The sequence below is a fragment of the Cornus florida genome, unplaced genomic scaffold (genome assembly GCF_030987335.1).
Source record: "Cornus florida cultivar Cherokee Brave unplaced genomic scaffold, ASM3098733v1 CherokeeBrave_3.0.0_Hap2_Chr01, whole genome shotgun sequence".
Classification (NCBI taxonomy): domain Eukaryota; kingdom Viridiplantae; phylum Streptophyta; class Magnoliopsida; order Cornales; family Cornaceae; genus Cornus; species Cornus florida.
Window position 1 is genome coordinate 79,507,747 of NW_026775571.1, and position 72,089 is coordinate 79,579,835.

The 72,089-nt window shown below is 34.2% G+C and overlaps 4 protein-coding genes, 1 non-coding gene and 1 pseudogene across 12 annotated transcripts in view; 1 reads left to right on the forward strand and 5 right to left on the reverse strand.

Annotated features, from left to right (window-relative positions):
- The first annotated feature begins 20,905 nt into the window (after positions 1-20,905).
- Positions 20,906-21,039, forward strand: LOC132282460 (U2 spliceosomal RNA; annotated as a pseudogene).
- Positions 21,040-38,373: 17,334 nt separating this feature from the next.
- LOC132284486 (small nucleolar RNA snoR86) lies at positions 38,374-38,498 on the reverse strand. Its single transcript, XR_009472292.1, has one exon. It is a non-coding gene; the product is annotated as a small nucleolar RNA snoR86 (small nucleolar RNA).
- A 3,764-nt stretch (positions 38,499-42,262) lies between these two features.
- LOC132302420 (shewanella-like protein phosphatase 2) lies at positions 42,263-45,892 on the reverse strand. Its single transcript, XM_059799274.1, has one exon. The coding sequence runs from the start codon at positions 45,817-45,819 to the stop codon at positions 44,617-44,619; it is 1,203 nt and encodes a 400-aa protein (XP_059655257.1). The 5' UTR covers positions 45,820-45,892; the 3' UTR covers positions 42,263-44,616.
- Positions 45,893-47,923: 2,031 nt separating this feature from the next.
- On the reverse strand, positions 47,924-53,176 carry LOC132302425 (uncharacterized). The gene is made up of 2 exons (XM_059799288.1): positions 53,022-53,176; positions 47,924-48,473 (listed from the first exon to the last, which is right to left on the reverse strand). The coding sequence occupies exon 2, from the start codon at positions 48,433-48,435 to the stop codon at positions 48,238-48,240; it is 198 nt and encodes a 65-aa protein (XP_059655271.1). The 5' UTR covers positions 48,436-48,473; positions 53,022-53,176; the 3' UTR covers positions 47,924-48,237.
- A 1,093-nt stretch (positions 53,177-54,269) lies between these two features.
- On the reverse strand, positions 54,270-58,599 carry LOC132302763 ((+)-neomenthol dehydrogenase). Of its 2 annotated transcripts, none has more exons than XM_059799732.1 (4): positions 58,405-58,599; positions 58,040-58,307; positions 55,277-55,459; positions 54,270-54,911 (listed from the first exon to the last, which is right to left on the reverse strand). In XM_059799732.1, exons 1-4 carry the CDS (start codon positions 58,584-58,586, stop codon positions 54,516-54,518), a joined length of 1,029 nt encoding a protein of 342 aa, XP_059655715.1. In that variant the 5' UTR covers positions 58,587-58,599; the 3' UTR covers positions 54,270-54,515. The 2 variants fall into 2 exon arrangements, with proteins under 2 accessions (XP_059655715.1, XP_059655793.1); XM_059799810.1 differs by having other exon boundaries at positions 58,040-58,298; positions 58,405-58,594.
- An 8,965-nt stretch (positions 58,600-67,564) lies between these two features.
- The window catches only part of LOC132302431 (uncharacterized), a 9,166-nt gene continuing 4,641 nt past the window's right edge, over positions 67,565-72,089 (reverse strand). For all 7 annotated transcript variants that reach the window (XM_059799296.1, XM_059799304.1, XM_059799341.1 and 4 more), the window contains one exon: positions 67,565-68,931. In XM_059799296.1, coding sequence (XP_059655279.1) covers positions 67,856-68,875 — 1,020 coding nt within the window. In that variant the 5' untranslated portion in view covers positions 68,876-68,931 and the 3' untranslated portion in view covers positions 67,565-67,855. The remainder of the gene's footprint in view (positions 68,932-72,089) is intronic.

Sequence of the window (72,089 nt, forward strand, 5' to 3'; positions counted from 1 at the left end):
GTAACTTTGGTCGGCTAGCCTTTCTAGGATTTGATCAATAAATGGTAATGGAAAATGATCTTTCCTAGTTGACGAGTTGAGCTTTCGGTAATCAATACACACACGCCACCCGGTGGTGGTTCGTTGTGGCATGAGCTCACCCGCTGAATTTTCAACAACGGTGAGACCGGATTTTTTGGGAACAACTTGTGTGGGGCTTACCCACTTGCTATAAGAGATGGGGTAGATGATTCCCGCATCTAACAATTTTATTACTTCCTTCATTACCACTTCCTTCATATTAGGATTTAACCGGCGCTGAACCTTTCTAGTAGGCTTTGCATCATCCTCCATATGAATACGGTGCATACATATGGAGGGGTCAATTCCCTTCAAGTCAGCCACTGCCCAACCAATAGCTTCTTTGTGCTCTTGTAGCACAGCTAAAAGGTTAGTTTCTTGGTCCTTTAGAAGATCCGATGCAATGATGACCGAGAGAGTTTGATTTGAACCAAGGAATACATACTTGAGATAGGCCGGGAGCGGCTTAAGCTCAAATAGCGGTAGAGATTTCAAAGACGGAACCAGAGGAGTAGTGGACAGCTGAGGAAGCGGCTCTCTTGGAATTTTCCAAGGGGGAAAATCCATGATAGCATCGACATCAAGCAGAGAATTAACTTCTTGGATGGATTGGTCAATATCAAAGTTTAAAAAGTCGAAATGAGACATGCAAGTCTCAAGGGGGTCCTTGCTTAGAATAAAGGGGAGAGATTCTTCAACCACTTCATCAATGACATCAACAAGAAAACAATCATCCTCATTGGAAGGATGTTGAGTTGCCTGAAAGATATGGAGTTTGACTTGCATGTTTCCAAAAGCAATGTCCATCACCCTGGTTCGGCAATTAATTGATGCATTAGCCGTAGCTAAGAATGGCCTACCAAGGATCACTGGAATATGCTTTTTTGGATCGTGGACCAGTTCCGTGTCAAGAACCACAAAGTCTACCGGGAAGTAGAATTTGTCCACTTGGATGATAACATCCCCAAGAATGCCTCGTGGATGCTTGACCGATCTATCGGCAAGTTACAAAACCACGGAAGTCGGCTTTAAATCTCCCAGGCCAAGCTGTAAGTAAACTGAGTATGGAATTAAATTCACATTAGCTCCTAAGTCAAGGAGGGCCCTCTCGATTTTGTTGTCACCAATGACACAAGAGATTGTGGGGGCACCCGAATCCTTATACTTTGGAGGAGTGCTGTGCTGAATGATAGCACTAACATTTTCAGTTAACCTCACTTTCTTTGGCAAATGACTTTTAGAAGTGTGCTTTTGAGTACACAAGTCTTTGAGAAATTTCGCATAGGGAGGAATCTGCTTGATAGCATCCAAGAGGGGCAAGTTGATCTTCACTTGCTTGAAAACTTCCCACATGTCTTGAATTTTACAATTCTTGTTCCCAATGTGTGTTGACTCTTGAAGACGTTGCAGAAACAGAGCTTTTGGCTCATAAGTAGTTTCCACATTTGGGTTAACATGTGTGGGATTTTCGTGAATGGTATTTGGACAAGAAGAGCTTGGAATTTGATTGGAAGAGCTTGAATTTGGATTTCTCAAAAGAGGTTTTTTTCCATTTTTGTCTCCATTAACCTTGTTGTCAACCACTCTACCACTCCTAAAGGTGGTAATCGCTTGAACATGCTCATGACTCGGCCCACTCGATGGAAGGGTTTCATCAATCGCATGCATCCTTCTAGGATTTTCAAATGGTTGAGCAGGAAGCTTACCCTTGTCCTTTTAAAGCAATTGGTTCACAGAGTTAGCTATTTGGCCCACTTGATTTTCGAGCTTAGCTATGGATTGAGTATGAAAGTGAACCATTTGAAGAGTAGGTTGCAAAGATGTTAAGAGTTGCTTGTTGGAGTCCATGATTTGCTTGTTTAATGACTCCATCATTTGCTTGTTTGCAGCCACAATTTCATCAGTTGGGTAGACCGGAGGTTGATTAGAGACATTTGGATTATACGGAGGACGGTAGCTTGAGGAGGCTGGAAATTGCCTATTTTGAAATTGGGGAGGGAGCTGATTTTGATGCCCTTGATTTTGGAATTGGGAATTTTGTGGGGCTTGTTGTCGCCACGAAAAATTAGGGTGATCTCGCCATCCCGGATTGTAGGTATTGGAATAGGGATTATTCCCGGATCTTGAGAACATGGCATAAGCTTGTTCTTCATTTGGATTGGAATATTGCTCTGGTGTGGGACAATCTTCCGTGAGATGGAATGGACTAGTACATGATGAGCATACCGAACTTGCCGAATTTTGAGATAATGAAGGAGAGAGATGTGGTGCCATCAATTGATAGAATTTATGAGCTATGGCATCCACTTGGGATGATTCCTCCCTTATTGATTTTAGTTGACACGGGTTGGTGTTCTTTGCATTGGTTGAGGTCGGAGCCCTACGAGAATTATGTTGAAGTGAATTTTTGCTTAAATTCTCTATTAGGGTCCAAGCCTCATCTGCATTCTTGGACATGAACATCCCGCCACAAGAAGAGTCAACCATGAATCTATGGGGTTCGGTTAAGCCAGCATAGAAAGCTTGCACTAATTGCCATTTTGGAATCAAATGATGCGGACATTTTCTAAGAAGGTCTTGTAGCCTTTCCCAAGTCTCGTAGAGTTGTTCTCCATCCATTTGAGAAAAACTAAGAATGGAACGCCTCATTTGGTTGGTTTTACTCACCGGATAATACTTCTTAAGGAATTCTTGCTGTAATTGAGCCCAAGAAGTGATAGAATTTGGAGTGAGTGAGTTTAACCAATACTTTGCCCTATCTTTTAAAGAAAATGGGAAAAGATGCAGATGGAGTGCATTCTCAGGAAAACCTCTCAACCGGATGGTCGAACAGATTTCAAGGAATTCATCAAGATGCTTATACGGATCTTCATTATCAAGGCCATGGAAAGATGGAAGCATTTGAATGGTACTTGATTTGTTCTCATATTGAGCCGCATCAATGTTTGGCATCACTATGCATGAAGGTGAAGCATATGTAGTAGGGATGAAATGGTCCCTGAGAGTCATTGGCTCTTCATTTGGAATTTCGGCCCGAATTCCCTCATTTCTGGCATCTCCTACATTTTCAGCCATTGTGTTAAATTCAGTTTCAAGCTCTCTTACGCTAGAAGATTCCCTAAGGTTTCGTCTAAGCGTTCTTTCAAGTTAATTTATGTCAACTGGCGAGTCAAGAGTTGGTAGGGAGAGCGATCTACGGCCAAACATCAACAATATATAATGTTATCAATGCTACTATTCATCATTCCCAACTCCACATACGATGTTCCCATTCTCCTCAATTATCAAGACAGAATTTAAATGGCCACGACAAAGACCGATGCTTGTACACGAAATTTAAACAAGATAAAAGCCTCAATCAGGGTTTTAAAACTAAATTATTACTAGGGTTAACACATGCACAATATATTACAAATTCGAAACTAGAAGGTCAAGAAACTTACCTGGAGTCCCCTAGACTTACAAATTTGCTAGTGTCCCCTCAGTGAGCCCCGAGTTCCTAGAATCTCACACACTTACAACAATAGAGTTGTCAAAACCACACAAGGAAATATTCACACAACACAATAATAGCAATCAAACTAAAATTATCCCTAGAACTTCGGTTGCTAAACTGTTTGCAGTCCCCGGCAACGGCGCCAAAAATTGATCGGTTGAGTCGATTACAATTATAAATCAACCTTCGCAATAGCACGAATCATTGTAAAATAGGGCTATTGGTCGGTTAAGTCGAACCACTGGGACTGCGCTAATCTATGGCAACCTAAGTGTCTAGAGTCTTTTTAGAATGATAGAGGTGTTCATAGAGGAATTGTTAGTTGTCACTTAAGCTATGAAATTAAGGTGCATAAATTAAAAGTTTGCAAGAGTTTAAGGGAGATGAAATACAAGTAAAGAGGACTAGGGAAGTGAATCCGCCTCCATCCCTATACACATGCTAGATTAGAGCTAAATTGGGGGAAAAATAATATATACTATGGTCATGATACATAGCACACTTGGTTGCTATAATATCCTCAAGAAATTCATTAAATCTGAAGCAAGCATAATCCATCAAAGGTTAACATGTTTAGACTACCTAACTAAGGTGTAGCTTAACCACATTTACTTGAATGAAAAACTATCAAGCCTTAAATAAAATGATGAAGCACATGAAGGCAAGAAATAAGCATAAATCATTAAAGGTTTCACCTAAGCAATGATCTATCAAAGTCCTCCAACTCCATGCCATTAAAACAATTCCATGATCTCACTACCATTGTCACCATGAGAGTGCAAGCAACATGATTAAAAGAATAAACCATCAAAGATAGATAATTGACTCAACATTAATCATTTAAATACATGAAGATCCATTACAAAAGGCAAAATGCTCTAGACCAAAGAATATACATTGTAATCCCCAAAATAGAACTATACTAGGACATGCTTACAAGGGAGGGGCTTCATCACCTCCCTAGAAGGAGGTTTAGTTACCCATGGGAGCCTTAGAAGAAGGAAGAAGCTTGGTTGGAACCTCCATTTTCGAGCTCCTTTTCCTTGGCTTCAAGAACTCTATCTTCTCCTCCTCTTTCTCTCTCCAAAAATCTTGCAAAGATGAGATATGATTTGTTTGTGTGATTCCCCTCCTTTGTATAGACATCTCTCTCCACCAAATAAGGCACAGAAAACCACCAAAAGACATCTCCAACCAACCCATAAAGATGGAAATCAGAGATGAGATAAACAAGGTGCAAGTGGGCTGAAGTGATGGTTCCCGGAGAGGAATCTGCTCGGAGTTCGAGCTGTTGAACTAAGCACTTCGAGCGCTCAAACTAGCATTTCGAGTGCTCGAAGTTAGTCCAGTGAGCTCCTTCCTCTTGACCTGCTTTGCATAACTTTGGTAGAACAGCCATAACTTTTTGCTCCGAACTCCAAATGACGAACTGTTTGAAGATTTTGAAAGTTAAATCGAATCTCTAAATATGTCATGTTTAAATAGAAGTCCAGTTCTCGAGTTTGATCAGTCAAAAATGGCAAGCAAAGTCAGATTCCGCTGCTGCCAGAACTTAGCCTTGAGCACATTGCTATTCAAAGATTGGATAAAACACTATTTTTGCTCCTTTTTGGCCAATGAACCTGAAAATAAATAAAAGTGTGCAAATAAAGATAATTTATAAAGAATAATCAAAAAATGGATTTAACTAATGCAGCTAAGGGCGCTTGAATATGCAATATTCGGCGCTTATCAATGTTTTACTTTAGTCCTTTATTCCTTAGTCACTGTGAATGAATTTATATGCATAGTTTTGGAAAATTTGAGCTTCATGATGTTCACATATACTTTAACAAGATTTCCTAAAATGCTCACCATCCTAGCTAACCCCATTTTGATGAGATGTTGAAGACCTGTCTTTGACTCTTGATTCCTTAGTCCTTTTCTCATGCCTTGGGTTGCATCTTCAGTTTTGCTCTTCTATTGCAATGTCTTGTTTGATGAAAGCTTTGATCTATAATTTCACTCAAGAAGACATTAGTGAACATAGAACATCATTAATGAATTATGATTATCAAAAGCCTTAGATTCTAGGTTAACATAATCCATACCTAATATGCCACCGTCTCATACTGGTGCATATAATCCACATATCCAATAATTGATAAAATAGATAAAGCAGTTCATCAATTAAAATCCAGAACAACATCCATGTAAATGACAGAACAAAATTTAATGGTTCATCAATTAAAATCCAAAATAACATCCATGTAATTGATAGAACATAATTTAATGGTTCATCAATTAAAATCCAGAATAACATCCATGTAATTGATAGAACAGAATTTAATGGTTCATCAATTAAATCTAGAATAACATCCATGTAATTGATAGAACAGAATTTAATGGTTCATCAATTAAAATCAAGGGTAACATCCATGTAATTGATAGAACAGAATTTAATGGTTCATCAATTAAAATCCAGGGTAAGCATAATAAAATCTAATAATGTTGGCCTAAGGATTTTATCTAAAGGTCAATCTTATGTTTTGATGATTACAAACCATTAGTGACGTTTAAGTACTAATGTTTTCATTGAGTGATATATAGTTGATCAACATTCAATCCTTAATGATGAGCTAGAAGACCCATTCCAAGCATTCCAAAGCATTCCAAACATTCAAGCAATGGATTCAAGGAAGCATCAAAGTTGTAAGAAATCAAAGAAAAACTCGGACTTCAAAGATCACACAAAGCATTTCAAAGAAAGAAAGCAAGTCATCATCAAGCCTAAACGATCATGGTCAAAGAATGAAGAAAAGGGTAGATAAGTTGGTGAGAGCTTAAGATTCAATGTCAAAGTCTTTATGAATACATTTAAAGCTCAAAATCATAGGACCATGCATATCATGCATCATTCATATGCTCCTATGTCCATTAGCAATAGACTATGCACTTCATTCATATACATTGACATATGAAGTCTTTGCTAAGAAAGAGTTAGTTCAAGCTTGATAAGCTTTGAAAGAACTCATTACTTAAGCTAGAAATTCTGGGACCATGCACATTAATCATAATATTTATTTTGGTCCATAGAAAGTAAAGGAAAAGGCATTGAAATTAATTTTTAATCTTTAAAGCCTGTGTTTCCATGATTTGGTAAATGCTCTAGGACACAATGCATTTGATATTTATCATCCTTGTATGTCCCTAGACTCTTAGAAATTGGACTTGAACTGAATTAAACCATACATCTAAGTCCTAGGTGCTAGAAAGATGGCTATCTCATAAAAAAGCAATTTTCAGCCCAGAAAATATCCAGACCAGCTTGCACTAAAACTAGTATAACTATTTGTGTAGTTGGAATTTTACATAAGCCCAGTGGCATTAGAAAGCTGACTTTGAGCCCTTGAGTTTAGACTCAAATTTCACCTAAAAAGGATTTGAATTGAGAGAGATATAACCATCATAAGATGCCTGATTTTGCTCTGCGAAAATTCTAACCAGGTTGCACTAAAACAGCTATAACCATTATTGTGGTTGGAATTTTTTAGCAAGGCTGGTGGCTTTAGAAAGCTTACTTCAAGGCAATAAATTTAGACTCAAATTTCACCTCATTTGAAGTTTCATGGACTGAGTTATGTCCATTCGAAGTCATGCACTTTTTCTATACAATCCAATTTAGCAGCAGCCTCCATGAAGCAAGAGCAGCCTCTATAAGAAATAGAGCCAGCTCTCTCAAGACCAATGGAGCAGGCTCTATGAATGATAGAGCAGGCTCTCAAAGAATAGAGAAGGCTCCATGAAATTAGAGAAAGCTCCATGAAAATGGAGAAGGCTCTATGAAATTAGAGAAGGCTCCATGAAAATGGAGAAGGCTCCATGCAAATGGAGCAGGCTCTTAAAGAATAGAGCAGGCTCTGTAAAAGACAGAGCACGCTCTCTCAACTCCAGTAGCTATTTTTCAACGAAAAATGAAGTTTCCATCCAAAGAGCAAGCTCCCAAAATAGGGAGCAAGCTCTCAGAGGCTGGGAGCCGTCTCCATGCAATGGAGAGCCGGCTCTCAAGGCTAGGGAGCCTCCTCCTCTTGTTTACAAGAGCCGGCTCCTTCTAGGGTTTTGAACTGCAACGGAAACATTTTCATTCATCGCTCCCCAACTACTTTTAACAGCTATATTGAGCTTCGAAATTCCATAAATACAGAAGGATTGTCTGCTGAATAAGTTGACCATTTTAAGAGACATTATATTGCATCAAAGAGAGCTTTTGTTCTCATATCTTCACCTCATCTCTCTCATTCACTCATATACCATTTGAGAGAGGATTCAAAAACATCATTCAAGTGCATCCAAGAGAGCTTTTGGCTCTACCATTATACAGAGCTTTTGTTCTGGTTTTACTCAATTATAAAGCCTCTGTTCAGACATCAATCTTCATCTTATATAGAAGCTTCCATAGCTGAACCAGAGTGAACTTCAGAGAGCATTTAGTGAGCCTTTGCTGAACTTTTGTTCTAGTATTTCATCAGAACTTTTGTTATGCATTTTCATCATCATCTCTCATTCATTTCATTCATAGAGTTTGAGCTTCATTTATATTCATCAATACTCTAGTTATGAGTTAAAAATTGTACAACTATCTTTGAGAGATTCATTGTACACTTCATTTCTATTATAAGTTACTGTAAAGGGTTGGTGTGACCCAAAAGGAAGCCTTTCAGAAGGGTGTTCTCTTAGCAAGAAAGAGAAGCAAGGTCTTGCTTCAATTGAAGGTTTGCTCTCCACCATTAAGGAGAAGCTCTAATGAATTTGGGAAGTCTCAAGAAGGATCTTGTAATACCCTTATTTTTCAAAAGGATAAAATTAGAATTTAATGTTTATTTTTGTGCATTTTAATTGACTTTTGTGTCTATTTGCTTATGTGTTTAATTGTTTTATTTTTATTTGATTTAATTGTTAATTGTGTATTTGAATTTGCCTTACGTGATTAATTATTCTATTTAATTGGAATTATTTATTTAATGGCATTATTTGTTTGTTTTTTTTTTTTTTTTGTATTACTGGATTTAATTAAATTATCTGAATTGTTTTTATTATTTGTGTCCTTGATTTATTAATGTAGAGGTTTAATTATTTAATTACGTTAATAAAGTTTTTAGGGATTTCATAACTGAAACTGTTAGAAGTTCTGTAGGTGGAAGCAACAAAGTTTCTAACGAGGGTTTTATCCAATGGGCCGACTAGGGTTTAATTTAGATTAGGGTTTCTGTCGCGGATTAGCATTGGAATTAGGTTTTATCTGTGCCTATATATATATGGTTATAGTCTAAAGGAAGGGTTGGAAAACCCTATTCACGTATCAAAACACATAGAGATACAGAGTGAGGGTTTGAGAGAAACAGAGCAAGTCTGTGAGGTTTCCGACTGAGGCTTCAAAGTCAGACCTAGGAGAAGGGAAGAGCAGAAGTAGAAGGAGGCTAGACAGTAACTCGGTGTTGCCGGAACAGTGGACACGACGCCGGGATTTCAACTAAAATCATAGGCAAGTTCTTTTCTTCCTCTTTCCCTTTGGCTTGTGTTTTGTGCACCTAGGTATGCTCTAGGGTTTTAATGGATCAATAACTGAATCGTGCATGTTTTTATATGTCAAATTAAGCATAGTTTTACCTTCAATTAGTTCTATGATGATTTTTGAAAGTTTGGTTACAGTACTTGTTTTTATAAGCATACTATAATCGGTAGGTGTTAAAGGATTTTAGTAATGCGATTTGGTATGAATAATGAATCTGGATGGTACTGGACATACTTGGAACATCTAGGTTCAGGTTTAAAATAAACAAAGAGGGTTGGAAGCAGTCGGGGATAAAGGTCGTAGAATTCACAGAATCGCGGACGGCTCTCAGAAAAGGAAAGAGCCGGCTCCAGAAGGAGGGAGCCGGCTCCCCCCAATTATAGAGACGGCTCTAGGAGAGGTAGAGCCGGCTCTACCCTCTTGGAGACGGCTTCAGGAATTCTTGGAGCCTTCTCTTTTATTTTTTGGAGCCTTCTCTCCTGTTTTAGAGCCTTCTCTATTTTTTTAAGCCTTCTCTATTTTTTTTGAGCCTTCTCCTTTTTTTTTTAAAGCCTTCTCCTTTTTTTTAGAGCCTTCTCCTTTTGTTTTTGGAGCCTTCTTTTTTTTTTCGGTTTTGGAGCAGTCTCTCACGAGGATTGATTTTCTGAAGTTTTAGGTGATGTTTGGATACTTTTAATTTGGTCTGGACTGTGTGGTGAGCATATTGGGGTTCTTAATACTAATTTCAAGTGTGGTTAAAGCCTCTTATTACATAATTTATGTCTCTACACTAAAGGATGGACAATATAAAACTATATAATTTAACATACTGTTAACGGACGGATGGAACTGAACTATTCTGGAAAAAATTCTAGGACTACACAGAATGATTAAGAAGTTAATTTTAGGTGTTAATAGGACTTTAATTTATCAAGGTTTACCCTTAAATTAACGGAACAAACTGTATAAAATTTATGCATTAATGGATGGAAGAAAACTTAAATTGCCTAAGTTTAATTTTGGCAATCCAGTGGGATTTAGTATGGTTATAAATCTTTTTTTTGGTTGCATGCTAGGGTCAATTAGTTATCAAGTTTGCTCTAGGCATACCTTGGATGTTAACTGCTTAAATGCCAATTCTGTTTTGCAATACATGGATTTAAGCCGGGATTGCAACTGCAGTAATATTAAGCACTATTATGCAAATACTTGGGTTATTGAATTAGACCTAAATTGTTAAACTGATACTAGGGTCTTATCAATCTAATTGGGTGATGGCCTGGAATTAATTGAAGAATTAATTATGTATTCTTTGTCAATTAACCGGATGGATGCTGGACTTTAATTTGATGAACTATTAAACTTAGTCTCGTTAAGTTATGTGAATGGATTCTGGATTTGATGTTAATAAACGGTTTCAATTCTGCATTTATTAACTACTTGAATTATGTGGATACTGTTTGATGTACTGCTTAAAATGTTGCATCTTTTAAGGATCATATGCATGGTATGTACCGGTATGGGACGGTGACATACGGAGGGACGGATTAGATCAAAACGCTAATTCCAACCCATTCATACATACGGAATGGATTAACTAAAATAGTTAAATCCTACATGGTTTCATGTCCTGTCAACTAAAACAGTTGAACGATATATTGGATGGTTGTTTATATTTTATGTTAATAGGAAGGATAGGGATTTAATTAAAACATTTAAATCCTAATTTTATGTCGTATCATGGCAACGAACAGTTGAACGGCACTACATTGGTTTGGATGGGAATTTATATCTATAAATTATGGTACCGCGATATGAGCTTGAGTCTCAAGATCATTGGTTAGGGTGCGTATATGCAGTGGATGGGTAACTGGCTATAGTAGTTTGAGGTACTCATGCCCACCTTTGGGTGCGTTTTCGCATGATGCCTTCTATTCAGGTTGAGACCCCTATTGTAGTCCAGTGAATGTCCTTAGTGTGGATATATATATACTTATGGACTAAATAGATATTGTGAGGTATATAGGGTGTATCTGCGTATCTCTCTGTATGGATTACAGTTAGATTAGAACTTGTTCGTGGGCCTGACCCACTATTATTTTTCAGTTAACGGATGGTTCTAGGTTGTAGATCTTGGTCGTGCTGAGCAGAGACGGTTACTCATTCTTCCGACGATGTAGGAGTTTTCTTCATGGTTTAGCATTAGAGTTCTTTAGTTGTTATTTTTCCAGTGTTGGAGTTTATTAGGGGTCCATCAGATGGATTCCCGAGTTGTATTAAAAATGGAGAAGTTGGATGTATCAGAATAATTCTTTATTTATAAAATTTATTCTGAGGTTTCAGTTTTGGTTTATCATTCTAGTTTCTTTTCAGCAGTTTTATTTATTTCTATTTATCCGAATTGTATTCTGTGTTCGTTTATTGCTAATTGGTTTGATATCCTCGGGTAATCGGGCGTGGACCTGGCCAACCCGGATCTGAAAATCCGGGGGTATCACAATTGGGATCAGAGCACTCCAGGTTCTAGTGTCCTTAGGAGTGTTTTTCGTTATAGGACTTCCGCGTTGCGTCTCTTAAAACTTAGAGCCATATTAGGATTCGTTGTACTCTTTTTACGGTTCGCTAGGCGGAGCTGATGTCAATTATATTCTATAGATACAGAATGGTTGACACTAGGAGGAAGATGGGGTCCAAGGCGAAAGCAATAAAGACCCTAAGGAGTAAAGAAGTGCGTAGACGAGTTTTTTACCAGATACAGAACTTGGAATCGAAGGTTTAGTTATGGGATTGGCGTTACTTAGAAGGCATAAGCCAAGAAAGAAGTAAGGTGTTGGTGTTAGGTCACCGTATACCGGGACCAACACAACTTCAGTTGTTCTCGAAAAGGAGACAAGTGAGAAGTAGGGTCCGAAGAGGATCCTAAGGGAGGAGATTTCAGCGTATCCAAGAAAAAAAAGGATACTGAAGCTTGAAGATGAAGGATTGCATGAGGGTGCTCTCATTCACCAGCAGTATAGCGAATGATATTAGTAAAGTTGGTATGGATGAATCTACAAATGCTTAAATTTACGCATTATCTCTAATGAAGATAGAGAAAAAGGTACTCTTCAGGAGTTTAGGAATCGGATGAAGTTCTTACCAGAACAAAGACGTGATTTTATATCACATTCTGGAGAGTATGGGAATTTGGTTGTGACATTCTATGTTGCTTTGTAAAGCTACGATAGACGGTTTGCATTCCGCATATAAGGAGGATAAGGGTTAAGCCTTTTTGGTTTTTGCTTAGGCAAATAAATTTTATTTTCGAGCTATGTTTAACGGATAAGTTTCAAGGTTTGATAATTACCAACGAAACTATAAAATGAACTTTAGTGGAATAATTTGGCAACTTGAGTTCAAAAAAGGTTTTCTTCTCTGGAATCGAGGACGTCTTAAGTAGAATTATATTTTGGTTGTTTGTTGTATTGTGTGTATTTACGTGCTTCATTTTTGTTATTGTATGTTTCATTTTTTGGGTACGTGTTTCATTTTTGTTAATTAATCCAGATTGGGAATATGGATTGTCTGGGGACACAAGTATGTGGTCAGCCAACTATTATTTTAATGACATAGAGTGATAGCGCTACGTACGCTAGGATTTGTGAATATATGGTTATAGGATTGGGTAGAGATACAAACGCCTAACCAATTTATTGGATTTAGATATGCATCACTATGGTATGCTGCTTGGGAAGGGATAGTTAAACTACCAATACAAGTCAAATAATCTACAATGATTCGGTAGATATGGTCTATGCTAAGTAAGGATTCGTTTGTACAACGCTATAATAGTGATGGTTGTAATGTTTTAGGGATTCGTGGAGGTTGTGGTAGGCAAAGATCACTGTAATGCCACTATGGTTCGGACGAAGGGTTTTGTGCTAGTAAGTACTTATTATAATGACGCCGGGAGAGGAAAGCTTCCCCAGTCTATTCATAAACAAGACATTATTCTCGAGAGTGTCATTTGGAGGGATTGCTGGAGTTGCACTTGGAGGAGGAACCACAGGTTCTACACTGTATAAAATGTGAAATTTTTTTTTAAGGGTCATCATTCACAACAATTAGCTGTTGCTACGACATTGATGACTAAATAGAGGATGGAAAAGTTTCATATTCATCTGAAGCGAGACAAGGAGTCAAGTTAACACTTACGTATATTAAAGAAATAAGGTGTGTCAAGGACTAGAAGGAGAGACCGAACGCTTTTATAAGGAAGCGGTGTACGGTGTGTATGGAAAGTTATAGTGAATTGACTTTCGCTGAATGGAATTACCGGTTAATTTTAATATCGGTATGCTTATCACTAACTGGTGATGCATAGCTACAGTGGCATGGTTAGCTTTTGAGGATGCTCCGATGTAAGCAATGGGTGTAAACAAAAGCTAGTGGTACCAGACCAGTTGGTATTTCCTGTAGACAAATGGGAAGAAGGATGTAAGGACTGAGGTTCACACCTCTTAGTTCTTTATTTATCCTGGTGAAAACAAAACGCTTCACAGTGTGAAGCCGAGGTTTGGGTAATCGGCAAGCAGAGGGATGTAGTGATTTTGGCATCATTTCTAATATGATCGAGATGGACCATTCGAGATTCCTAGATCCTTGTAGCCATTTTCTATATTCAGGAGGAAATGATAGAACCTTTTCACAGATTTGGATGAGGGGTTACTAATTTTTACAAAGGGTCAGGATTTTGGTTGGGTTGTTGGTTAGTTTCTTTATTAAATCAACTAAATTCTGGTTTATTTCGAACTGGTGGGTCATCAGTTCATCTGAATAGAGGGGAATACAAGACGACTTAGATGCATCAAGGTGGTGATTCACACTTTGCATTAAGTTCTGTTCGGGGGAAAGGAATAGGGAGGTGGACGCTCTCAATAACCGATCTTATATTCATATTTTGTGACTCATTGTTGAGTTCATAGTTGCAGTTTCGCCTGTATAATAATGACACTGGCTATTATTAGGGAAATTACGGAAGACAACTACAAATATTAAGGTTGATCTTCGTGGAGATGTTACTTTACTCAACTAGAGCTTAAGGTACTGACAGAGGTTTAGTGGTTTATGTTAGGGTTGTTAGAATGAATTGCGATTTAAAATCGGCACTTCTTCATAATGTACTCGGATAATTATAAGGTACAACAGGACTTCGACTGTCGGGTCACGGGAACCGGATAATGTATGACATGTTCATTTGTCTATCTGGATTGGTTGTTTTAAATTAATGCATTTGATATGCATGCTCAGATTATGTGAGATTTAGTTCTTTCTTAAGTTTAAAATCGGTATATGGTTCCATTAAGGCATCGTTGATTGGCCAAAGTCTAACTAAATAGACTTAAGGTAGCATGGTTTATTCGCCAAAGGCATGGTTGAATGGTCGGCATGGTTGATTTGTCAAGTACAACTAAATATACTTAAGGTGGCATGGGTGATTTGCCACAGACATGGTTGAATTGTCAGCTTGGTTGATTTGCAACGGTTATCACAATATACAATAAGGGGACATGGTTTATTTTCCAAAGTATAAATAACTATACTTAGGAAAGCATGGGTTAATCGCCAAGTTCTGACTCAATCTATTCATACTGATAAATCTAAGTCCACACGAGAACGGAAATGAATTTTAATGAAAATAATTCAGAGTTTCGTGAATTCCGAGGACGGAATTCCTTTTGTTAGGGGGGAAGAATGTAATACCCCTATTTTTCTAAAGGATAAAATTGGAATTTAATGTTTATTTTTGTGCATTTTGATTGATTTTTGTGTCTATTTGCTTGTGTGTTTAATTATTTTATTTCTATTTGATTTAATTGTTAATTGTGTATTTGAATTTGCCTTACGTGATTAATTATTCTATTTAATTGGAATTAATTATTTAATGGCATTATTTGTTTTTTTTTTTTTTTGTATTACTGGATTTAATTAAATTATCTGAATTGTTTTTATTATTTGTGTCCTTGATTTATTAATGTAGCGGTTTAATTATTTAATTACGTTAATAAAGTTTTTAGGGATTTCATAACTGAAACTGTTAGAAGTTCTGTAGGTGGAAGCAACAAAGTTTCTAACGAGGGTTTTATCCTATGGGCTGACTAGGGTTTAATTTAGATTAGGATTTCTGTCGCGGATTAGCATTAGAATTAGGTTTTATCTGTGCCTATATATATATGGTTATAGTCTGAAGGAAGGGTTGGAAAACCCTATTCACATATCAAAACACATAGAGATACAGAGTGAGGGTTTGAGAGAAACAGAGTAAGTCTGTGAGGTTTCCGACTGAGGCTTCAAAGTCAGACCTAGGAGAAAGGAAGAGCAGAAGTAGAAGGAGGCTAGACAGTAACTCGGTGTTGCAGGAACAGTGGACACGACGCCGGGATTTCAACTGAAATCATAGACAAGTTCTTTTCTTCCTCTTTCCCTTTGGCTTGTGTTCTGTGCACCTAGGTATGCTCTAGGGTTTTAATGGATCAATAACTGAATCGTGCATGTTTTTATATGTCAAATTAAGCATATTTTTGCCTTCAATTAGTTCTGTGATGATTTTTGAAACTTTGGTTACAGTACTTGTTTTTATAAGCATACTATAATTGGTAGGTGTTAAAAGATTTTAGTAATGCGATTTGGTATGAATAATGAATCTGGATGGTACTGGACATACTTGGAACATCTAGGTTCAGGTTTAAAATAAACAGAGAGGGTTGGAAGCAGTCGGAGTCGGGGACGAAGGTTGTAGAATTCACAGAATCGCGGACGACACTCAGAAAGGGAAAGAGCCGGCTCCAGAAGGAAGGAGCCGGCTCCCCCCAATTATAGAGCCGGCTCTAGGAGAGGTAGAGCCGGCTCTACCCTCTTGGAGGCGGCTCCAGGAATTCTTGGAGCCTTCTCTTTTATTTTTTGGAGCCTTCTCTCCTTTTTTAGAGCCTTCTCTATTTTTTTGAGCCTTCTCTATTTTTTTTTAGCCTTCTCCTTTTTTTTTTAGAGCCTTCTCCTTTTTTTTATAGCCTTCTCCTTTTGTTTTTGGAGCCTTCTTTTTTTTTTTTTGGTTTTGGAGCAGTCTCTCACGAGGATTGATTTTCTGAAGTTTTAGGTGATGTTTGGATACTTTTAATTTGGTCTGGACTGTGTGGTGAGCATACTGGGGTTCTTAATACTAATTTCAAGTGTGGTTAAAGCCTCTTATTACATAATTTATGTCTCTACACTAAAGGATGGACAGTATAAAACTATATAATTTAACATACTGTTAACGGACAGGTGGAACTAAACTATTCTGGAAAAAATTCTAGGACTACACAGAATGATTAAGAAGTTAATTTTAGGTGTTAATAGGACTTTAATTGATCAAGTTTTACCCTTAAATTAACGGAACAAACTGTATAAAATTTATGCATTAATGGATGGAAGAAAACTTAAATTGCCTAAGTTTAATTTTGGCAATCCAGTGGGATCTAGTATGGTTATAAATCTTATTTTTGGTTGCATGCTAGGGTCAGTTAGTTATCAAGTTTGCTCTAGGCATACCTTGGATGTTAACTGCTTAAATGCTAATTCTGTTTTGCAATACATGGATTTAAGCTGGGATTGCAACTGCAGTAATATTAAGCACTATTATGCAAATACTTGGGTTATTGAATTAAACCTAAATTGTTAAACTGATACTTGGGTCTTGTCAATCTAATTGGGTGATGGCCTGGAATTAATTGAAGAATTAATTATGTATTCTTTGTCAATTAACCGGATGGATGCTGGACTTTAATTTGATGAACTATTAAACTTAGTCTCGTTAAGTTATGTGAATGGATTCTGGATTTGATGTTGATGAACGGTTTCAATTCTGCATTTATTAACTACTTGAATTATGTGGATACTGTTTGATGTACTGCTTAAAATGTTGCATCTTTTACGAATCATATACATGGTATGTATCGGTATGGGACGGTGACATACGGAGGGATGGATTAGATCAAAACACTAATTCCAACCCATTCATACATACGGAATGGATTAACTAAAATAGTTAAATCCTACATGGTTTCATGTCCTGTCAACTAAAACAGTTGAACGACATATTGGATGGTTGTTTATATTTTCTGTTAATAAGAAGGATAGGGATTTAATTAAAACATTTAAATCCTAATTTTATGTCGTGTCATGGCAACGAACAGTTGAACGGCACTACATTGGTTTGGATGGGAATTTATATCTATAAATTATGGTACCGCGATATTAATTATGTATTCTTTGTCAATTAACCGGATGGATGCTGGACTTTAATTTGATGAACTATTAAACTTAGTCTCGTTAAGTTATGTGAATGGATTCTGGATTTGATGTTGATGAACGGTTTTAATTCTGCATTTATCAACTACTTGAATTATGTGGATACTGTTTGATGTACTGCTTAAAATGTTGCATCTTTTACGAATCATATGCATGGTATGTACCGGTATGGGACGGTGACATACGGAGGGATGGATAAGATCAAAACACTAATTCCAATCCATTCATACATACGGAATGGATTAACTAAAATAGTTAAATCCTACATGGTTTCATGTCCTGTTAATTAAAACAGTTGAACGATATATTGGATGGTTGTTTATATTTTCTGTTATTAAGAAGGATAGGGATTTAATTAAAACATTTAAATCCTAATTTTATGTCGTGTCATGGCAACGAACAGTTGAAATGGCACTACATTGGTTTGGATGGGAATTTATATCTATAAATTATGGTACCGCGATATGAACTTGAGTCTCAGGATCGTTGGTTAGGGTGCGTATATGCAGTGGATGCGTAACTGGCTATAGTAGTTTGAGGTACTCATGCCCACCTTTGGGTGCGTTTTCGCATGATGCCTTCTATTCAGGTTGAGACCCCTATTGTAGTCCAGTGAATGTCCTTAGTGTGGATATATATATACTTATGGACTAAATAGATATTGTGAGGTATATAGGGTGTATCTGCGTATCGGATCTCTGTATGGATTGTAGTTAGATTAGAACTTGTTCGTGGGCCTGACCCACTGTTATTTTTTAGGTAACGAACGGTTCTAGGTTGTAGATCTTGTTCGTGCTGAACAGAGACGGTTACTCATTCTTCCGACGATGTAGGAGTTTTCTTCATGGTTTAGCATTGGAGTTCTTTAGTTGTTATTTTTCCAGTGTTGGAGTTTATTAGGGGTCCATCAGATGGATTCCCGAGTTGTATTAAAAATAGAGAAGTTGGATGTATCAGAATAATTCTTTATTTATAAAATTTATTCTGAGGTTTCAGTTTTGGTTTATCATTCTAGTTTCTTTTCAGCAGTTAACAGATCTTGAGCCGAGGAGAAGGAGTTTCCGAACCTCGCAAAAATCGCCGTGTTATTGTTTGCAATTTCTCTTCCCTTATCTCTTTTACAATTATGCTAAATTGATTACTTTCATATCTTGATTGTTGCATAATTGGTTATACTGTTAATTAGAAATTGTATTTCCGTAATTTGCGAAAATTGGCCATTAACTCTATTCACCCCCCCCCCCCCTCTAGAGTCAATTCTTGGGTAACAAATAAGTATATAACCCTATTATGAATCCAATACAGATTTAAAAATCATGTTCCAGTCATTTAAACTGCTAAAATAATATTAAACAATTTAGTACTCCAAGTGCACTAACAGCATGCAAACTTATTTAAACTTTCATACTGTTCAAATCAATAGCACATAGATAAAGATTATGCATCATGGGATCCTAATATGTTATGAGAATAATTTAGAATCCCATTTACCAACCCAAGACAGTCTTGAAATCTCAAAAAAAATCAAAACCGTGCTTAAAATAAAAGTCCAGTAAGTAACTATACAAGAGAGCTTACTCTCGAAAATGAGAGAGCAAGCTCCCACACAAGGGAGCCAGCTCCCTAATTCCATGCAGCCGGCTCTCTCTCTCACAGAGAGCCGCCGGCAAAAATACTTAGGAAGCCGGCTCTAACCCCTTGGAAGCCGGCTCTGTCCCAATTTCATGTCATCGTCTTCATCTCCAACAATGTTTAAACCCCTTTGTAAGGTTTCGTTTAGGTCCTCAAAGGTCTGTCCATGTCCTAAAACTATCCCAAAATTTTTTTAAAACATAATATGCAACATTAACAACAATTAAAGTCTGAATTACATGCATACAACAACAGTTTTAATGTCCAATTTAATCCTGGTGAATATTTAGGCATGCATAGAATACAGTTCAAAGGAAAAGAACAAGAAATAGAACTTGCCTATAGGTTTCGAATTGAAACCTTTAACCGTCCACTGTCTAGACTTTCTGATGACCTCTGATTGTCGTCAACTCCTTTGTTGCCCTAGGTTCAATCCACCAGCAAACGTCCAATACCCCTCTTCGGTTCAGCCCTTGTTCTTGGCCAAACCCTAACTCGTTCTCTCTGTTTTCTCTCAAACCTCACTGTTCGTGAATAGGGTTTTGTTGCTTCTAAACCCTAAGCAGACGTAAGGTTACATTTATATAGGCTTAATGAAAACCTAATTCTAATTCCAAGAGGAAACATAAAAGAAAAATAAAATAAAATAAAATATAAAATAAAATAAAAATATATAAGTCAGTTACCCTAATCTAACGTGATTTCGTATTTATATAAAATCTTAAAATTATATTAATTAGATTAACCCTATATACACATATACCCATATCTATACTATTATTAAATGTGCAAAGTGTTTCAGTGTTTCAGTATTTCAGTATTTATTTATTAATTGATATAAATTATATAAAACTCAAAATTACCTAATAAAATTAAAATTAATTCAAATTAACAAAATATAAAAATAAAAATAAAAAGTTTAATTCAAATTACAAAGTCCCACATTGGTTTTAAGTAAAAATGATTATATGAAAACCTCTTATAAAACTACAGAGCTAAAGAAATAATAATCACACATTCTCGGCCTTTTGGCTAAGATTAAGTGTACTACTAAAATTTTTTGAGTCGGCCTTTTGGCTAACATTTCTTGGTCTTTTGACAAAGATCAAGTGTAGTATTACTTTTTCGGCCTTTATGAAAAAGTTTCAGTATTTAACAATAAAGAGCTCATTAATTATTATATCCCACAATATAAATTCTATAAAACTCAAAATTACCTAATAAAATTAAAATTAATTCAAATTACAAAATCCCACATTGATTTTAAGTACATTGATTTTAAGTAAAAATGATTACATGAAAACCTTTTATAAAACTATAGAGTTAAAGAAATAATAATCACACATTCTCGGCCTTTTAGCTAAGATCAAGTGTAGTACTAAATTTTTTTGAATCGGCCTTTTGGCTAACCTTTCTTGGTCTTTTGGTTAAGAGCAAGTATAGTACTACTTTCTCGGCCTTTGTGCAAAGAGTCTCAGTATTTATTTATTAATTGATATAAATTCTATAAAACTCAAAATTACCTAATAAAATTCAAATTAATTCAAATTAACAAAATATAAAAGATTTTAATTCACAATAAAGAGCTCTCGCTAATTATTATATCCCACGATATAAATTCTATAAAATTCAAAATTACCTAATAAAATTAAAATTAATTCAAATTAACAAAATAAGTATTTATTTATTAATTGATATAAATTCTATAAAACTCAAAATTACCTAATAAAATTAAAATTAATTCAAATTAACAAAATATAAAAAAGAGTTTAATTCAAATTACAAAGTCCCACATTGGTTTTAAGTAAAAATGATTACATGAAAACCTCTTATAAAAATATAGAGCTAAAGAAATAATAATCATACCTTCTCGGCCTTTTGGCTAAGATCAAGTGTAGTACTACTTTCTCGGCCTTTTGGTAGTACTACTTTCTCGGCCTTTGTGCAAAGAGTTTCAGTATTTCAATATTTATTTATTAATATAAAAAAAATATTTTCATAAACAAAAAATTACCTAAAAATTATTTAAAGAGTTTAATTCAAATTACAAATTACCTAATAAAATTTATAAAAATTAATTGAAAGAGTTTAATACAAATTACAAATTACCTATTAAAATTCATTTTTCTTGTCCCACATTGGTTTAAGTAAAAAGGATTACATTGAAGCCTCTTATAAAACTATAGAGCTGAAGAAATAATAATCACACCTTCTCGGCCTTTTGGCTAAGATCAAGTGTAGTACTAAATTTTGCAGTATACTACTACTCACACAAAATATAATAAATTCAAATTATACTATACTACTCACACAAAATATAATAACAGTAATTACCTAATAAAATTCAAATTAACAAATTATATTAACAAACTTTTTTATTTGCTTTTTGCAACTTTTTTTTTATTTTTTATTTTTTTTTAAGCATTCAATTTTTAACCTAGAGTTTGGGCCCTCCACCTTTCGACGCGAATTGTGGGTTTGACAATGAGGGTTCAATTAGTGAAGTAAGTAATTTAATGGAATCCATTATCATTTGGTGATATTTTGCAATTTAGAGGAATTTATTAATTTTTATTTTAGCTCCTATTTAATGAAATTATTATTTATTTGCATCTTTGATGTTTTAAAGGTCTTTCTTCCTTGTCTTTGCTGTGCACGTGCTTGTGGATGTGTAGATAATGTTTTCACACATAATTCGAATCACTCTAAAAAACACTAGGATGGTCCCCTTTATTCACACATACTTGTTAAAATTTCACAGTTCAGTTTTTTCAAGTTTAATCACAATTTTTCCTATTTTTCCCCTTCACAGAGCCGGCTCCAAGGGCTAGGGAGCCGGCTCCATGATGCTTGGAGCCTACTCTATTGTTTAGAGAGCAGGCTCCCTTGTTTTCCTTTGTTTTAACGATTTCAGGAACAGTTTTGGGTGCAAAAAAAATTCCTAAACTATTAGAGAATCAGCAACTAACCCCCTAAACTACTAAAATTGCAACTAACTCCCTGAACTATGCATATTTACTGCCGCTCTCACGCTCCCGCTCTCGAATTTGCTCTCGCTCCTGCTTTATGTGACTTAGGTTTTACATGCATATATAAAAACTTTTTAAAATCACTTTGTTTGATGAAAGAGGTGTAAGGTTTGGTTTTAGTTGTCACTTAGAAACTAGAATTGAAAGTTGCATAAAATGATAGATGGAAGGAATTTAAGAGGAGAGGAAATTGCGTGGACAAATGATAAACCGCAACTCCAAATGCTAAAACTTTAGAAAGAGAAATGGAAAAGTTAAGTGCGATTTCTAAATGAGTGAGATCAATTTCTTAGAGAAAGAGAATAAGATGGGTTCATGTGGATACTTTAAGTTGGGAGTGCCTAAGATGTGTTACCCATGCATCCAAGAATAATGAAACTTAATATGAAATTATGGACTTCTTCACAAGGTGTCATATACGAGTGGTGTCTTACTTTACCCATAATTTTTTAAGTAGAATCAAGCTCACAATGTGATGCGCGAATCAACAGATGCCCCAATCTAATGCGTCACCCATGCAAGCTTGTTAAAAGCTGAAAATTCCATATTTCCTCAGGCTAATGATGGTCGGACCAGTAAGAATGACTATAGCAGTGATATATATATAGTTGGTCATGAATGAATGAGTGAGATTATTTTGTATCTCTGATATGCATAATAATAGTGAAAATTGAAGATATTGGTTTGTTCTATCCCACGATTGCAGCAGGAAGGGATTCAAAACCTAAACCAAACCCAAATGGACCAAATAATTCTTTCCACATTTGAGAACAAACATATTTAAATTAAGTATCATATTTGATCTGAACATTTCGGAATAACTTTAGAGTTACTGTTGAAAATTCAATCTATAATCAATTGTGTTTGACCAAATGGTCCATATATTAAATTATTTGTCAATTTTCATATTTTTTATTTAAGAAAATACTTGATGTAAATGAGTCATGAGTTTATTGCTGTAAGCCACACTAAAAATGATATCTTGGAAAGCAAAATTCATACATCAAACGACAGAGACCAACCAATATGCAATAACCAACCATGCAGGAAAAGCAAAATACAACACAACCTCTCCTAATTTAAGAACCCCCAAAGCTCTGAAACTTACCACATGCTTCCATGGTAATAAATTACTAAATTATAATAACAGTAATTACCTAATAAAATTCTAATTACCAAAATATAAAATTGTGATGACCTTGTGGGCGGGTGTGCCGTGGGCGGGTGCGGAGACACTGCCAGGCTACCACACTGCCGAGCTATAAGTGCACAAGTCCCACATCGCCTGGGTAGAGGAAAGGTAAAGTGCTTATATATAAGTGTGTCATCCTCAATTGGTATGAGGCCTTTTGGGGTGAAGCCCAATAGCAAAACCGTGCGGGCTCAAACCCAAAGCGGACAATATCATACCATGTGGTGGAGCGGGTTGTTACAAAAAGAGTTTAATTCGCAACAAAGAACTCTCATTAATTATTATATCCCACGATATAAATTCTATAAAAATCAAAATTACCTAATAAAATTAAAATTAATTCAAATTAACTGAATATAAAAAGAGTTTAATTCAAATTACAAAGTCCCACATTGGTTTTAAGTAAAAAGGATTACATGAAAGTCTCTTATAAAACTATAGAGCTAAAGAAATAATAATCACACCTTCTCGGCCTTTTGGCTAAGATCAAGTGTAGTACTAAATTTTGCAGTATACTACTACTCACACAAAATATAATAAATTCAAATTATACTATACTACTCACACAAAATATAATAACAGTAATTACCTAATAAAATTCAAATTAACAAATTATATTATATTACTCTCATTAATTATTATATCCCACGATTGCAGCAGGAAAGGATTCAAAACCTAAACCAAACCCAAATGGACAAAATAATTCTTTCCACACTTGAGAACAAACATATTTAAATTAAGTACCATATTTGATCTGAACATTTCGGAATAGCTTTAAAGTTACTGTTGAAAATTCAATCTATAATCAATTGTGCTTAACCAAATGGTCCATATATTAAATTATTTGTCAATTTTCATATTTTTTATTTAATAAAATCCTTGATGTAAATGATTACTTGGTCCTAAAACCTTATTATTGTATTTATTTCAATAGTTTAATAATATTACAAATATATAATTTTTTGTCTTTACTCATATGCAGATTCATGATGATAATTAAAGTGCGAAGTATTTTACATATTGCAACACTTGCAACCCTAACAGTATTCAATGATTGTCAAACATTAATAAATTATTCACTAGAATAAATTGTTTACTAGATGAGTTACTACAATTACAAATTGAGGTAATTTCCTACCCTTATTCATAAAATTTTAATTAAATTAAAAAAAAAATACTTACTTGAATTTCTCAATAGCTCTAAATTATATTTCTTCTTTTTGCAGGACATGGATGAATTTAGCAACAAAGTGACAAGCTGCAAAGGGAAATCTTTTTTTTTTTTTCCTGGTGAAGATAGACAATACTCAACAACAAGTCGTGAAAATTTATTTTATGGTAGAAGAATTAAAAGAATTGACACTTGACAATGATTCATTTCATGAAGAAATGAGATATGCAAAAAAGATAAAGATTGAGAAATAAATAATTTAGGAATACTTTTATTTTCAAACAGTTATAGTTTTGAATTTTCTAATATATTTTGTTTCTTTTGAGGTGACAATTATTACAATCTAAACATTGTTGGTACCTTTTCGGATTTTATAATATATAGAATTTTTATATAGTATTTATTTATGAATGTTTTGTAAATTATAGAATTTTAATTTTCATATATTTTTTAAAATATTTATAGTTTTCATTCATTCATTAATGGAAAACCTTATTTTGTTTCTTTTGAGGTGACAATTATTATTCTCTAAATATGGTTCATATGAATACTTTCATTTTCAAAGAATTATATTTTAGGAATTCATTGAGATGACAATTAATACACTCTAAACATTGTTGATAAAAAACATTCAACACGTGTATCGCACGTGTATTTTATTAGTATGTGTGTGTGTGTGTGTATATATCTATACATATATATATATATAGATACATATATATATGTATGTATAACCATCCATGGCTATTAATCGTACCCATTACCCTCATATTCGAGTTGTTCATGAAATCCAAACAATTGGTCCATCACTACTATCCAAACTCAACTCCATTAAAAATAAAAATAGAAATAAACATTTAATTTAACATTTACGTTAAGTCCATATAAATACAGAATTTCAATTAAACAAATAAATCAATTAATTTAATATTTAATTTCCACATAAGCACACAATTCACTTAAACAAATAAATCATGTTAAACAAATAATTATAATTCACATAATCAATTTAAACCTATAACATGAAACCACATAAACACATAGCCATGTAAACAATTAAAAATGCACAAGAAATAAAAATGTAAATTTCAATTATATCCTTTTGAAAACTAAGGGTATTACAGGAGTAAACTAAGTTTCTTCACTTGTATAAATAATAAAAAATAAAAAAAATTAGGTCACATTTTGCAACAAATAGTTATTGTTAGGAAATTGATGACTTAATTGATAGATGAAAATGTTCCATATTCTTTTGAAGTTAGATAAGAAGTCTGAGTGACACTTACTTGCATTACAGAAATAGGGTGTGTCAAAGACAAGATAATGAGACTAATCACCTATATAAAAAGAAAGGGTGTACGGTGTGTATGAAAAGTTGTAGTTAGTTGACTTTTGATAAATTAAATTACCGATTGACTTTCATTATCGATAAGTTTATCACGGATCAGTGATGCATGGATTCAGTTACAGAGTCAGCTTTTGAAGATGCTCCAATTTAAACAATGGGCTTAGACTAAGTTTGATGGTACCAGACTAATGGTACATCCTGCAAACGAATTTGGAGGGAGGATGCAAAGACTGAAATTTACAACTCTTAATTATCTATTCATCCTAGTGGAGATACACTACATCACAGTATGAAACAGAAGTTGGTGGACAGGCAAAAAGAGAAATATAATTATTTCTGTGTCTACCTTATTTCAGGACATGGGTTCATATGAATGAAGCTAATCACAAGACGACTTAGATGAATAAGAAGTGGTGGAAGACTCACACTCTGCATTAAGTTCCGTCTAGAGGAAGCGAATATGGAAGGTGATGCTCTTAATAACCAATATAGTATTTAAATCTTTCAGTTAGTTGTTGAGTTATCGGTTAGATTTATAACATATGTAGTAATGACACTTGTTATTACCAAAGTAATTAAGGAAGTCAACTTAGAATATCGGAGCTGACCCTAGAGTAGATGTTACCTTACTCAGATAAAGTTTAAAGTACTGGGGGAGGATTAGTGGGGCCTGTAAACGATATTATAGAGGTTGGAGTGACTGGGAGGTAAAATTTATATTTTTGGTGCACTTAGATGGTTATAAGGTACATCAAGACACCAAGTGTCAGTTTTGGTGAACAAGCACAGATACGGACATGTACAAAATTGTCTCTAAGTGTGACACCTGTTAGAAAGGTGGAAAGTTGATAATCGGATATCATTGAAGATTTTTGCCACTTCCTATATCAAAATGGGAGTATGACTAATCAAGAGTATATGGTATGTAGGAATTATCAACATTGAATCGAAATTTTAATTCCATATGGGTTAAGAGCGATGGATTGAGTAAGTTCGTTTGTGGACATTAATTGGAGTAATGTTCATGTTAGAACTTCATATTAGTTCTACATTACAGTGATAGTAGTGTTATAGCATGTGGTTGTCTATTATAATGGATGAAAAGTGTTATTTCGAAAGAACTTTCTAAAGATTTTGGAGCAGCAACTTTGTTTCATTTCTCTAAACGGAGAAAGTGATCGAGAGATTTGATTCGATCATGGAAGATATGCTTGAGGTAAATGTCCTAAGTTTCGTGGACAATTAAAAGTATTTACTTTGCTTTTCAGAATTTTGTCTATGTTAATTTTTGGGCATGGGGATGTTAGTATGGCAACGTTTGAGGTTTGGTATATTACAGAGCACCGACCTCTCAGTTGATGGTTGATTTAAAGTAAGAGTTGTGCAATTGAACCTTGACTTCAATTAAAGATACATCGGAGAAAAATACACTCCTTTGTAATGGTCTGTGCATGATTTGGAGGCGGGAGTAGGATTTTGTAAATAGTCGAACTCTTATACTAGAGTTTTCATATTAGGAAGTTTTTTGCATGTTTTCTATGGAACTTTTATAAATATGGATAGTACCCTTATATAAATATTGGGTAGATTGAGTGGTTGTTAGGTACAGCATATGTGTAGTCATCTGTGTTATTTGATGCATTGGAATTCAATGGAGCTCATACACAGAGGTTGAGTCCACAACAGAACGGAAATGAATTTAAAAAATAATAATTCAGAGTTTTGTGAATTCTGATGATGGAATTCATTTTGTTAGGGGGGGAATGTAATAACCCTAATTTTTAAAAGGATATAAATAAGATTTAATTATTTATTTTATTATCTTTTATTTAACTATGTGGTTATATGTTTATGTGGCTATGTGCTTATGTGTTATGTGCTTAAATGATTTAATTGTTTGATGTGTATTATGGGTCTTGTTTGCGTGTTTTTGTGTAGTGTGATCTATGTGACTTGATTTGTGTTTGTTTGTAATTATGTGATTTGTTAAATGTTTTTAATTGTCTATTTGTATTTGTATTTTATCTTATTTTATTTTAAAGAAATGGAGTTGGATAGTATTAATGGACCAACCAGATGGGTCACATGGACTATTTAGATAAGAGTCTTAATGGGTACGGATATTTACCCATGTATAGTTGTATATATATATTTATGTGGATATATATATATATGGATAGTAATAATAATATTATTATTATGGATAGTTAGAATTATACATATATTATAATAAAATATACATTATACATATATGTCACAAACTTGGTATATTTCTATTTATATTTTCTATTTTTCTTTTTCTTTTCTTAATTATTAAGGTAAAGATGGATTAGAAATAGGATTTTATAGTTTATAAGTTGGATGGGGAATAAGATTTTATATTTTATAAGTCGGACTAGGAATGGAATTTCATAGTTACCTGTATATATATATGTATGTATGTATGTATGTATTGGGGGTTTGTGAAAGGGTTAGAAAACTATATTCATATTCAGATCTAGAAAGAGAAAACTAGAAAGAGAAAGAAAGAAGAAGAAAAAGAAGAAAAAGAATGATCATTAGAGAAGAATAACAAGGAAGAATGAGTTTAACCTTCGATCCGAAAGTTTAAGAAAAGTTCTATATTCTACTCCTCTCCTTTGATCTAGTGTTCAGTACATGCCTAGGATGATTAAACAAGATTAATAAATTAGTTAACATGTTTAAATTGGATTAAAACAAAGAGTTTATATGTTTAAATATATGTATGCATGCTTTGTATGATTTTGTAATTTGATGCATAAATTGTTGTTATAACTTGATTGCTTAATTACTGTAATTGAATTATTAAACTACTTTGTATAATTATTAGAAAATAATCTTCAGACGATCTAAGACAGAATTCTATCTGTCTGGACAGAATTCTGAAAAGCAGCTTGATAATTCTGTTTTTGATCAAATAATAGTATTTTTTGGGTAGAAACAATCGATTGAGAAAAATCCACTAGCTTTGGCTTGTGGGCCATGTTAGTTTATGGCCGAAAACCATCGTTTAGGGTACCGAAATCGCGTTTTTGTAATTGTTAGGAGGTATCGCGGTATTTTTGCGATTTTTGTTGGAGGCTGAAATGAAATCTAACTGTCCTCATATTTGAAATTTAGTTATTTTTGTTGATTATGTTTCTTATTATATATTTTCAAAATTTTTAGAGATATTTTATTTTTAGGCTTATTTTCATAATTTCGGTCGTCGTACTAAAACTCGAGAAATTTAACTACAATATATATTAATCTCCCCAAGGCCACAAGGCCATAATATTAACTACAACAATATATTAATCTCCCCAAAAATAGAAATACAAGGGTTTAGATTACATAATACTTAAGGTTCATCCATACCCTAAGTAAAGCCTAGCCAAGCATAGAGGAGGAGGGAAATATCAAGGAGCCTTCATGTTCCATCTTCATGTCTTGGTTCACCTTCTTCTTCTTCCTTGAAGCTTTTGAGAGAGTGTGTGCATAGATGTTCTTGGTGTTCTTGAGCCTCCACTCTTCTCTTTTCTTCTAACCATAATCTTTTTCTAGCTATCTATTACAATGGTTCAATATGTCTTATATACATAGCCCTTGGAGGCCCAATAAATCAGAAATTAGGTCCCTAGATGGTGCAACCTCGCAGCCCAGAGTTAAATAAAGACCGGACCGAAATACCACTTAAACAGTGCACTGCTAGTCATCTTCAATCGATCAAAGCTTCCTTCAATCAATCGAAGCTACATTCCAAGGATGCTTAACAGCTAAGATTGAAAGAAGATATTTTTGCCACGTCAGCGCCACGTCATCAAAAGATAAGGCCAAAATTCAAGATGAGATCATCCTAGTCATCTTCGATCGATCGAAGCTTCCTTCGATCGATCGAAGATTGCTGGCAGTGCACTGTTTAAATGGTATTTCGGTCCGGTCTTCATTTAATTCTAGGCTGCGACGTTGCACCATCTAAGGACCTAATTTCTGATTTATTGGGCCTCCAAAGGCCATGTATATGAGACATATTGAACCATTGTAATAGATAACTAGTCATAACTTAGTTTAATTTTTACATTGTAATTTCCTTAGGTTAGAATTTTCTCTCTAGAAAGAGATTAGGGTTAGAAGAAAAGAGAAGAGTTGAGGCTCAAGAACACCAAAAAAATCTACACACACTCTCTCTCAAAAGCTTCAAGGAAGAAGAAGAAGGTGAACCAAGACATGAAGATGAAGCATGAAGGTTCCTTGATGCTTCCCTCCTCCTCTATGCTTAGCTAGGCTTCATTTAGGATTTGAATGAACCCTAATTATTGTGTAATCTAAACCCCTGTATTTTTATTTTTGGGGAGATTAATATATTGTTGTAGTTAATGTTATGGCCTTGTGATTATTTATCTATGCTTAATTTGACAAATTAATGCATAAAGATTAATTCTTTCATTAATTCTCTATATTTAATTGCATGTCTATGTGTGATTAATTGAGGGTTATGCTTCATGATTAGATGTTAAAGATTAATTCTTTCATTAGTTCTCTATGTTGAATTGCATGTCTAAGTGTGATTATTTGAGGATTATGCTTGATGGCCATGACATAGTGTTTATTGAATACAATTGTTGATGAGATTGAATGGATTATAGCTTTAATTGTGAACTTCCATGCTCATTACAATTAGTATTATCTTCTTAATTGTGGATTAAATGCAATTGTTGATTAATTTGATAGGTTGTACTACACCTTAATTTATGCTTTTAGTTAGGTAGACAATCTATACTTGTTTTGACAAACCATGCTTATTGTTGCAAGTTGTATTATCCTCTTGATGTGTGCTCTCATTAGATGCAATTGTGGTTTGTTTGATGGATTATGCTTAGGCTTGGTAGGTTGCGTTACACCTTAGTTTAATTGTCATTAGGTAGACGATTCATGCAATGCATTTGATAGTCTATGCTTATGATTGCAATTTGTTATAATGGTTGAAGCCACATCTCAATTACAATAATGTTCTCCCCATTAATGGAAAGCAAATGGTTAATTGCACAAGCTTAGCGGTGATTCCAAACGCCCTAAGCATCTCTTCTATCTCTTAAACCCTAAGCTCTACTTTAGTTTATTTTTATCGCATCTTATGTTAATTGTTCACTAGTGTAGCAAGTAAGCAAGCACCATTTCTCTCTTCCCTTAAACTCCCTCTTTTCTCCCTCATAATAATTTAATCACTCAGTCGAAGTTGAACTCCAATTGATTGTGTCTAATCCCTGCGGACGATCCCTTCTCACTACATACTTCATTGTATTAGTGTTAAACGGCTTTTATAAATGTAAAAGGTGATACCCACTTAGCACATAGTTCTAAATATATAAAAAGTGCATTATTTTGTGCACGCGTAAGAGTCGTATCACGTTTTTGGCACCGTTGACGGGGATTATTCTTATTTTTTAGTTGGAGTAAAACTAGACATTAGTGTTGATTTCATTATTCTTATTCATATTTCTACTATTTTCTTTTTTTTTTCTTTTGAATGTGTAATTAGGTACTTGATCACAAGGAAAGCAAGCTTTGGATTTCGACATTCTTGGTTGGGACCTTTGTTAGCGATTTTTGAACCCTAGTGCCTCAATTGTTCATTCTTATATACGCTTGCGAGATAGTCCTTGTTGAGGCTATCACATTGTTATATTTTGTCCAAGCATAGGTCCTTGTCGAGGCCAATTATTTTCATTGTTATATTCTTTGGCCTTTGTCGAGGCAATATTTGTTGCATTTGGATTTTGATTGTGAATGGAGAATTTTGTTGATTCAAGTTTGGGGGACCATTACATCTCCTCACCTTATGACTTTCCATCATATCATGATCCTTATGCGATTAAGTCCAATGCATTTCATGAAGCATCATCATTTGACAATGGACTTGAACACTCTTTTGATCCCTCTTATGACTATTACCTTTCCCCACCATTTTATAAAGAACCAACTCCATCACCTTCACCTTATTCCCCCGAATTTCAAGAAAAAGTGTTAGCTATACTTGATGTGCTTAATTTACAATCTCAACTTATACATTCTCATTCTCATAGACTAGCTAGGCTAGAAGTTGAAACTGAACAAATTGCAAGTACTCTTTCTCGTCAAGAGAAAGAGGAAGAAAAGGCAAGTCATTTAATGACTAAACCAAGTGAGCAAAACATGATAATAGAGGAAGATGAGGCAAGTGAGCCAATAACCATTCCAATAGAGCACCATTTGATTTATGAGGACATTCCTTGTAACTTAGATCATAAGGTCATTGAGGCCACTTTAGAGAGTGACGAGGAGGTGACCACTATAGAGGTGGATGAAAAAAGGATGAAGAGAGTGCCATTCCCGAAAGTCTAAATGAGTCTTTGAAAGACAATTTTGTTTTCAAGACCGTGGATTGAAGGAATAAAACACCATCTTTCATATATTTGCGTATCATTCCTTTATGAGATGTATTTGATGTTGTAAGAGATGATCTACTTGGGAAAATAGATAAACGGATCAATAAGGATGTCTCATATCCGGTTTTTGACACTTTTGATTAGTAGGTCGCCCCAACGTCTTAGTAGAGACGTTAAACACTAGTTATTCATAGGGTTTTCAAACCTATTCCTCCCCTATTTCTTTTATTTTTCATTTATGCGTCATTTAGATAGATTACATATGTTTCATTGCAGTTTTGGAGCAACTTTTAGACTTTTCTACACTTTCAGTGTGTGTTTCAATCGATCGAAAACAAACTTCAATCGATTGAAAGCTGAAAATTCTAAAAAAATTTCTAAGTCCCTTAAAACAAACTCACTGCCCATCAATTGCAACTTGCTTCGATCGATTAAAACATCCTTCGATCGATCGAACTTAATGTAAAAATAAATAAAATAAAATAATATATATATATATATAATATTTATTGTTTATTTTTGCATTTTTAATTATTCATTTGTATATATTGCTTGCATCCTTTCTTGCAATTTGTTTTTCATTTTTCTTCTTTCATTGTACATATTTTTTACTTGCATTTTCATTTCCTTATTTTCTTTTATTTTTACATTTTTGTTCATACATTTTTGTTTTCTTATTTTTCTTGCTTTTTGTCTATACATTGCTTTCATAAAAGAAAAACATAAATACTTTCACCATTGTGTCCTTATGCGTAGTCATTCATACTTTCATGCTTATTTAGGGCTTGATCTCATATCTCTCTTTCATTTATATTATATTGCCTTAGAGTGTTTGACTTGTTTATTCTTATCCCATTATGATATTTGATGTAAGTTTGCTAGTGTGGTTACTCAATTAGGTTTTTGAATCCAAGTTTGGGGGAGACGTCTTTCAAATAGGGTCATTGCCGGACTTCATTGCTTTTGCCACCACGGTATACTCTTTCCATCTTTTTCATTGTTCTCATTGCACATTAAGGACAATGTGCGGTTTAAGTTTGGGGTATGATAAGTGCTTAAGTGTTGCACATTTCAGCACCTTAGTCAGGGTAGTTTAGTCATTTTATTTATCTTACTTTTATGTTTTAGTCTTGATTTGTGTTTTTGTCTATTTCAGGTTAATAAGGTTCAAATGGGATAAAAAATGGTCCACTATGACTTCTTTTGGAGTCAAGCTATAACTCTCGAAGAAGAAATCAGAAATTAAACAAGACCTTCGATTAAAGTATTAAAACTCGAGAAATTTAATAATCATACTTGGAGTACATGGTGTAGTATGATAAACGCTATTAAGCATAATTATTCATTATCATTGATAAATGATCTTTGTTGTATCATTATTATGATTGGATATTTTGATAAATAATATTAATCATATTATAAATGATGTTAATCATAATGTGACTTACGAATAATATATTGGATGATAAGTTGATTAATTCATGGTATGCATAATATACAATAATATGTAATGATATGGAGGATTATTGAATTTAATTGAGATGTAAATTAATTACATGTGTTCTAAGTTAATTACATGCTACTTAAAGTTGTATATTGCTTAATTAAATGCAATGGATATCTGTATGATTATTTTCATATTTAATTCTAGATCAATTCATGTATTATTATATTTGTTGCATCAATTATTGAATTATGTAGATTTATGCGCCATTGTCAGAATATGGAAGCATATTAGGGACAGATTAACGGAATAGTTAAGTCCTAGAAACGGATTAACCATAGAGTTAAGTCTTACTTATTTATGTCAGGCTATGAAGCACGGACACCGACACAGGACACGGGTACGATACGATACGGATACGGCGATGCGGCAAATTTCAAAAAATAGGACACGGACACGACAAGAATACGGTAATAAAATAATAATATATATTTTTATTATATATAAAATTTTAATTTCTCTAAATTTTTAATTTACATTAATAGACATGATCCATTTAAATTAAATCCAATTCAAATTTTATAAAAATTTAAACGATAAATACATAGTATATCTTTATATCCAATACTAGAATTTGTATCAATACTAGAATAGTTTTAATTTTATAACTAAACACAAAAGATAAGGTTAACTTTGTAACCAAACACAGAAAGATAAGATTACAATCTTATCTTTCTATTTTATTAACCAATAACCACTCACTGACAGAGGAAGAAAAAGGCGATCAAGCCTTTTGTTAGATCTGTTCGAAATTGACTCTCTCTCTCTCTTCAAAATTGAATTCCTTTTTTATTAACCAATAACCACTCAGTGACAGAGGAAGAAAAAGGCGATCAAGCCTTTGGTTAGATCTTTTCGCACCGAGACGAGAGAGACTCTAGCAGAATCGTTTGGCCAGACGCCATCTCTTCCTTCTCTTAACTTTCTATCTTCCTTCAACTCCATCAATAACCAACCAGAGTATGATCAGTTCATCATCATCTCTTTGTTGATTTTCCTTCTCCCTTCCAATTTCTCTCTCATCCCTTCCATTTTTTTTATTAATTTGAACTGCCGTTTCCTACATCAGTGTCCTCTGGTGTACAGCCGTGTCCTCCGGCGTGTCTCGACCGTGTCTTATGGCGTGTCCAGTGTGAAAAAATGAATAAAAAAATAGGACACCGGTAGATCCGTGTCGGACACGTGTCCGAGGCTGGAATACGCGTGTCCGTGTCGAACATGTGTTCGACACTAGTACGTCAGCCCTACAACGTGTGTTCGTGCTTCATAGATGTCAGGTCAACGGAACTAATTGGATGGCATATCATTGAAATATTCTATTATGGATAGGAGAGATTTATATATGTATAGATATATGTCATGATATGAACTTGAGTCTCAGGATCAGTGGTTAGAAAATGTATATTGCTTGGGATGCATAGCCGAATATAGAGGGTGTGGAATGGCTTGATAGATGACAGTGTTTCAGGATACTATATGGACTATGTAGCTATTGCATGAGTTGATTAGGATGTATTCGTTCCTTAGTTCATAAAGTAGAAAGGACTTGTTTATTGACCTGACCCACTATTTATTTTTTAGTACTATGTCAATACCAAATGTAGAATTTGATCATGCATAACAGAGACCAGTCATCATCATTCTTCCAGATTATCTACATGATTTACTCTTTATTTCAGTATTCAGATGTAGACAGTTTGATTATATCAGTTTGAAATTTCTAAGGGTTCACATACCATGGATTCCCGGGTTATATTTTTAGAAGATCATTGATATCAGAAGAGATCATTATTTAATAAAAATATTTTGGAAGATTTATTTATTTATTCTAGCTTTTATTTCCGCATTTTATTTATTCTATTTATCACTTTGTATTATGTATTCGTTTATTCCCGTGTTTTCAGATTTAAACCTGACCAGCCCACACATGGAAATCCAGGGTATCACATAATGGTGGAAAGTGGTGGCGATGGTGGTGGTGAAAAGCAACAGTGAAAGGTGGTAGTGAAAAGCGGTGGTGGTAGTAAAGAGCTGTGATGAAAGGCGATGGCGACAGTGGTGGCGGCGGTGATAAAAGGCGATGGTGGCAGTGGCAGTAGTTAAAAGCGATGGCGGTGATGGTAGTGGAAGGTAGTGGCAATAGTAAAAGGCTAATGACGATGGTGGTAGAAAATGGTGGCGTGGTGAAAAAAGATAACAGTGGTGAAGGGCAAGGCGATAATAATAATGGAAACAGTGGTGGAAGGTAATGGCGGTACGTGATGGTGATAGAAAGCGATGGGCAATAGATAATAGTGTGAGTTTTTTAGAAAGTTTATTTTAAAAAAAAAAATTAAAATTACTTAAGAAATAAAATAATCATTTCATAAGTTTAATTGTAAAATAAATTTTTATTCCAATAAAATGACCATTTATTTTAAATGGCATACTAAACAATGAAATAATTAGAGTTGACATTCCATTCCATTACTTTCCTCCTCAATATCATGTCAATTTGTTATGTTTAATTTAAGAAAATTAAATCACAATACAACCGGAGAAAAGAAACAAAATATTTGAAAGTACCAAATCAGCCTAAAATAGTCTCTTTTATTTTTTTTTAATTAGTCTTTTAGTCACAAATAATCATTGACCCTAATCCCCCATCTACTCAGCTGTCAGTTAAATTAAAATTATGGAGTAAATTACAGCAAAAAAACAAATGAAAAAAATACCAAAACAATATACATAAATACCTTGTTTTAGCTTTTGGAATACAAGAAAATTAACCCAAGTACTAGTTTTTCTATTAGGAAACAAGACACAAACAATAGACATTAATTTTACTTGATTTAAAATCTTGTTCAAGGCAAAAACTAATACAAAAAGGAATAAACCCTTAAAGCAATGGTATTCTATCTATTATAAATATAGATATATATATATATAGGCTGCCAGGTAAACAGAGACAGATGGATTTGGGGTAAAGTGCATTGAGTTTTGACAAAAGAATATTCACGTGAAAATTATCTAATTTTTAAAACAAACACCCCTTAAAAATTGAAAAGATTAAAAAATAGACAAAATCACCCCTTAAAACGATCGTTTAACCATTTAGTTAACTTTTTTAACTTTAAAAAATTAGACTAAACTACCCCTTGTGACAAAGGGCAACGATGCTAAGAATATAGACTCTGTATATACATCCCAGATAAAGAATACATCCCAAAACAAATTAATAACCAACATTTACCTTCATAAAGGTAACCCTTCACAGTCCACAATCCATAATAAGCGTTTACCAAAGTCATTACACATTACATAACCAATATTTGATACCAAAATTTACATAATCTATCATTACTTAACCAACATTCTAACATTTGACACCAAAATTTAAATAATGTATCATTATGTAACTAAAATTTTTGGTTAAAAAAAAAAAAATAAACCATTTGTTTTCAATTCTGCCACAATTTCTCAAAACAAAAAAAAAAAAAAAAAAAAAAAAAAAGAAAGATAACCCCCATTTGTTAAAAAAAATTAATTTCATTACGTCACAATTTCTCAAAATAATAAAATTTTGGTATAAAAAAAAAAAAAAAAAAACAAACAAACAAACAAACAAACAAAACAAAACAGTAACAAAACCTCATATTTTTTTGTAAAGAAAATAGGAACAAAATTTAGTAAAGAAATCACCTTAAAAATAAAAAATAAAAAAATAAAAAAAAAAAAAAAAGGGGGGAACAAAATTTAGTAAAGAAACCAACGGTAAAGAAATTATAATAATAAATAAAATAAAATAAAATTGAACGTTACCAAAAAATAATAATAATAATTTAGGGCTTGCGGAAGCCTATGAAGTTCCTAAACAAAATTTAGGAACAAAGAAAACTTCCCTTGATCAAGGCTCAGGGAAGAAAGTTTAGGCCTCAGCTTTTCCCTCCTGATTCGGATTGAACCAGTTAGTTCGTTGAGTACTTCCTTGATCGAAGCTCTTTACAAGCAAAGTCTTCTGGTTGCACCTCTCTGTAACGATGAGATCAGGATATATATATATATATATGTGTGTTGGTGTTGGGGTAGCAAGAGGAGGAAGAGAGAACGGAGAGAGGAGAGACTCATCTCATCGGAAACTATGGCCTCCATGGATTCCAGTGACCCCATCGATTCCGGCAGCGATCTGCAGATTGTCCTCACCGGCGCCGCCTTGTGTTGGATCTTGACCGATTCTGGAGGTACCTCGGGAGGTCGGGTTCGTGTAGCCAGGCGACGTAAGACGACGATGTCTCCGCAGCTTGCCTTACGGACCGGTGGTGGACCAGATCTTCGAGCAGAGACAGAGAGAGAGGGGCATACGGGAGAAGAAATGAAAGATTAGGGTTGTTAATCTGGCGCTAATTTGTGGTAGGGGCAATTGCTATATTTTCACAAATATGATATTTTGTAATAGATTTAAATTTAATATTAAGAGATAATTTTGTCTTGATTTAAGGCCTTGTTTAGATGAAATCTTTTCAAAAGAGTGTCGCTGTCCCAAGAGAGCTAACTTTCATCCGTGTCCTTGGTTGCCAAGGGGGGTGTATCCTTAGATTTGTTATATAATTTTTAAAATTTCTTCTTAATTTAAATAGAAGATGTAGAGGAGAATATAGAGAGAGAGAGAGTGAGTGAAAAAGAATGTAGCGATTTGTTCGAGGCCGTAATCAAAATAAGAAATAGATTTGAAAGGCACGGAGAATCGCTGTATGATATTGCCAACCTTCAATGCAAGTGATCGTCATCTGAACAGACGCTCTTGCTCTGCAAATTGGCTTTTTTTTCAAAAAAATCAATTAACAAACACTGAAATCAATTCACACATACTAAAAGATTTTCAAATCAACTAACATTCACAAACAATAATAAATTAATAAAGACTAAAAAGAATTAACAAAGAGAGACACTTGAGAAGGAAGAAGGGAGAGAGGAGTCGCGCTGTGTATTTTTTTCTCGCAGTCGAATGTAAATGGTGAGGCACTTGGCTTGGTGTGTTTAAATAGGCGCTGGTTGAGAAACCCTAACCCTACTCAAGCAAATTGTCTAAATTGCCCATACTACTGTTGTATAGTACTCCGTATTTGCTAATTGAATGATGACCTAATTGTTGAAAAAAAAACAAAAAAATTGATGAGCTTATATCCGGTGTGGGTGGTGCATCGTGCACTGGTTGAAGTGTTCATTTTTGTGCTTGTCATGCATATACGGCTCTTATATGTCCGATACATGGTACAGCGAATACGAGAATATATCCGGTGTAGGTGGTGCATCGTGCACTGGTTGAAGTGTTCATTTTTGTGCTTGTCATGCATATACGGCTCTTATATGTCCGAAACATGGTACAGCGAATACACCGAATACCTTTTCAATACGAAACAGAATTACAGACACGTATGTTATGTTTGGTGTGCAGGAATGAAATGGATTGCAAGTGGGAATGGAATGAGAATGGGAATGGAATGAAATTGTCATTCTCATTCTATTGTTTGGTTGTAAATATGAAATGTGTAGGAATGGAATGATAATAACCATTCTAGTGTTTGGTTGTACCAATTTAAAAGTTAGAATGGAATAAATTTCTAATTGAATTCTCCAAAATATCCCTCTTAGTACTAAATAAATTAAATCAAATTAACAAAATGATATTCTCTAATAATTTTTTAAAAATAAATGGTGGCAGTGGCGATGTTGGATGGTGGAAAGCTGTAGTAGTGTAGGTGGTAGTGTTGGAAGGCAGCGGTGGTGGCAATGGTGGAAATTGGTGGCAACAATGGTAGTGGAAGATGGCAGTGGTGTTGGTGGAAGGCAGTGGAAGTAGTGTGGTGGTTGTGGTGGAAGGAGATAGTGGTGTGATTATGGTGGTGGTGGTGGAATGCAGTGGAAGTGGCGGTGGTGGTGGTGGTGGAAGGTGGTGACGATGGTGGCGGTGGCAGAAGGTAGCGATGGTGGTGGTAGTGGTGGCGGTGGCGGTGGCGGTGGTGGAAGGGCGTAGAAGTGGCGATGGTAGTGGTGGTGGTGGAAGGTAGTGATGATGGTAGTGGTGGTAGAAGGTGGCGGTGGTGGTAATGGTAGCGATGGCGGTGGTGGAAGGCGGTAGTGGTGGTGAAAGGTGGTGGCGGTGGCAGTGGCAGTGGCGATGGTGGAAGGTGGATGGTGGTGGTGGTGGCAGTGATAGAAGATGGTAGAAGGCGATGGTGGTGGTAGAAGGCGATGGTGGCGGCGTTGGTGGTTGTGGAAGGTGGCGGCGGTGGCGGTGGCGGTGAAAGGTGGCGATGGCAGTGACGGAAGGCGGCGGTGGTGGTGTAGGGCTGTGATGGTGGCGATGGTGGAAGGTGGTGGTGGTAATGAAAGGCGGTAGCAGTGATGATGATGGAAGGTGGTGGTAGTGGTGAAAGGCGATGGCAGCGATGGTGGTAGAAGGTGGTGAAAGGCAATGACAGTGGTGGTAGTGGAAGGTGGTGGCGGTAGCGGTGGTGAAAGGTGGCGGTGGTGGTTACGGCAAACGGTGGCAGTAGTGGTGGTGAAAGACAGAGGCGGTGGCGGTGGTGGTGGTGGTGGTGGAAAGTGGTGGGCAATGGTGAAAGTCGGTGGTGGTGGAAATAGGTGGTGGTGGAAGGCAGTGGTAGTGGTGGTGGTGATGAAAGGCAGAGTTTATTGTGGTGGAAGGTAATGGTGGTTTTTGGACTTGGAATATGAGGGTGTTTTGGGAAGTTGATTGTTTAAAATAAATTACTTGGGAATGGAATAGCCATTCCATAGGTTTAGTTGTGGAATGGATTTTCATTCTAATGGAATGATCATTCCCACTTTAAGTTGCATACCAAACAAAGGAATGGTTGAAATGAACATTCCATTCCTACACACCAAATGTAACAGTATATAAAACCTTTTGAACAATAAAATAAAATAAAATACAATACAATAAAATAAAATACATGCAAATAATGCAACAAATATATATATATATTGCATTAATGTAAATATATGTAAAAATTAAATATATATAATCACCTACATAACAATAATACAAAGCTCAATTTTATTTTAAGATTTCTATAATCCATTTTAAGATTGTGTCACTTATATAAATATATATATTGCATTAATGTAAATATATGTAAAAATTAAATATATATAATCACCTACATAACAATAATACAAAGCTCAATTTTATTTTAAGATTTCTATAATCCATTTTAAGATTGTGTCACTTTCACCTGCATGCAGGATAGTAAGAAAAAAATATATATATATTTTATTTTTATTTTTTTTCAGGCAAAGCAAAGGAAGAAAAACACAAACATGGAAACACATCCTTAAAAAATTGAACGCTATGTTAATTAAGTCACTACACCCAAGAATATCAATATTTCATGATACACCAAATCCATGTGTCTTACCATTTGAGTCAACCGTGGGTTTTAACTGTGCTTCTTTTTTTTTTTTTTTTTTTCGTTATACGCAATTGTTAGAGACCCAAACTTTCGTTGATTTTCTAATTATTTTTTCTTAGGAAATGGTATTTACTTTAATTCAATACATTATGAGTTAATTAAAAATAATAATATAAATTTTACAAAAATAAAAAACTCTAATTCAAAAAAGATGAAAAAAAATATATTATTATCAGTGTCCACATACATGTTTCCTAAGTGTAAATTTTTATTTGAAAAAATATGCATACATATGTTTTTTTTTATTTTTTATGGCCTTATGTTGAATTCTTAAATGACTAAATTTTTTAAACTTCGAAACTCAAAATTGCAATATATCATTTCGAATTGTTGGAATTCAATGTGGGATTAGACCTGGTAGTTCATATTTGAAAAGATAAATTATAGCATGTATTAAAAGTTCAAAAAAAAAAAAAAAAAAAAAATCATATTTTATAGACTTTGAAAAATACTTAAGGAATCTCTAAATTGGGAACAAACAGAAATTTGAAATTCCATTTTTTAAAACAAATCATTTAATTTTTCCCCTTACAAAAGTAATATCAATTTTTTTTTCTTTTATGAATGTACACGGATCTTCGGAAAGATAGTTGGATCATCGAGGACAGTGAAGTGATTGAAGTCTTGACTTAATGAGATATTATTTCACTTGTTATAATTGTTAACTTTTAGTTACTCTTTTACTTGATGCTTGTATCAAAAAACATCACAATAGACATTATTTTCTTCTCTGGTTTCACTTAAACAGCTAAACAAATCAATCAGAATAACATTGAAAAAACAATAAAAACATTAGTGTGCGTGTGTGTGGCTGGTCGCAACTGAAATACATGCACTACTGAAGGTGACATGATATTTTACCACCAAAAAAAAAAAAAAAAAAAAAATTGAAAACTTGGTTATATCATCATATTAGTTCTAATGGTTTACCACGATTATAAACAATAAAAGATCACATCACCGATCAATTCCATTACAAAATGCTACCACATCATCATTATCATCCTTGTCTTTATCTCTTATAGATGAAGTCCGACTAACAATACCAGGCCAACAGACCAATCCACATCAAAGAGATTAGAAGAAGATACATACCATTTATTATATCAAACATATAAAATATTTACATCATTTTAATTTAAAAAGCAGGCAATGTGAAAATTCTACTTGGAGGACCTGCCCTTCATTTGTAATGAAATGAGAAACTAACAGCGTTTCTGCAACTACAGAGAACTAGCCTAGTACAGTAGTATATCCTCAACTTTCAATGTAAAAGGTCAATGGTTTAAGTTCCGTAGAGGCATATAAGTAGGGGCATAGGTTCAAAATTCAGTAAAACCTAATGGCAAGAGCCTACATTTTTCGCCTTACTCTAGCCACATGCCTGCGTGGCATATCTTTCTCAAACAAGGGGGAGAGTGGCTTACCTTTTTTTTTCGGGGGGGTTGATGGTGGTGTCGGGCCTCTTAAAGCACCCCATAATCCACCACCGGTCACATGCAGTCCACCCGTCTCACATGCACCGGGCAATTACCTGAAAAAAATTTAAGCTTGTGGTTCTATGAACTAATTTTGGAAACTGAATTTTGATAGTCTGTACAGCAAAATACACAGATATCAAGCTCATGTGAGCTTCCATGATAATCATAAAGAACTAGCAAAAATAAAAAAGAGAGATTCTTGTAGAAACCACCTCTGCAGGTTCTAATGAGCTTAAAAAGTGAACCTAAACCTTCGATTGAACCCCTGTTAAAAGCATTCACATTGCAGTAAATTTCAATGTTTCTGCAGAACTAATGAAGTACAGTCTTCAAAACTCTAGAATTACCACAAGGAAAACTAATTGACAAGAATATAACAGCTGATTTGTTGAAAAAGCCAAGTTGATAAAAATCCATGCATTGTGGCCTTCATAGTTTATTTATAATATTAATAATAGCATATAATTAGAAAAAAAAGTGCCATCAATTATCAAAACTCTAGGCTAACCATAGCCTCTCAACTTCACCAGCAATTCAGTATATTTAGAATTTCAGCATCCATCCAACTCTGTCCATTGATAACTTTGACACCATTAGTAAAGCATGTCCATAGAACCTAAGTTATAGCAATTGTGTCTGGAGAAGCTCTTCATAACAGCAAAGTCAGAGCCTTCTCATTGTAAAAATTTCACTTCAACCTCATTAGAAACTCTACCAGACGACCAGGCACCAGGCATGTGGACAAAATCCTTGTCTTAGTAAAAGCTGATAATGACATTACTTTCGAATTTTTTATGCAATTGAAGAAACCAGAGGTTCCAGTTCAAGACTACTAGGGTTTGGCACAAACTAGAGAAAAAAATTTAGAACCTAGAAAAAAAAAAAAAAAAAATCAATTTCACTTTTTAAGTAACTTGGTTCAACAATTTTTTTTTTTTGATAAGTAGTTACCTAGTTCAACATGTAGTAAGTGTTCTCATGTTCTATCATATAGAATTTGAAGCATAAAGATAAATAACTTACTTGGACTATATGGTTGCTCAAATGGTTCCGTATGCTTGGAACTCAAAGCTTCAAAGTCCAGACCTCTAAATGAAAACTTTCCCAAAGCCTCCATACTTAGCATGTTTTCCATAGTTTTGCAAGAGAAACACTCTCACGAGAGAGAGAGAGAGAGTGACTGACAGAGAGAGAGAGAGAGACACACACACACACACACTCCCATGAGAGAGAGAGAGATAGAGTTTGTGAACAGCTAAATTTTGAAACCAAGTGCTCATTTACAATAATTCCTAATGAATGGCCTTTGTGTCTCACCATATGAGGACCAACAAATTTGCTGCTAGCTACTATCAAACTTCATACCTTACCATCAAAATGAACTGCCAATTTATCACAACATTTAGCAAAACCCTGTCATTATACAGATTATTCTTCCTTTCATATATATAATTTTGTGCAACTACTAAGGCATATCAGATTACAATTATATAACACCAATATCTCCACAACAACTGTGAAGAGCAATGCTCATCCAGAATAACAACATGAAAGCATTTATTAATATGGCCCATCTGTGAAGTGAAATCCTCATCCAAAATAACAACATAAAAGCATTTATTAATGACCCAACTTTTTGGTCACTAGACCTGACTTCACTATTGTGGAAAATTCATCAAACAAGCAATTTGTTTACTGTGAGTAAATGCTAAGAGGGGGTCATCAGAATCATGGTTTGAACATAAACAATCACCTAAATTATATTGAACTACTTGAATATAACCAAAGTGCCATCAATTGACAAAATTCCAACATCACTAACCGATTAGAATATGAAAATTTACAATTTTTGAGACGACAATTTAATTCCTATAAAATAATTATATTCCAAAGAGAGTCTTGAGTAAAAAAGACAAAAATGTCTTATTGAGTTCAAATTCTTCAAAGCCTAAGCCTTCACTTCTACCTGTTTAGGTCCTTCAGGGATCAAGAAACCAAGCCCTTCCTTCCTAGTAGGATCATATATATTCTGATATAAGGGGTTCGATGTCAATATCCTCATCTCCGAACTCCGATTGATCTCTAAAACCTCAGGCAACCCATCAATACACCCCTTTGACATACCCACATCTATCCGAATTGCTTTATCATCGCAAACCGAATTAATTCCTTTCTCTTGAATGGTATGACCCATGATCATCCTCTTTGCACCAGGAATTGTGGAAAGGACATGTTCAAGAGCAGAGCAATCACAGTTATTTGGCAATTCATCAGAGAATTTCCTCAACCAAACAACTGAATTCCTCCCTCTAACTAATTGCGACGAAACCTTCTCTTTCAATCCAGAAATCCAATCCCTAACCTCTTCGTTAATCCGGTCCAACCCGTAAAGAACATGTTTTGGTAAAAGCCCTCCATGAACAAACACAGATTCACCAACAACTAGAACAGTCAAGTTTCTAGCAAGAAATCTACTAGAAATAGGACCATTAGGACGCAATGCAGCAATTCTAGCCCTAATACCATCATGAAATTCACTCTTAACACCTGGAAAAACCGAAGGCAACCCATCAAAGGGGTCGCTCGGTTTCACCAACCCATCACACAGACTCTTCATTGAATTACCAATGCGGTACCAATGGGCCCAAACCCTAAATTCATTCAGACCCGAGAGTGTGGCGTACCTAAAATCGCCGTCCACATTCATGATCTCGTGATTGCCGTTCATGGTGATGATTTTCCCGCCACTCCTCTCGGCTTCCCGCTTCAGTTTCTCGAGGAAGTAGAGGATCTTGATCTCGTCTCCGCCGCGGTCGAGCACGTCGCCGACTTGGACGACGGTGGCGGAGCCGCCGGCCCATCGGTCGGAGGCATCGATTAGGCCGGCAAGTCTGAGGGCTTGCTTCGATTTGTCGAGGTCTCCATGGAGGTCGCCGACGGCGATAAGACGTTCCGGCGAGGGGTGTATGGTTTGTGGTGGAGATGAGGATGGGGGGAGACTTGGGTTGGGTTCAGAAGAATTAGGGTTAGGGTTAGCGTTAGAGTTAGGGGGTAAGAAAAGACCACTGACGGAGAAGTCGACGAATGTGTCGACGAAAGAAGAGAGGATGCGAGGGATTTTTTTGCAGGCAGAGTCTCCTGCGTCTACCATCTCTCTCTCTCCTCTTCTCTCTTCTCTCCCCTCTCTAGCGTAATGCGTCAAATTTAAGTTTGTTTATGAATAGGGTTTTGGGAAAATTATAGACTACATAAAATAGTCACCAAAATTGACTTAATTAAAATCATAAAAATAGTCGCCAAAATTGACTTAATTAAAATCATAAAAATAGTCGCCAAAAGGGTATTCCATAATTGTTATATTTAAACTCAAAAACTAATTTATAATATTATTTTTGGCCTCATTTAACCAACAATCGAATTGTTTTCAAAAGTACAAGTTTTAAGAAAAACTTTACTGAGGAATAAAAAAAGCAATTAAAGTATTTGATTTTATAAAAAGTTTTAAGTTATTATTTTTAAAATGTTATAAGAGATTGAATGATTGGTTATGATATTTATTGAAAAATATATATTGAACAAACTCGATTAGAGCACTTTAATTGATAATTTTGCAGCTCAAAATGCAAGACGATCATACTTACTTTGATATGAAGTTGAATTTTAATTTTTTTGACTAAGTTGTGTTGAATATTTCTTTTAATTTTTTTTATATAAACAACTTAATTTTGTTTTATACTTTTTCAACATTAATATATTTTATGTGTTTATCTTCTCATTTTATGTATTCAGGGGCAGAGCCAATGTATGCCCAGTGCTTACTATAATACATATATTAAATTTATGTATTTTTAGATGTATATATGAAAAAATTCATATAATGCCCTCCTTAAAAATTTTGTTTTCTAAAATTATTTTTTAAATTTTGTTAAACCTTATAAAGTGCCTCGCATTTGAAAGTTAATCTAATACCTCTAAAATTTTTGGGAATCTCAGGACCGTTATATCTTTTCTACAAAATTATTTTAAGCAAATTAAACTGATCCTTATATTTTCAGCCCCTAAACAATGAGGAAGAGGTGACAAACAAATAAAATATTAAATAAAACTAACATATTTGTGTTTGTGATTGGTCGAGAATATGGTCCCGTATTATCTAATAATTTTTCGGAAACAGATGCATTATGTTTCTTTTCTTTTCTTTTTCTTTTATTTAATTTCTATACTTTATTGTTTTTATTTTGTAAAATTTTACAAAACGTCCTCCTGAAATTTCCTCTTTCTAAAAATCTCTCTAAATTTCACCTTTTCTATTTTGCTTTTTCAAATTGCATTCCCCTCCTTCAACCAATCTTATTTTTTTCCTTCAAAGTTATCTCATTTTTCGTTTTTTTACTTCTTACACTCATATATCATTTATGATGAATATACGTAGTAATAATTTTCTCTCTTCTTATTTTTTCCTCTCTTCCATTTCTTTAAATTTCTTACTGCAATTTTAGACTTCTTCCGTCCCACAAAAAATGTCATGTTTTGGAAACCATGTCATGTTTTTCAAATTGCATTCCCCTCCGTCCCAAAACATGACATTTTTTGTGAGACGGAGAATTCACGATTCCCAAAACATGACATTTTTTATGGGGCGGAGAAGTATATATTATGGATTTGTATTCATATGGGTTCCCAAAACATAATAGTTTTTGTGAGATGAAAAGCTCACGATTTTCAACGATTTCCAAAACATGACATTTTTTTGTGGGACAAAGGAGTATATATTATGGATTTGTATACATCATCTGTGATTGTTTTGAGTAGTGACGTTAAGAAATTCCTCTAAGCACAAGAGCCACTTGTCATGAACTCTCTTTATTAACAAATTTTCACGTATCCCAAAAATGGTCGCAATCATTTTTAAGATCAACGGTTTCGATGTTCCAAATCCACTGAGGAACATATCCCACTGGGTGCCGCAATATCATGAGCAAGTCTGATTCAGCTAACCCTATTATTCTGAAGAAGGTATTGTGCGCACCCAGCGCAAGCATGCGTCCACAACACTTACGATTTGGATGAGCACTTACCGTGCCCAATATCTATTCTTTATTCTGGATATTCCTGAATAAGCTGACTGTTTGATCTCCAGGGCACCATCAAACAGGAAACACCAAGTGAGAAGGTCACAGATCAAGTCAGCATCTAACTTGTACAAATCATTCATCAACATTGCTACATTACCAAAACTACAATAACTATTACTCTATCATCAAACATTATTAAACTTTTTGAACATCAAAATCAACACAAAAAGGTTGTGTTCCCTACAAAAACTCCATTTTCAAACAAATCCAAAGACTTCTTAATACAAAAAAGAGATTTCATGGATACCGAAGCTCAATCTCTTGGTCCAAAACACTATTCTGCATGTAGTGTGATGTGTTAGTCGAAGCAGAATCCATTATCCATTTTCTTCTACTTTTACTGGACAAATTATTTGAGAGGCCCCGGTATGATGTTTTTGAGTCAACTAGTACCGTTTTCTTAATTACATGATCACACGAATGCATAAGAAAGATCAGGATTTGGAGGGCAAGGTCTCATTCTTGCTTTTCTCATGTTCAAACTTATCGATAGCCACCTGAAGTTCATCGTTACCTCCAACAGCTCTCATGGTGTAGAAATACACTCCAAAGACGAAAGCTGTCAAGCCTCCAGCGACCACCATGTTCTTGGTCTTGGGAGCAAGGTTGCCAAACTGAAAAAACCCAGCCATATGGAAAGCAAGTGATCTGCCTTTTTATGACCTCAAACCTGCAAATTAAACCAACAATAATTGAATTAGTTGTTTGTCAGGGCTTGGATACAGATCGCAATGGCAAAACACAAAAAAGCCACCCCAATAACTGAGAGGAACAGATTAGGGATACACAAAATCTGAATGAGGTTTTTCTCATCAAAATTGAGAACTTTAAGGCCGGCCAGCAAATACCCTAGTGCCCTAGTGCTGCAGCCTCAGAAGTACTCGGTTTCTTCTGTTGAGAACTAGAACCCCAACAAAATAAGTGAAAGTTGAACATTGGGAATCAGGTATCCTCGGATAAAAGCTGTATTGAAAAAAACCTAATCTAGCATGATCTGAGCAGAGTTTTAGAAATGGAGAAAAGCACAGAAAAAATAATGCTCAAGTTCCAAAGTAACTAATGCCATCGGAATTGTTTTAACTATTTCAACTGCATGTAAATAAAAGGTAAAAAATTGAGTGTTCCAGTTACATAATGTGTAGAGAGATACCCCATAATTCACACCAAATCCTACCACCTAGTCAGAAAAGTAATGTTCAGGACTATGTCATTGGCAGATTGTTCATGCATTGGAAATGTTTCGTACTAATCCTATAAAAATCCTACCAGAACTTTAAAATAAATAAATAACTACTACTATGTCAAAACATATGAAACAGAAGAGCAGAAAAGTTTTGCTGTGAGACTTTTCTAGTTAAAATCACCAGAAGTAGATCCTCAAATATGTCAAACCATTATATAGTGTACTCCTCCATCATACTTGGTTCCTCATGGCCTAAACAAAAATTTTGGCAGGATATTTTCAAAGAAATGCAACAAAAATATAGCATTACTCATGTAAGTGGGCCACTTCCAACTAATTCAGCCAACCAGGTAAAAATAATGTTCTTCCACATGATTTAACAAAATATAAAAACAAACATACAAAAGAGCATTTATCTTATAACTCCAATTGAAAGCTCAATCAGCTTCTTTACATTTGCAGTTGATTAAAAGCAGCCTCAATCTTAAGCTCGTTAAGCTTATTCAATGTCGACAGTAAAAAACGTGAAGGTCATGCTAGTGATATTTAATTATGATAAACTATTATATGTTCTTTTTGAAAATCTTTGGTTTGGTGTTTACTACTTACCTATCAAAAAATAAAAAATTGTTAAGGTGTGCAAAGCACAAAGTACCATTTGAAAATCCCATCTATTGTCGAAATAGAATGGTATGTACAGCTGAATGTGTGTGTGTGTAAAAAAATGTTTCTACTGCGTAACTTCACTATATTTATGAAAGATATCTAAAGAAGATAGAGGAACTAGAATAACTCAGCTCAATAGAGCCTTATTTAATCATATGGTAAGGGCCATATGGCTATAAAAACAGTATATATTTGTCATACATAATAAGTATTCATTGAATTATATATGCAAATCTGGTTTCTTAAACTCCAAAGAAGTTACTAGCCATTTGACTGTTTTAGCTATACGTAACATATCTACCAAAAAATAAAACCCCTCAACACAGATTGTTGATGTTTCTTTTTCTTTCTTTTCTTTTTTTTTTCATAAGCAATTGTCGATGTTTTCGCTTCATCTATTAAGACAAACTCGTATAACGTAAAATAATATTGCTGCTGAGACATGCGGTCACAAGACAACAAACTCTCAACCTGAAATGCATTTAGGGCACAGAAGCAGCCAGCATCACCGTTGGTAATATTATGCAAATTTATACATTACATCTTTGACAGGTCTGCCTAGTCAACTAACTATTATACCAGTTGACCCGTGAACTGTTCACTGAAAAGGGTCAGTGACTGGCGCAGTTTTGAATGAATAGCACAAAGATGACCAATTTATACTTGGTTTTGTTAAATTATTCAAAAAAATCTATGGTTCCTTCTAGATATTTATATATAACTATATACGTGTGTGTGTGTGTTCTAATAATCACATTTCATTATTTAATTTGTTCAATAGAGTCAAGAAAACTGCTGCAATATATTAATTATTATCAACTAAGTAAAAAAAAAAAAAAAAACATTAAAAAGAGAAGTACAGCAATATAACATATGAATCCTGATATGAAGTAAGCCTCTCACATGTTGTACGCTTGCTCGTGTTTTTTATTTTTAAAGTTCTTTGCTCAACAACCTCAACTTGTTAGTACTAGTCCCATCCAACATCAAAATTTGGTATTAGAACTAACGTTATTGTGTCAGTACCATAAAGAGAAAGTTCAGGAAGTTGTTTGCTTGAATTTTTTTTACAATCGTTAGTTCTTGGTTCAACCAACAATAACATTGGATCTGAGGAATGATGTTTTAGATCTATAAAGGCTAGAGGGTGAGGCAATGATAAAATAGTATCAACTAGCAGCAGGAATCTCATTTGAGAGTGACGGGAAATCAATAAATAAAGTTTAATGTCCAATAAGGGACATAAAACCAAGGTCAACTTTTCAAACAAGTCATCCACAGAAAATTAATGATACATTTATAAATAAAAAAATTTCTTTTTTGGGATAATTACATTTATAAAATTGTCTTTACTCCTCTTGTGTGCATAGTGCGCCAAATATTAGCAAATCTGGAAAATAAAGACAAATTTTAAAAATATTTATTAAAAAAAAAAAAGCAAATTAAGTGACTGAAATACTCATAATTATTTATGAATTATGGGACACACCAGATCACCCAAATTAAATCCAAGCTAATGGTCTTTTACCAGCTGTAATGCAAATATGCAACTGTACTGCTTCAAAGCATACATTAAGGTTATAGTGGAGATCATATATATAAGGTTTAAAACTTTGACATAGCTTCAATATCAAGGTCTAGTCCATACTCCAGAGCACTATCCATTTCCCTCAAAACAACTGTAGACAAGGATATGCCTAACCATTTGCAATTATTTTTAAGATAGCATAATGACATGATGGAAAAATAGATTAGGAAACCAACCTACCTCCCACACTTTGATTTATGTTTGGTTGAAAGGAAGGATTGAGAAAGGATGGAATAGAGGAGGGTAGAAGAAGTTTCCCTTGTTTGGTTGGAAGGAAGGAAAAAAGGGAGGATGCAAGGAGGGATGCTGCTAAACAATGTTTTTGGAAACTTTTTTATCTGTTCAAAATTGGGCAGAAGAGAGAAGGGAAAGAAAGAAAAGCTACAACACAAATATCTAATACCAAATTTAACCTTTAATTAATTACAAAATCACATGTTAAACCCTAATGAAATTCTCGCAAACTATATTGGTAAAAAAATATATAAACTCTCCTTCACTTCCTTCCAATCAAACAAAAAAATTGTTTCACCCTATTCATCCTTTTTATTATCCATTCCATTCAACCAAACAAAAAGTGAGGGAGACACCTTATCTTCCCTAGGGATGCCTCATCCATCGCTCCACCTCTCCCTTCCATCAAATTTTTTTTCCCTCCAATCAAACGCAGCATTAGTGTTCAATACCTCTACCTACGACCAAAAGAACAATGAAGCAAAAGCTCACAGCTCATTAATAAATACTTTCTCCATTATAGATTTTATAACTAACAAGTCTACATAAATTGCAAAATAACCATGTAAAAAGTACAAAATCTCTTCATGACGTAGCTAAGCATACAAGCACTAAACTCATAAGTGCACGGCAAAGAAGGGATATAGTATTATACCAGTACCAAGTGACCCAACTCTCAAAACTGCATAACAGACGTTAGGAAAATCAAAGCAAGAAAAATACATATAACCACGGAAACCAATAATACTAACAAAAACAAAATACTTGGTTTCTCAACATTACAGGGTACATAAATCTCATGACATGCTGCTCAACTATTCAGTTCTACATTAATCTACCTAGAGTGAATCCAATATTTAGAAACGACATTACCCAATTCTGGTCCTATTACAGCACAATCCTCGAAACTGCACCAACAGCATTAACGTTTAAGCATTGAACCGCTGAACCAGTCAACGGCCCTCTCATAACATAGAAAATAGTATAGGATCAATACTAAAACCCACGCCTAACCAAATAATAATAACAAAACTAAAACCCACAACTAAGATCACATAGGAACCACAAGATTTTGATATTTTTTCTTCTTCTTTTTTTTATTTTTTTATTTCACTTGTATAATAAGAATGAGGAATTCTGATTCATCATAACAACCAAACAATTGTACAATTTCTACCCAAAAAATTGCTCGGCCAGTGAATTAATTCCCAAAACCAAATCAATTCCTCATAAGGGAACAAGCTTTAGGATGCGATAACCGGTTTATGTGAAGGAGGATCAAATTAGGCTCCGTTTGGGTTCCCGGAAAATGTAGGAAAAGCTAAAGAAAAGACATAAAAATATGGAACTTCTAAAGATATTTTAATTGTTTGCCAGACAAGACTCGCTTTGCTAAACAACAAGCTCATCGGTACTATATTATTGTTATGTTTTAGTTTCCTCCGTTTTTCTCAGAAATTCATTTGAGGGTTACGGTTTAGAGTTCAATCAGTCAACGTGACAATGAAAAGACGGTGAAATAAACAGGAGACAGATTAGAAATGAACCTTTACGTTCTTGAATCGATCGGTGGAAGCTTCAAAACCCTAAAATCCCTGAGTAGCTTTTTTCTGTCTTCGAGCGTGTTTGAGAAGAAGAATGGTCAGCAGTCAGCAGTCAGCACCTGGTGGTAGACAACTTTTGGGTTGGGCCAAACTTCTGGTCAAGGCCTGCACCATGCAACCAACCTTGTACTTCAAGCGGCCCATTTTCTATTTTTTTTCTTTTTCTTTTTGGGTTGACGATAGTGGTGGTGTCAGATATCTTAAAGCAGTAAAAAATTCATCTTCAGACACATGCAATTCCTTCAAAATCTGTGAAGGATCAAATATTCAAATGTATATAATATAACTTGCATATGCGGAGAAGCTACTTCCATGATTTGTGACTTTTGTTTCACAATGAATTAGTTTATTGTGTGTGAAGAAGTCACTTCGTGACTACTTTATCACAATGAAGCAACTTATCGCTGTAGCAAGGCTGACCATTGGCCCCAAGCCACATGAGCAATTTTTTTCCACTACTTTTTATTTTTTCAATTATTTTTATTTGTTTTTAGAGATAGACCACAAACTTGAGAGGTTGACCAAGGAAATATTGGATATTTTTTTCCATGGAATTAATTAGGACGTATGTTAATATCCAGATATATTGAGACAAATTCACCCATTTACCTATTCTTTTTGGGTTATATATACAATCCCATCTAGTTAATTTGTAATTTTTTTTCCCCCGTAAATAAAAATTTAAAAGCAAGCAAGAGAACTATACAAAGAGCATGGGGCATCCCCATGGGCCTACAAGTAAAACAGCCAGAAGCCCAAAAGAGTGAAACAAGAGAACCTAAGCAAGGTCCACCAAACCAAAAGCTTACCAGGCCCAACTTACTATTAAAATAAATGTATAGTTTTATTAAAAAAAAATTATTTTATTTTATTTCACGTATTACAATTATGATTAACTGAAATCATATAATAATTTTCACAATTTCATAATATGTTCATTCAGAAGAATGGCTTTCACGTGGTTGTATAACATTATTATTCCATTTCACGAGGCCTAACACTATTGAATCCTAGATATTGGAATTTTTGAAAAAAAAAAAAAACATACGTTTTCTTTTTTTAATTGGCAAAAAAACTCACACATGCACTCATTTTTACTCTTTTTTTTTTTGGAAAGATGAAAAGGGTCTTTAACAATGCATGTGTTTACTCTCCAACTAGTAGTATGGTAAAATCTATGTCATCTGCTTCATATATAAGACAATATTCTGCACATACAAGTCCCTCACCTTCTTTTATAGCATATATATTTCACACAGTCACGCACAAAGAGAGATGCTTGATGATGGCGGCTACTCTTTTTATAAATAGATGGGTAAACATATTGTTAAGTAACTACTCTAAAAGGAATACAAAAAGAACTAGCTAGAATATATATATATATATATATATAAGTATAACCACTTCATGATCAAGCTTAATTAGATTATAATTACCCTATAACTTAGAATATATGCTAGGTTTATTTCCTACATAGAATTTTCCAGTTGGTAGTTCCTGAGGTGGAAGCAAAACCAGCCAAGCCCCAATCTCGGCCGCGGCATCCGCAGTGTGAGTACCCTTGCCACCGGTCATGGAAGTCTGAGTGAATCCTGGACAAAAGCAGTTAACACTCAAACCACACCCCTCGTAGCGCCTTGCCAAGAGCTTCGAGTACGCGTTCAGTGCAAGCTTCGACGTGGCGTAGTCTGTCCATACTTCCGGCCACCCTTGGCTCCTCCATGTCCCACTCTTCACATTTTCAAGAAATAAACTGGTCATGCCCTCAATTAGCTCTTCAGATAGGTTTTCTTCATTTAGAAGCATCTCTTTCATGTTAGGACTTCTGAGCTTCTGCATATGAGAAATGAGTTAATTAGAAAATAATCTTTAATAAATCCAATCAAATCAGTTTCGACCGCGAAAACCTGTGGCATAGTGGCATCTCCTCTCTTTTCAAAGTGAAATACTGTAAAAAGTGTTTTGAGTCTCCCCAAAAGTACCATGGAAGTTTCTTAAGCTCACGAGCGCTCATTAACAATTTCTTAGGGTGGCCGGATATATTCATGAATAACTTGTTTCATTTACGATATTAATCATGTTTCTATGGGTTGAATATAAATATAAATATAAATATAAATATATATATATATATATATATATATATACACACACGAAGTAAAGAAATAATGCCTTTGAACATATTGACAATCACTTACATTTAAGGAGCCAAGCCTTGAGCTAATGTTAAGTATCCTGCCTATAGAAGCTGAACACCTAAACATAGGCAAGAGTTCCTCAGTGAGCAATTTTGGACCATAGAAATTGGTCTTCATCACTGTCTCAGCATGTTCAACTGAGTTTTCATGGATATCATTGAATGATATTGCAGCATTATTCACCTGAAAATTGTATAATTGTCATTGTAAAATATATATATATATATATATAATTGAATGAATTAATTAAGAGTATAGCCTTACTACAACATCAATTGAAAATGAGGATATATGATGAGGTGTGAGCTACAATTTTTTTTAATGTTTCCACCTGGGGGACTTTTGACAACGTTTTGTTAAAAAAGGTATATGTACGCTCACATATATTTTTAAATATATATACATATATAATTATATATATAATTTTGATGAAAGTAGCTTTTTTGAATTGGTTTCCTTTGACTTCCATGTTCAAATTGACAAAAAGTGATCCTGAAGGGGAAATTACTTGAACGACATGACTTCAAATTGAATTGGACTCTCTCTCACACATACACAATGAAAATTTCAGAAAATGAATTATGAGATGTTTGAATAAGAACCATAATTGATTATTAAATATTATAAAATTAATGTTGGCAAATGCTTGTGATCATTATTGTTTTAAGAATTATATCTATATTAATTTATATATAAGACTATATTTGTTTGAATATGAACAAAAGCATGCTTCCAAAAGCAACCTAAATTTGTTTAACAAATCAAGACTGGGGGCGAAATGTTAGTTAGACTATAAATGGACTGAAATGTCCTTAAAAAGTAATCACATGCACTTGAAAGTCCTTCTTAAGAAACCATGATTATTTATTTTTATTTTGGTGTGGGGGGTATGGTTAAGGTTTTTAAGTTGAAATTATAATAACTAATAGATAGATACAAAATTGTAATAATTAATAATTAAATCAAATTATACTAACTAATGGTTTCTAATAAAATTATGTTATCCAAAGGTGTATATTACCATAATGGTTTCCTAATTATATAATTAATATCGTGTTGAATATTTAATGAGTCCATTACAATCAGCATTAAGACTATGTTCTTATATTTTATGAAACTGTTGTCATTTATTATTACCAATTAGTTTCCAAATTGAGCAAGATTCCTTTCAAAATTTGGAATATATGTGATATTTTGAGATCTGGTTCTCAATTTAGTACTAGTTAAATTATGTAAGCGCTCTCTCTCACAGACACACACAAAATTATAATCATTGACCATTTATTAAACTTTACCTTTCAAAAAAAAAAAAAATTTTTTTTTTTTTTTTGAAAATTCACAATTTTTTATTTTCTTATACACTAGTCCAGTGGTTTAGTGCCTCTGATAAATTTTTACTAATATAACTTTTAATCTTTCTTACCTTGTAAAAAAAATATATTAAAGAATTTAACCAAACAAGCGCTTAACTAAAAAACGAAATGATTCAGCCTCAAACAGGCCAAGTGACACCAGAAAGCTCACCAAAATCACTCACAATTAACCCAAGCGAAAAAGACGAAAGAAACATGAAAACTTGTGCAAAGTTGTTCACTATAATATTTGGTTCTTAACCTAGATTATCATTGTCAAGGGTATATGTTTTAAATTGTTTCTTGGACAATGAACATCCAGTGAAGAATTCCACAAGTTCGTTACAATAATTGGGATATTATTTTAGGCTTTTTTATTTTTATTTTTGTTTTTTGTTTTTTGTTTTGGTGTGGGGGTTTGGTTAAGGGGAATATAATTTAAGTTGAAATTATAATAATTAATAGATGGATGAGAAATTATAATAATTAATAATTAAGTCAAATTCTACAGTTTCTTTGGTTTCTAATAAAATTATGTTATAGAAAAGTATATATTAATATCTTGTTCAATATTTTATGAAACTGTAATTAGTTTCCAAATTGGGCTAGATTCCTTTCAAAATTTGAAGTATATGCGATATTTTGAGATTTTATTCTCAATTTAGTAATTAATTATGTAAGCTCTCTCTCTCTCTCACAACACACACACAAAATTATTATCATTGACAATTTAATTATTTAGTTCTCAACATAACACCAAATTATGTATAGACTCTCTCTATCTCTCACAACAATCAAACAATATTTTCATTACTTGAATATTCTATCATGTTAGTAAATCAATATGCAATGATATATGAAACAATAATCTCTACATATATAGTACAAAAGTGATATAATAGGAATAATTAATTTTTGTAAATAATATGATTCCAGAGAATAATAAGAATATATATTTTTATGCTCCTTTGGCATTATCTTATTTTATACTAATTTCTATAGCATTAATGGTACAATTACAAGTCAGGTGGCTAGCTAGATACAGCTTTTTCCAGCTGCATACGTGAGCAATAGACTTATAAATTCACATCAGTCTCTAAAATTAACATAATTAAATTATCAAACAGCTAATAGTACTATACATATTTATGATAATAAGAAAAAGAACAAAAAAGAAATGCAAACTACTTTGTCTCTAATGTGTGCGAAATAATCTAAATACACATTAGTCTCTAGTGTTAATATATTTATTACCGACTAGCTAATGCTATATATATTTATGATAATCAAAAAAAAAAAAAAAAAAGAAAGAAGAAAATGCAAATTATTTTAAGCTTGTTAGTTTTTATTGGAGGATACATGCATTGCATTATCACCAACATTGTGAGCATCATTGGGATGAAGAACTTACAAGGATATCCAATGCTTTGAATGTCTCTTTGAACCATGAAACAAAGATTTTGATGGAAGTAGGGTCCGAAACATCAAGGCAAAAGAAATGCACATGAAGCCCTAGATTTTTGAGTGATTCAACTGCCTTGAGTCCCCTGGCACTATCTCTAGCTGTTAAGATCACAGTCAGTCCCAATCCTGCTAGCCGTTTAACGAGCGCGAACCCTATACCCTTGTTTGCACCAGTGACTATGGCCACTGTGTCCTTGGACCACCATCTGCAAATTCTATGAAAAACCATAATAAACACACACATATTCAAATTTACATCACACACACACACGCGCGCACATAGGGAGAGAGGAGATCGAGGGGAGGGGTTACCTGGTGGTGGAGAAGGAAGGGGAAGAAAAGGAGGGGTTTGGTTCCATTGCAAGGAAATGATGCAATGTAGCAATGGAAAGGAAAGGAGTAGCAAGAGCAATACATATAGAGAGAGACAAACAAGAGGCAAGTGTGGTGGTCACATTAAATAAAAAAGCTATGGTGTGGACTTTTTGGGACATCAAATGAGAAAAGAAGATAAGTTGAAATGTAAGAGAGACTCCGCCTGGCATGTTGGGGTCCAACTGTTTTTAAAAAACACATCCCCATCCTATATATATAGCTCACATTGGGAATTAATATACTTACATGTGCATCACAGCCTCATTTTTCCTAATTTATATATTGATCATCCCGGCCAGTTGATTATACTGTAATTTATATATTTACACCATCTTGCACATGTCTATGACCTCAATTAGTCACGAGTACGATACCCTTTTCTACCTTTTGACTAAGATTAACTGTTCAAAGTTAAACGTATATATGGTACTTCTCCTAACAACCGACGAGATATATATATATATTAAGGTTTGATAATACGAGTATTGTACTAAATTTCCCAAGTCAAATGGACCCTCCTATAATTACTACACTGAGACTTGTAATAAAGAAATTTGTTACATTGACAAATGTTCAGTTTAACAAGTGTAATATATAAAAACAGATTTAAGATTGAAATGAAGATATCACTTGATTTAGAACAATATTGAATGCAATTCACTCTTCTCAGTACCACGTGTGAAAGAAGATAGATCATTATTATAGTCTGTCTGTCTGTGTTTTGTTCATTTCTTCTGGTTTGGATGTTGCTTTCGCTTTTTATATTGCTTTTACTAGAACATGTGTCCAATGTCCTTTGTGAGGACTTTGGTGGGTACTTTTCTTTCCTCGTTTTGTTCCATATTTTGTTGTCCCTATCTCATTGGGGCATCTTGTACATTCTCTTCATTATATACACAAGCTTACCTATTAACTAAAAAAAAAAAAATCACACACACATATATGTATATACACTAAATACTTAATCTATGCATAAAAACGTTATAATATTTAATTTTATAAAGAAGAATCTGAAAATATTATTAAATGGAAAGATATGAAGTTGGTTTCTGGAAAAATTGTAAAACAAATATATGGTAGCAAATTTGTTGGATTCTGAAAAAATTACTAATGCATATTGTATAGGGATGCTTATAATTCAAATTTGTTTTGGATGAGCTAGAAAAAAAACCCTTGATTTTATTACTGCCATGTATCCAAACCGATCCTCAACCTCCCATTAAACCTTTAATTTCATTATTTCTATATGAAGATGTTTCTTCAACATGAACTTAAGCTTTTAAATCCATGGTGTTTCATAATTTTAAAAATGTCTTAAATAAATATTTTTTTAAAGAAAATGGAAGTGACTTACACGACCTTGAATTGACTTGTAAAAGTCGTTGAGCTTAAAAGGCCATGTCACTTTATATATATATATATATATTAGAGGGTTGTCTCCATCCTTTAATTGGTGGGACAATTTTCTTATGAAAACATGGTAGACCCCAATACCGCATGGTAATTTTAATTTAAAAAAGAACCTTTCAACTTTTAAGGGAGAGGCTTGATTCTTGACCAAGGAATTTTTCTTCGTTTAGTTATTCACACTTGCACCGTTGAAACAAAGGGAGGCAAGAAGCTTCAATATGTAGTTTATTTTTCACCAATTAATCTGATGGATATACACACTCCTCTTTCTTTCTTTCTTTTTTTTTTGCGTGACAAACTACGAGGAGGGGACTCAAATACGGACAATGTTTTGCTACTCACCGGGTACACTTAACTCTACTCACCGGTGAGTAGCTAAGCATCCCCATAAATGTACACATTCCTTCTATTTTTCCAAGATATCGTGCCAAATAATTTAAGAACAAATGAGAAGATATTGGTTGCACTAGAAATAAGAGGTTCATGCAATGACGTGGTATGTCCTGACACACCTAACATCTACTTTTGTTTGGTGGTTATACCAATGACTTGCGGAATCTTAACACACCTGCTATTAAGTGATTCAATATTTTAAAATCATAATAAAAACATATTGGTGAACCTGATGTACCTCCTTTCAGTCAATAAGGTCTATGTGATATGATGAAATTAAGCAAAACCACTAAAAAAAATAGTGATAAATTTCTTAAATTAAAATAATTTCATGTTTATTGTTTTCCCTAAAACAATTTTTATTTTTTCTAATTTTTTTTTCTTGGTTCTCTCTTTTCCCCAAAGGCATTCTTAAAAGGAAATATACTTGTATATATATAGTTGAACCCGCATAAATAATATTCCTTTATAAAAGATTCAAATAATTCAAAGTAGACTTTACGTAGAATAAGTAGCACTGTTTGTGCTTTCCATGCTTGGAATCCACAGCAGGTTATTTAGTAATGCATGCTTAAAAAGCTACCAATATTTATATGAATGTGTGTGTAGTGTGTGTTGTGTGTATATTTGTGTTTGATTAAACCTAAATTAACACCAACATGCAAAGAAACTAACATTATTTTATTGTTGAACACTTTTTAGTTCTTTGTTCCCATCCATTCCTTAGAAGCCTGGCCAAGTTTAGGTTTGGGACCACACCCTTGCTTTTGATTCTTTTATTAAATTTTCTTATATGTGTGACTGATCAAAAGTTTAGGTTAAACTTGTGAGGTAGACATGTGCCTAAGTGCCTTATATAATCACTAAATGCCCTGCATGTGTGAAATCAAAATATATTCATCTAGAATTCATGTGCCATCACTCACTCTCTCTCTCTCTCTGCGCGTCATGGAAAGAGAATATTCGTTATCATATACTTATCGGCTCCGTCGTACTCAATCAATAAACACCTATAAAGCACGGATATTTTTTTTAGGGATCCGTGTTTCAATGTCGAACAAGTGTTCGATAGGAATACGCATGTCCGGGACTCGAACACATGTACGATTCTTCTGTAAAGTGTCCAAAAATTATTTTTTATTGGACACGGCTGAGACACGTACCGGACAAGGCAGGTATATTTTGTAATTTTTTTTTTAAGAAAAATGGGGTACCTAATGTAATTTTAGAAGTTTAACTCTTTTGACTCTTTTGTCTAAGATTCTAAACTTCTACTTTTATATTTATTTTTTTATTTGATTCATTCATCTCAGTACTAGCTAGAATTAAATAAACTTTTAGGCCGTAATAAGAAAAACAGAGAGAAATCAGAACAATTATATTTGTGGATGTGTGTATTTGTGGATGTGTGTAAAATATAAACTGTAAAGTTATTGATAACTTTGCTTTGTTCTTAACTAATTGAAGTATTTCTTTTATTGTAGTATTTTTTTGGGGAAGTTAGATTTATGGTATTGTGGATTTTAAATATATAATATAATATATATATATATATATATATATATATATATATATATATATAAATTATTTTATAGGTGTATCCCCGTCGTGTTTATGTCCTATTTTTTTGAAATTTGTCGTGTCACCCTATTCGTGTCGTACCCGTGTCACGTGTTCGTATCCATGTCCGTGCTTCATAGATAAACACTTTTTATTATTATTATTTTTTAATAATAAAAAATATTGATTCCATCACTATTGACTGGAGTATTGCATTGTCCATATTTTAAAAGAACAAAAAAGTTCTCCTTACATACATATATGTGTATGTATATAAAGATGCACATCTTTATATATATAGTAACCAAGAAATTTGGACATGATCAAAGGGCCTTTGGCCTAATGATATAACCTCATCATCTTCAAAGAAGATGGGAGGGATTCAAGTCCGAGCGTGGGCAAAAAAGTGTGTGTGTTTGTTTTACCATCCAAAAAAAAAAAAAAAAAAAGAAAGAAATTGGACTTGAATACACAATTTCATAGAACGTACCATTACTTTCTTCTTCAAACCTTGGTTTATTGTGAATTCAGGATTCCTTCTCTCTCACCATCTCCATTCCGTTTAAGTTCTAATGAAGTGTCGAAAAGTAGTAAATGAGAAGACAATGAAGACTTCCATGTGTCTTCCATAAAGGATAAAAAAACAAGTTTTAGAATTATAGACATATAATGTAGAAAACTAAAATTAATCCATATTGCAGCCACCAAAAAAAACTAAAAATTGCAGAATCCCACGACTTAATAATAAAAATTGTACGTGTTGTAACACTCCAAATCCCATGATCTAGTGTTTTAACCGATTCAAACCCGACCCGAAAACCAGGACAACAAATGTGAAAGCTAAGGTCAAAATGATCATAAATGCGAAAGCAAAGGATTAAATGGTCATTAATGTCAAAAATGGGAGATGTGGTTTGTACCATTGAAAAGCTAGCTCAAAATCTTTCAATTTGAGCACAAAAATGACCTAATTTGGGTTTATACTGAATGAGATATGATCAAAACAAATCTGGGGTTTCTGCACTATGGCTTCAAAAAAAAGAAAAGGCTCAAGCCATTTTAAAATGGATTGATCCATTTTAAGGCAGTGAGCAAGCTTGAGAAATTCTAGAATACCCCACGAGTAAGTACCCCAATCACTACCAACCAGGTACTGTAAAATTTCTCAGCTAGCTCATACTAGTGTGAAAATTTTAAGACTTAACTTTTGTTAGGGATCGTTCGGCATATATAACTTTTGATTTTGAAAAAAGAGAAGCGGAAGTAGTTATCATTTTCATTTGGCTTATGTGTTAGTGTTTGGGACCTATATTTTCGAATATTAAAAAATATATATATATTTGAGAACGTCTAATCAACCGTTTGTTTTTAGGACGTGGTTGACATTTTTTCTCTCTCAAATATGAACACGCTTGATATTTCCCAAGTTTTTTCATTAAACTAACGAACATCTTTCCATGTTTTCTAAAAAATAGGGTTTTGGAAAAGCTGGATCCAAGTCCAAGAAGTCAAATACAACGTTTGAAAAGCTAATCCAAACAAGCACTTAGTAATACTGGATTGAATAATAAGTTTAGGTTTTCAATGATTATTATGAACTAGAGACTAGTTTAGGGTTTATAATATATATATTATGGGAGCCTTTGGAATCCACTACAATGCTTCAATGCAGTGGGTGGTCCATGCATGAGTTCATATAAATTTCCCACCCACTAGAAGAAGGTGAGCTGGAAAGAAACCCACAAACAGGCTGCTCAACTGGGAATTAAGAACATCGATCAGCCAACCAATCAGACTAAATTACTGGCCGCCCATAACTTAATCAGTCATTGTTTTGAAATTGTTAATAGAAAGATATATATTATATCAAAATTAATCAGTTAATTGAACTCAAACGGCTCATACCATCCATTTAGCACTATACAACCAAATTGGAACAAAGATCAGGGTCAGAGTATGTTTGTTCAGTAATATATATGCAGTATTGAATGTACCTACTCAGAAAGAGTTTAAAAAAAAAAAAAACACACACACACAAATTAAACAAAGTTTGGTTTGGCCAGTCTGCAAACCTCCAATTTTGAAAGTTCATCTTTTGTTTAATCTATCCACTAATTGGAGGGCTTCTATCATTTAGACCATGGTGTACAATGAAATGAAAGTTAGGACACAACCCACAATCAAGTCCCTTGACAGCAAGGTCAGGGAAGGTAAACAAGATATATATATATATATATTTAAAAACTCAAGCCCGTCAAGTGGCGTTGCCTATTCACATTTATAAATCGAAGATTTTTTCTATCTGTCCCAATCAAGTCCCTTGACAGCAAGGTCAGGGAAGGTAAACAAGATATATATATATTAATTTAAAAACTCAAATCCGTCAAGTGGCGTTGCCTACTCGCATTTATAAATCGAAGATTTTTTCTATCTGCAAGTGGCGTTGCCTACTCGCATTTATAAATCGAAGATTTTTTCTATCCAGATAGAAAAAATCTTCGATTTATAAATGCGAGTAGGCAACGCCACTTGACGGACTTGAGTTTTTAAATTAATCACCTAAACTTTTAGGTCGGATAGCAAAAATTTAGCTACCGTCACCTACAAGTGGTATAGTGCAGCCATTCAAAATAATATATTGTACGTGGTTTAATATATTCATCCATGCTTAAAAAGCTGAGGTAGAAATTTGCTTCTCCACTTCTGACACTCTTATGGTTCTTTGTTTCCCATCCATCCATTATAATAAGCCTGGCAAAGTTTGTGGTTTTGGACCTCTACACATACACACACACACACACACCTTGCTTTTGAGTTTTGACCCTTTATATATATATATATATATTCTATAATTAAAAGGTCGGATTAAGCACGTGATGCAGACATCTCGAGTTCTCTAATCACGGAAATGAATGCAGATTCTCTCTGCTGCTGAGTTTTTAGGTGGTTGAACCAACTTTGTGTGAAAGAGTAGTCTGCCCTTGAATCTCTGTTCTTTTTTCTTTTTCTTTTTTGCTTTATATTTTTTTTCAGAAGTTAAAAACAAATTTTAAACCCTCCGGGCTAACCTAGTGTGAAAATACTTAGACTATGGCATGTTGTCTCATAAAATATCAGGTCTCATAGTCGATTCTTTTCAAGTGCAAACAATCCTTAAAGTCACATCCGTAGATATAGTCCGAACTTTACCCGATTCTTGTGAGGTATCTTGCATGATCCCGTGCATTAGTTTGATAAAGACCGAACACTCTGCTTATCGAAAAAAAAAACAAAATTGTATTGGTACGTGAAAATGTGCAAGAAAAGGGTCCATGGCCCGCAAAAGAAGTGTGGTAAAACCCAAAACATTTTTAAGGCCGAAACTAGATGGAAAGGGTTTGTTGCTCAACACAATAAAAGCCGACCAGCACAAGAAAATCTGCCTTTTACCGAGACAGACTACATGTCATATCATTATTATCACGAATTAAATATATTTTGTCACATAAATATCGTCACTATGTGTCAGCCAATAATGTCACGAACCAATTATATTTTCTCACACATATAATCCGTTTTCCTAACATTAAAGTTTTTTTTTCCCACAAAAGAACAATTATATTTATTATCACTACGAGGTGGACAATACCACGTTATTAATTTTCTATGGCATTAAAGTTAATAACGTTATTGGCTGACATTGAAGTTTTTGTCACAAAAGCACAGAAAATAAGTGGACGTTGAACTTCGAAGTGATAGTGAAGTTCTCTTTTGTCGTTTAAATTATTAAAAGATTCGAATGAAATGGCATGTGGTGAAAGTGAATTGTACCTATCACCTAACAAATAATATCCACATAAATTAATTATTCATTTATATGAATAATACACCCTGATTACACATTCCCTAAATTCAAACAAAAAATACAATACACCTAATTACATTTGACCATGAAAGAATAATAATAAATAGTTCAAAAGTCGGATGCATCTCACTGTTTTATGTGAGTGAGAATGACATCATCTCCTACCCACATATCATAGTTTAGTCCGATATGTCCGACTCTCGAACTCGGTATCACAACTCTCGGGAGAAAAGCTGTCAAAGAATGAGATGTGAATAGCATTTACTATGCTATTTTCTCACACATATAATCCGTTTTCCTAACATTAAAGTTTTTTTTTCCCACAAAAGAACAATTATATTTATTATCACTACGAGGTGGGCAATACCACGTTATCTATTTTCTATGGCATTAAAGTTAATAACATGTTATTGGCTGACATTGAAGTTTTCGTCACAAAAGCACAGAAAATAAGTGGACATCGAACTTCAAAGTGATAGTGAAGTTCTCTTTTGTCGTTTAAATTATTAAAAGATTCGAATGAAATGGCGTGTGGTGAAAGTGGATTGTACCTATCACCTAACAAATAATATCCACACAAATTAATTATTCATTTACATGAATAATACACCCTGATTACACATTCCCTAAATTCAAACAAAAAATACAATACACCCAATTACATTTGACCACGAAAGAATAATAATAAGTAGTTCAAAAGTCGGATGCATCTCACTGTTTTATGTGAGTGAGAATGACATCATCTCTTACCCACATATCATATTTTAGTCCGATGTGTCCGACTCTTGAACTCGGTATCACAACTCTCGGGAGAAAAGCTGTCAAAGAATGAGATGTGAATAGCATTTACTATGCTATTTTCTCACACATATAATCCGTTTTCCTAACATTAAAGTTTTTTTTTCCCACAAAAGAACAATTATATTTATTATCACTACGAGGTGGGCAATACCACGTTATCGATTTTCTATGGCATTAAAGTTAATAACGTTATTGGCTGACATTGAAGTTTTTGTCACAAAAGCACAGAAAATAAGTGGACGTCGAACTTCGAAATGATAGTGAAGTTCTCTTTTGTCGTTTAAATTATTAAAAGATTCGAATGAAATGGCATGCGGTGAAAGTGAATTGTACCTATCACCTAACAAATAATATCCACATAAATTAATTATTCATTTATATGAATAATACACCCTGATTACACATTCCCTAAATTCAAACAAAAAATACAATGCACCCAATTACATTTGACCATGAAAGAATAATAATAAGTAGTTCAAAAGTCGGATGCATCTCACTGTTTTATGTGAGTGAGAATGACATCATCTCCTACCCACATATCATATTTTAGTCCGATGTGTCCGACTCTCGGACTCGGTATCACAACTCTCGGGAGAAAAGCTGTCAAAGAATGAGATGTGAATAGCATTTACTTGCTCACTAAAGCGACTCAGTTCGATTAATGAGACCTCCCAATCGATGCAAAGAACAGAATAACATTCTAAACTACTAGTCTCTTTTGACATATAGCATCCCCTCATATTCAAAGAGAATCACCATATACAAAGTAAATAAGCAGTTAGAAACTTACAAACTCAAACCGACTCAGAAAACCTCAGAAAATTCAGGCAATCAAACACATAATTTCCAACACCACAGAGAAAAGGCCCTGCATCAAATTAGATTAAAGATGAAACATATAACCTACAATGAAGGGTCAAGGGTTAGGGTTCAATTTCTTGTATCATCTGGCCGGGAAAGAACCAAGACAGGAGGCCAATGCTTAAGGTTCGGATAGCAAAGAGATAAATGAATAGCAGATACACATGATACAATTAAATTCACATATCAAACTTGAATTCAGATGACCCCTTTCTCAACAAAAACAAATGAGCTCAGCAAGAAGATTTTTTAAAGAAAGACTTCATACACTAATGGAAGTGAAACCACCAGCGAGCGTACCTATATGCATAGTTCATACTACAATTGTCCTAGATATTGATAAATGTAGCACCATATTCCCATGTTGCAAGAACATTCGAGTAAAATATACGTCGGTCACAGAATTCATCTAGCACAACAGAAAAGGCACAACTCCAGTCAAGCTTACATGGGAAAAAACAAGTAGAACTGTCACTTGCACACCCATCAAGGGCCAGGTTAATGAAACAGCAATGTATTTCAGATCTCACCGAGATAAATCTGTTTATCGCTACTGCATGATCCGATAATGGGTTCACTGGGATGGAAGACACATTCATTGACAGATCCATTGTGGCCTGGTAGCCTATACAAAATGCGCCGAGAAGTCGTATCCCATATATACACCATCCTGTCTGAACTACCAGCCGTCACCTTGCTTCCATCAGGTGACCAGTTGCATTTCAACAAGTTCTGTTCAAAGTTGTGTTGGTGCCCTTCTAAAATCTTCACACAACGATTTTGGGGGGCGTATGGGCGCATGTCCCATATGCAAAGTTTGCTGTCCCTGGCATTGGTTAGAAGATACGAGCCATCTGGACTCAACTGCATACCAGTTATCATGTCTTGATGGCCTTGAAGAGTCATTGTAACCTCATTTCTACGCAGATCCCATACCTTAACTTCATTGTCTATTCCTCCCGTGTATATCTTATCTGATGCATCGGAGAAACTGACTGCTGTGATTTGATATTTGTCTGGAAAAGTCTGGATGGCTCCCCTTTGCCGCATATCCCAAAGTTTGGCAGTGCCGTCATCAGATCCACTGACAACAAGAGGTGGTCCCCTCCGGGATGGACAGCATGAATTAACAAAAGAGTTGTGCTCTGCCATCTTTTTTATCTGTTTACCTGTTTCAACATCCCATGCCCTCAGAGTCTTGTCAGGGCTGGCTGATATTATCTGTGACCCATCAGTAGTCCACTGAAGATCCAAAACTGCATTCTTGTGCCCCTTTAAAACCATAAAGTTCTTGCAATCACCATGCACGTCCCAAAGAAAAATTTCTTTGTCATGAGACCCAGATGCAATGACGTTTCCTGCTGGATTGAACTTCATTGTATATACGGAGCTTTGATGACCAGTTAGTAACATAATCGGTGACTCCAAACTCGATGTCCGTTGCTTTCCATTCGATGCTTGAGGACCACCATATGAAACGGTAGATATTTCCATTGGCCTTGGACCGACAACAGACAGAGCACTTTCAGTCTGCATCATGATTTCTGCTTGATGTTCAACAAAGGGGAAGACACTAATTTGTATCAGTTTTGTCCCTGAAATAAAACAAAGATACTCCACCAGATCAAACACACAGAATGAAAATCAGCACATATTAACATAACTAATGACTGAGTTGGGCCTGAGATAAACTCTTTTGACTCATGACCAACTATCTGACTTCTAATAGAGACGAACCAAATTATCCCCAAATCATATAAATAATGATTATCAAGCAAGGCAAGATCTGAAGTTCAATGGAAGAAGGGGATTAATAAGAAGGCAACTTTCTCATGCAGTCAGACCTGACATTCTGACTCCTAAGTTCTAAGAGGGGAAAAGAACCAAATTATTCCCAATGCCAATCCCAAACCATATAAAAAATTATTATCAAGTAAGACAAAATCTGAAGTCAAATGGAAGAAAGGGGATTCATAAAAAAGCAATGCAAGCTAGAAAGTTCCACACACTAAAAACTCAATTGAAAGGTAAGTCCATCAAAAAAACACCAATAATGCCACACAATCTGAACCATGCCACTAGTAAAGTCAAGCTTTACATAAATCTATGTGTCTAAATATGATCAAATTATCAAGTTGACCCATGGAAATCGATAACTTTTATAATCCATTACTCCATCCCAAATCCTCATGTAGAAATTGTCATATTGATCAAGGCATGCAAAAAAATAATAATAATAATGCGGATCAAGCATATTTTAAGAACTTGGAGCAACCCACCCCACCCTTCCATACCATAACGATGTGCAGAACATATTCTGCAGGTTCTTTAAGGCTTAGAATGGAGGTAATTAATGAATTATATCAAATGAAATGGGAGAGATATACAACTGTCATTATTGCTAAGGTATAAGATAAATAACCCAATCTAACATCAGATACAAGCTCTAATCATCATCATCCTTGCCTTAATCCCATATGAACGGAGTCAGCCATATGAATTCTCTATTTCCATTCTTTTCTATTGCACACCATCTCACCTATTATATTTAACTTTTAAAAATCATTTCTAATAGCTTCATCCCACAATAATTTGGATTGTCCTCTGTGTCTCTTCCCTTCTATGGCGACCAGTCTTCCTCTTCTTATCGGCGCATCTACATGTCCATGGTGTATGTGTTCATATCATCTAAGTCTACTCTCTCTCATTTTCTTAAAAATGAGTGTCACTCCTAATTTTTCTCTCGCACTTTAATTAGTGATCATATCTATTCTAGTTACTCCGATCATGCACCGTAACATTCTCATTTCCGCGATGTGAATGCATTATTCTTCTTTCTTTTTAAGTCCAACACTCTGCCCAGATAGAATAGTTGGTCTAATAATGTTCTATAGATTTTTTAAAAACCTACTTGGTAATCTTTTCTCGCATAAGATGTCACTAGCCTGTCTCCATTTTGTCCATCATTCCATCCTGCTTCAATTCGACTAGTTATACCACTATCTCCATATTATTTGTACCCTTTTTTGTTGGGGTTGGGGGAGGGATTATTCTTCTTTAGAGGACATTGTGGACTCTTTGGGTTCTTTGAGTTCATAGATTCTTTTTGTGTATATCTCAGGACGCGTTCCCCTTTTGAACGCTTTCTAATACATTTTACTTATCAAAAAAAAAAACATACCACTATCTCCATCTTCTTGTGTTATCGATCCCAAATATCAGAAATGGTTATTTTTAATAATCCTTTAGTTCTTAAGTGTGATTAGTGATCAATATATTATCAAAATTCGAATTTTTATTGAATTTACATTCCATATACTCTTTTAATCCTATTGACTCTAAGGCATTTCTCCACATTTCAAGTTTTATTGCTAAGTTTTATCTGGAAGTGTCCAATAAGACCATATCATCAGCAAACAACATGAGGTACAACCTCTAATAAGATAAATTATATCTTCACTAAAGAGCTTGCATACTTGGGACAGTGTTAAGACAAAGGGTAGGAGACTAAATGCACATTAAATGGAATTGGTGACGATGAATTCACCACATTATTGGAAGGAATATTTCTCAAATATAATGGTTAGCAAGCACTAATTGGAACTCAAGTTCTCTAGTTGAAATTTGAAAACACATACAATAGCATGGATACCAATTTAAGAACCAAATACATTTATTAGAGAGAGAGAGAGAGAGAGAAGAGGGGGGTGGGGAGAAAAAATTTGTACTTAAAAATATTTTTTTAACTTGCCCACCAGCTAGGATTGGAAACATGAACATTAAAATTTATACTCAGCCCCTACCAATAAAATCACCAGAAACTAAATACAGATTCAAACCAATAGATAGAAACGAGGAACACTTGCTAAAATAACACATACACGCTACCAGTGCAAATATTATTTATTTATTTTTTTGGATAAGTTCTACCAGCGCAATATTCAAATACATATAGAGCCAAAATCTAAACCACACTAAAATAATGGAATTAAAAGGAGAAAACAGTATAAATATGTTAAGGGGTCACAGTTAAAACTCATCTCAAATCACCACAATCAAAAAATGAGGATTTTTAAATGTTCACAAATTTCCCCCAAAAAATAAATATATATTAAAAAAAAAACAAATAGGAAATTAATTTTCAAAGAGTAGAGAAAAAAGAACAATATGATATCAAGAGGAAATGGTAACTCAATAGGAAATCCCAACTACAAAAAAAATAAAAAATAAAACAACAACAACAGAAATTCAAGCATGTGAATACATAAAACATAATCAGCAGATTTATCATTATCATTTTTATATAACAAGGTTGTCAGACACACTAACATATTTGTAAAAGTACCAGCTATTAAACCAAATCAGTCTTCCTCAGACAGAAAATTAAGTGAAGTAATTTCAATAACAATCCCACTAACACCATATTCGTACATCGTACCTGTATCGTATTATATACATATTCCATATTCATATCTGTATCCATATTTCACATAATGAGACTGACACAAGAACGTAAGACTATCAATAAAGTCACGTAAAAATAATTAGTTAATAATACTATGTCAGCAACATGACATGGTATCACTGCTGTATTAAATAATTCTCATCTAAAACTGATTCATAAATTCAATGTGAAGCTGAATGTTTAAAACTTTTTAATTATCTACCTATTTTAAAAGGAACAAAAAAAATATACTATCTACCTATTTTAAAAAATAAGAAAATTATCGTAAGACAATTTTAACGTAAACAT

Excerpts from the sequence above, each read along its gene's own strand:
- LOC132302420 (XM_059799274.1), bottom strand. The coding sequence starts at position 45,819 with ATGGTAGACGCAGGAGACTCTGCCTGCAAAAAAATCCCTCGCATCCTC.
- LOC132302425 (XM_059799288.1), bottom strand. The coding sequence starts at position 48,435 with ATGGCTGGGTTTTTTCAGTTTGGCAACCTTGCTCCCAAGACCAAGAAC.
- LOC132302763 (XM_059799732.1), bottom strand. The coding sequence starts at position 58,586 with ATGTCCCAAAAAGTCCACACCATAGCTTTTTTATTTAATGTGACCACC. Across the intron at positions 55,460-58,039 it reads TCAAAGCATTGGATATCCTT|GTGAATAATGCTGCAATATC; the intron begins GTAAGTTCTTCA and ends TACAATTTTCAG. Across the intron at positions 54,912-55,276 it reads CAAGGCTTGGCTCCTTAAAT|AAGCTCAGAAGTCCTAACAT; the intron begins GTAAGTGATTGT and ends TCTCATATGCAG.